General features: G+C 44.5%; 3 protein-coding genes across 3 annotated transcripts; all 3 read left to right on the top strand.

Annotated features, from left to right (window-relative positions):
* Window positions 1-18,500: 18,500 nt before the first annotated feature.
* gtf2h4 (general transcription factor IIH, polypeptide 4) lies at window positions 18,501-31,497 on the top strand. Its single transcript, XM_071374829.1, has 14 exons — window positions 18,501-18,648; window positions 18,851-18,969; window positions 20,712-20,816; window positions 20,968-21,099; window positions 21,365-21,550; window positions 22,038-22,146; window positions 22,306-22,374; window positions 22,589-22,672; window positions 23,848-24,004; window positions 24,509-24,639; window positions 25,605-25,652; window positions 26,712-26,790; window positions 29,485-29,546; window positions 30,555-31,497. Exons 2-14 carry the CDS (start codon window positions 18,854-18,856, stop codon window positions 30,663-30,665), a joined length of 1,389 nt encoding a protein of 462 aa, XP_071230930.1. The 5' UTR covers window positions 18,501-18,648; window positions 18,851-18,853; the 3' UTR covers window positions 30,666-31,497.
* A 79-nt stretch (window positions 31,498-31,576) lies between these two features.
* LOC139559108 (SH3 domain-binding protein 5-like) lies at window positions 31,577-47,168 on the top strand. The gene is made up of 6 exons (XM_071374828.1): window positions 31,577-32,246; window positions 32,881-32,943; window positions 33,652-33,780; window positions 38,177-38,338; window positions 41,078-41,251; window positions 41,543-47,168. Exons 1-6 carry the CDS (start codon window positions 31,995-31,997, stop codon window positions 42,215-42,217), a joined length of 1,455 nt encoding a protein of 484 aa, XP_071230929.1. The 5' UTR covers window positions 31,577-31,994; the 3' UTR covers window positions 42,218-47,168.
* A 9,567-nt stretch (window positions 47,169-56,735) lies between these two features.
* On the top strand, window positions 56,736-58,809 carry LOC139558514 (uncharacterized). The gene is made up of 4 exons (XM_071373675.1): window positions 56,736-57,171; window positions 57,701-57,828; window positions 58,193-58,294; window positions 58,675-58,809. Exons 1-4 carry the CDS (start codon window positions 56,736-56,738, stop codon window positions 58,807-58,809), a joined length of 801 nt encoding a protein of 266 aa, XP_071229776.1.
* Window positions 58,810-71,904: the final 13,095 nt, after the last annotated feature.

The raw sequence follows: 71,904 nt of genomic DNA, 5'->3' as shown, positions 1-71,904 counted from the left end.
TTCATATAAATCATTTATTATAATTTACCGGTTTCTCGCAGTTATTTATCCCGGGAAAAGGGAGTGGTTTTGGTCAGTAAAATCACAGTAAATCTCGGTAACCGAGTTCCCACCATTCAACCTTAGTGTGTGTGTGTATCTGTGTTTTTTCCAGGTCTTGGATGCTTGTGAGAGTATGAGGGTTTATGTAGTATTTAGTTGTGTGTCTAATATCCATGATCATGTAGTTAGAATGTGTCAACTATAAACACTATTAGAATGTCTGCTTTCAGAATGGACATGTTGGTAGGCTGTACTAAGGACGTTATATAATGGTACTTCCTCGTTTACAGACAAAGGCTTTGAGAAAGTTGGATGTTTCTCTGCTTTTTGTCTATGTCTCATGAGATTACAATGCTCTTCCATCCACTTCAAGCATTTCTGAGTTACCTCACAGATTCTAGATTCATTGTAACACGAGGCGGCTCTGTGTACCGTCTCTATCTACAGTCACTTCTCCCTCTTCCTCTCTACTCTCCTGCTTCGGTCTTCCGCAAACTACACCTCTTTAACATTCCTCTCTCGGGGGGGGGGGGCGCTAGAGAGCGTGCTATGGAGTAGACGTGCTTTGCTAGAGCTCCGCTCTATTTTGAAACAAATTAGTATTTATCTTAACCTCTCAACCTATAACTTCAAACAAATATGACAAAGGGAAAAGGCACCAAAAAAAGGGGGCGCTAAACAAGATCATTTGAATGAGATAGACAACGAACAAATTTCTACGTCGCCGACCCACGAGGAGCTAGCTGAAGAGGCTAGCTTCCAAGAGTTCCCCACAGATCCTACTCAAAGTGACATACTGGCTGCCATAAACTCACTAAGCAAGAAGGTGGACACAAGGTTGGCTGATATCTCAAAGAGTATTGGGACTTTGGCCGAAACTGTGAAGGCAACTAAGGGAAGGGTGCACGAGGTTGAGCAGACGACAGTCGATCACGAGGCCAGACTACAGGACATAGAGAAACAGTGCGCGACGTTCAAAAATGACAACAAAACCCTGAAGGCCCGACTGGAAACGCTCGAGTCGCATTCAAGACGCCAGAACATCCGAATATGTGGGATCCAGGAGGACACAGAAAGGGAAACCCACTGAATTTGTCTCGCAGCTGATACCGGCATTGCTGGGGAGTGAACACTTCAAAACGGCCATCCGGATCGACCGCGCACACAGATCTCAGGCAACGAAGCCGGCCAAGGGCGGGCCACCAATGTCACGCCCTGGCCTTAGTATTCTTTGTTTTCTTTATTATTTTAGTTAGGTCAGGGTGTGACATGGGGTATGTTTGTGTTTTGGGTGTTTATTATGGTAAAGGGGGTGTTGGTTTTAGTGTATGGGTTTGTGTTGAGTGTATGTGTCTAGGATTGTCTATGGTTGAGTGTAGGTGTTTAGGAAAGTCTATGGTTGCCTGATTTGGTTCTCAATCAGAGACAGCTGGTTATTGTTGTCTCTGATTGGGAGCCATATTTAAGGTAGCCATAGGCTTTAGGTGTTTGTGGGTAATTGTCTATGTTTGTAGCCTGTGTGTGTGTGCACAACGTTTATATAGCTTCACGGTCGTTTGTTTAGTTTATGTATAGTGTTCGTTTCATGTTTTCTCTCTTCTGAATAAAAGAAGATGTTCTTTTCACGCGCTGCGCCTTGGTCCTCACTCTCTTCAGTAGACGATCGTGACAACCAAGGCCATTCATTGTAAGGCTGCACTATCCCCACACCAGGGATCTCGTCCTCAAGCTGGCTAGTCAAAAGTTCCCCCTTAACTACAACGGAGCCAGGTTGTCTTTCTACCCAGATCTTACCTTGGAGGTGAGGAACCAACGGAAAGAGTATGATGAGGTACGCAACAAATGCAGGGCGGCCAACATCCGATATGGATTCCTCTTCCCAGCCCGGTTTAAGGTGACAGTCGAGGGATCAACACGTACGTTTGACAACGCAAAAGAGGCCGATCTGTTCTTGACAAGGAAGCTCCCCGGCTGAGGATACAGAACGGCTATGCCAGCCGGCTAAATGGCCAAATACAGGCCAGGAATGTGTTTGAATTTCTGGCCTGTGTCTTTTCGATCAGAAGATCAGAAATTGGGACTTATATGATGGGTGAGATGTTGTGGCTAACATAGCATTGTTTAGCATGTCATGTTTTAGCTCCACTCACCCACTAACGTGACAGTTAAGTTAAGTGTTATTTAATATTAGTTTATATGCGGAGCATCTATAGACGACGAGTTAGTTCAAGCTGTATGTCTAGACACCCTAAGGTTTGTGTGTTAGTCAAGGAGTGCTTCGTTTGGGGAAGTCACTCAGTAAAGGGACGGGAGGAGGGACGGGAGGGGGGACGGGAGGGGGGATGGGAGGGGGTACGGGAGGGGGGATGGGGTCTGTGTTTTATGTTCACGTTTATTAATACAGGTGGCATGACAAGCTCCCGCACGGCGGGACGTTTTTCTTCTGGGTTTTGTATGACAGCAACAATTTGCTCTAAAATAAGAAATGCCACATAGTGACAGAGCACAGAGTAGACCAGGTGGAATAAAGAGCACAGAGTAGACCAGGTGGAATGAAGAGCACAGAGTAGACCAGGTGGAATGAAGAGCACAGAGTAGACCAGGTGGAATGAAGAGCACAGAGTAGACCAGGTGGAATAAAGAGCACAGAGTAGACCAGGTGGAATAAAGAGCACAGAGTAGACCAGGTGGAATAAAGAGCACAGAGTAGACCAGGTGGAATGAAGAGCACAGAGTAGACCAGGTGGAATGAAGAGCACAGAGTAGACCAGGTGGAATGAAGAGCACAGAGTAGACCAGGTGGAATAAAGAGCACAGAGTAGACCAGGTGGAATAAAGAGCACAGAGTAGACCAGGTGGAATAAAGAGCACAGAGTAGACCAGGTGGAATAAAGAGCACAGAGTAGACCAGGTGGAATAAAGAGCACAGAGTAGACCAGGTGGAATAAAGAGCACAGAGTAGACCAGGTGGAATGAAGAGCACAGAGTAGACCAGGTGGAATAAAGAGCACAGAGTAGACCAGGTGGAATAAAGAGCACAGAGTAGACCAGGTGGAATGAAGAGCACAGAGTAGACCAGGTGGAATAAAGAGCACAGAGTAGACCAGGTGGAATAAAGAGCACAGAGTAGACCAGGTGGAATAAAGAGCACAGAGTAGACCAGGTGGAATAAAGAGCACAGAGTAGACCAGGTGGAATGAAGATAGTCAGCTGGAACTGTAATGGCTTAGGGCATGTCGTGAAACGAGCTAAGGTTTTTTCTCATCTTAAATCACTGGGGGCTGACATAGTGCTTCTTCAAGAAACTCATTAAACGCTCCGCGCAGGCCAAGCTACGAGTCGGCTGGATCGGTCAGATATACCAGTCTAACTTTGATGCAAAAGCGAGAGGGGTAGCAATCCTGATAAGGAAAAACATTCCTTTTGTTTACTCATCCTCGATTTCAGATCCTAATGGTCGATATATTATTGTGGCTGGTACACTGAATTCGAAACCAATAACCTTGGTCAATTTATATGTACCCAACTTCGATGATCCATTATTTTTTCAAAGGGTATTTAAGGCCATACCAAATATCTCGGATACAAGTGTTATTGTTGGAGGTGACTTTAACTGTACGTTAGATCCTCTTTAAGATAAACAGCTATCAAGGTCACTTCAACAATCAAATGCCAGTGTCTGTCTAAATACATTGATGACAAACCTTAACATTGTCGATATTTGGAGACTGACGCACCCAACAGACAGGGATTATTCTTTCATCAGTTCATAAATCATATTCCAGAATTGACTATTTTTTTGTTGGACTCCAAACTAATTTCAGCAGCTGAGTCGGTTACCTATCACCCTATTCTAATTACGGACCACTCTCCTCTGTCCATGGTGCTGAAACTCGACAATATGTCGACAGGTCGGCGACCGTGGCGCATACCTGTTGAAAGATGAGGCTTTTTGTCAGTATTTGAAGGAGCAGATTGCCTTTTTCCTCGGAACTAACAACACGGGGGATGTTGACGACTCCACCCTTTGGGAATCTCTAAAGGCTGTGATTAGAGTTTACATTATTTCTTATACATCAGAGAGGAAGAAACGCGCCAATACTAGGCTGAGAGAAATTGAAAGAGAGTTAGGGGAACAGGAGAACGTTTTTAGGACGAATTCCTCGTATACAGTCCTTGAGAAGATCACAAAGTTAAAATATGAATACAATACCATCCTTTCAAAACGGGTGGGCTCTTTACTTGCTAGTGTAACAGTTTAACTTTAGCCCGTCCCTCGCCTCGACCCGGGCACGAACCAGGGACCCTCTGCACACATCAACAACAGTCACCCTCGAAGCATCGTTACCCATCGCTCCACAAAGTCCGCGGCCATTGCAGAGCAAGGGGAACCACTACGTCAAGGTCTCAGAACAAGTGACATCACCGATTGAAAGGCTATTAGCGCGCACCACCGCTAACTAGCTAGCCATTTCACATCCGTTACACTAGAACAGAACAAAGTTATTTTGAACTGGGGGACAAACCACATAAATTATTAGCAAGACAGCTAAGGCATGTACAGGCATCTAGAGCTATTCACAAAATAAAAGACAAGAAGGGTAAAATAGTAACAGATCCGCAGGATATTAATAAATGCTTTGCACAGTTTTACTCAGAGCTATACCAATCAAAATGCGATGCTACTGATCCACAAACTATGGAACGCTTTCTCGCTGAATGTGAACTTCCTAAACTAGATAGAGGGGCAGCTGCTGCACTCGATGCAGGGATAACCTTAGAGGAAATTAACACAGCGATAGCACAATTTCCAAACAGCAAGGCCCCTGGGCCCGATGGATATGTAATAGAATTCTATAAGAAGTACTGCGCCAGTCTATCTCCACTTATGTTGCGAATGTTTCAACAATCCAAAGAAAATGCCAAACTCCCGCAAACACTGTATGAGGCTACAATAGCCCTGATCTTGAAAAAAGATAGAGATTCCATGGAGATGTCGTCGTATCGCCCGTGTCGTTACTCCCCATAGAAAACAAGGTGTTGACATACACCCTGACCAGACAGGTTTTATCCCGGGCCGACATATATACTACAATTTGAGAGACGCCTTTTCAACGTAATGTATCATGATCATAAGGTTGAGGCAGTGGTAATAGCTGTTGATGCAGAGAAGGCGTTTGATCAGATTGAGTGGAAGTATATGATGTCAGTTCTGGAGCATTTCGGGTTTGGAAAGGAATTTATTAATTGGATAAGAACTATTTATGCACACCCAATGGCGTCCGTGGTAACCAATCAGGAAATGTCGCAGTCATTCCGCCTGTTCAAGGGGTGCCGACAGGGGTGCCCTATTTCACCTTCTCTCTTCGCTATAGCCATGGAACCCCTTGCTACTCGCATTCGGGCATGTGCCGATATAGTTAAAATATAGTTAAAATAAAAGACACACAGCACAAAATTTCCCAAAATGCAGACGATGTTCTTTTGTTTTTGTCCAAGCCTAAAACTTCTATTCCACCCTTACTTAACTTGATGAACACATTCGGCTCCTTCTCTGGCTACAAGATAAACTGGCAAAAAAGTGAGTTGATGCCAATATCACGGCCTGTGGATATGCCATTTCTGCAATCTACCCCGTTTAGAACAGTGAGGGACAAGTTCACAAGCCTTGGCATTGTAGTGACAAGAGACCTTGACCAGCTATTGAAAGCGAACTGGGACATGAAAATATATCAGCTTAAACAAAATATAGATTTTTGGAAAACTCTGCCTATTTCCTTGGTTGGTCGTATAAACGCTATTAAAATGGTTATCCTACCCAGGTTTCTTCACCTCTTCCAATGTCTACCCAATGTCATACCACAAAGCTATTTTAAGAAACTGGATTCAACTCCATTTTTATGGGATAACAAGGCAGCCAGAATTTCAAAGAAGCATTTATGCAAGTACAAGATAGAGGGGGGCTTTGGCCTTCCTCACTTCAAACTGTATTATTGCGCTGCTAATCTGAACATTGTGTCTTTCTGGAGGGAACGTTTACCTGCGATGAGACAGAAGGATATGCCTTCATGGCTTTTGATTGAGCAGGCCTCCTGTCAACGTTCCTCACTCCCTGCACTTGTTAATAGCCCATCATATGTGAAAATCCAGTCATTTGTCATACGCTTAGGATCTGGAAACAGATTAGGTATTTTCTTAACATACCCACTGTTTACATAGACAGCCCAATTTGCCTGAATCATGCTTTCCACCCTGCATTGGATGATGTGGTGTTTTCACAGTGGAGGGAGAAGGGGCTCACAACAATTGGTAATCTATACATAGATGGTCAGTTAGCTTCATTTCAACAATTACAGGGAAAGTTCAACATGCCAACAACACATGTTTTTCAGATACCTCCAAATCAGGAATTTCTTAAGGACACATATCCCACAGTATGGCATGAAGCCAAATAGTCCAACATTAGATAGCTTGATCCTTGTCAAACCCCATTCAAAAGGGTCGGTCTCTAGACTGTATGATGTGCTACAGGCCCACATAGAGATATCCACAGACACCATTAAAAGGGCTTGGCAACAAGAACTTGGTTCAGAAATCTCAGATGAGGACTGGGTAGAAGCTCGCCAGGAATATAAACCACAGTTCAGTGAATGCCAGACACAACCTTGTACAGTTTAAGGTGACACACAGGTTACACTACTCAAAAGTAAAACTGCATAAAATATTCCCGGACACCTCACCACTGTGTGAGAGGTGCAAGCAGGAGGAGGGGACGTTGACCCACTTATTCTGGACATGCCCTAAGTTACATGCTTACTGGGCTCTCATTTTTGATTACTTATCTAAGGCCTTTGATAGAGTTCTAGCCCCAGACCCATTGATCGCTCTGTTTGGTACAGTTGATGGGAATAACCAGGAAGGGAAAGCTGTCTCTCTTTGTACTCTATTAGCCAAAAGGCTCATATTGCAATTTTGGAAATTGGAGACTGTACCTACCTTTGAAATGTGGTTACGGGATTTAGGGAATGTAATACATATGGAAAAGATTCGATACAATACCTCCAATAGAAGTCCAGTGTTTTACAAAACATGGCAGCCGATACTGGATAAATGGTCTAGTCCCGCTTCATAACTGGGCTGACGATCTGCTGCTACTCTGTGCTGTACTCCACTCAATATTTATTTTTGGCTTAACTACACTGCTTGTAATGACTATATGCTGTCTTCTTATACATGTACCACCTAATAGGATTTTGTTTTATTTTGTGTATGTGTGAGTTAACTTTTGTTTTGTCCTCTAAATTGTCCATCCCATTCAACAGTACAATGAATGTCATTGTTTGTATTGCTGTCTTTTTTATTTTATTTTTATTGGAAAATAATAAACATATTATAAAAAATAAAAAAACATTCCTCCCTCTCTCTCTCTCTCTCTCTCCTTTCTTTACGTCCAGGTGTTCTGTCTTGGTATTGCCTCTGTCTGGACAGTGGGCTGTGACCCCTTCTGTCTGGACAGTGGGCTGTGACCCCTTCTGTCTGGACAGTGGGCTGTGACCCCTTCTGTCTGGACAGTGGGCTGTGACCCCCTCTGTCTGGACAGTGGGCTGTGACCCCTTCTGTCTGGACAGTGGGCTGTGACCCCTTCTGTCTGGACAGTGGGTTGTGACCGCCTCTGTCTGGACAGTGGATTGTGACCCCTTCTGTCTGGACAGTGGGCTGTGACCCCTTCTGTCTGGACAGTGGGCTGTGACCCCTTCTGTCTGGACAGTGGGCTGTGACCCAGTCTGTCTGGACAGTGGGCTGTGACCCCTTCTGTCTGGACAGTGGGTTGTGACCGCCTCTGTCTAGACAGTGGGTTGTGACCCCTTCTGTCTGGACAGTGGGCTGTGACCCCTTCTGTCTGGACAGTGGGCTGTGACCCATTCTGTCTGGACAGTGGGCTGTGACCCAGTCTGTCTGGACAGTGGGCTGTGACCCCTTCTGTCTGGACAGTGGGCTGTGACCCCTTCTGTCTAGACAGTGGGTTGTGACCCCTTCTGTCTGGACAGTGGGCTGTGACCCAGTCTGTCTGGACAGTGGGCTGTGACCCCTTCTGTCTGGACAGTGGGCTGTGACCCCCTCTGTCTGGACAGTGGGCTGTGACCCCCTCTGTCTGGACAGTGGGTTGTGACCGCCTCTGTCTGGACAGTGGGTTGTGACCGCCTCTGTCTGGACAGTGGATTGTGACCCCCTCTGTCTGGACAGTGGGTTGTGACCGCCTCTGTCTGGACAGTGTCTTAGACAAGGTTCATGTCTGTGATTTATTACCAAGGTGTCCTGATGCTTGGGTAGCAGCTGAAGGACAGAATAGTGGCAATTTTCCCTTGTGAGACAGTCATTATCTAGCCATCTCCAGACAGTTACCTCAATTCCATTTAAAAGCAGACTGGCTGACAGAGGAAATGGGGCCATTTTGGATCGACTCGGCGGACCCAGGCAATTTCACTGCTCTTTTTTACCACTTTGTTGGGAAACTAATGAACTACAGCGGCCCAGAGAGCCAGGCAGCGTCCACTTCATTTACTCTCCAGAACTTGGAGCTTGTCAAGTCTTCCTCCTCATTTCTCTAGTTGCTCGTTTTATTCGTTTGACTGAGATTCTTTGAGATAATTTATATTTGCTTAAAAATGTGTCTTTCTCTCCTCAGAGAGTTGTGCCTGTCATTTGCCAAATGAGCGGTTCCAGCTCCAGGGAGAGTCCTCTCTTAACTACAGGGCAGTGAGCTGGGGGAGTTTTTACCAGCAGCTCGGAGCACAGCATACACACTCATGCCAGGCTGGTAAAGCAGTTTCCTTAATAAATAAAAAGGTGGAAGATTAGGGGTCGTGCCATATTGCTTTTGCTCGGCTAGACTACAAGATTATTTAACTGCTTTTGAACGAAAGCATCGTGACATCAGGGAGGTCCGATTCGTAGCGTACAGACTGAAAACTGGACCTATTTGCGCCTGCTGGACAGCGTTCAACATCGTCATGAAGTTAAGAAAGATTGCGTAGATTTCAAGGCGAACAACATAAGCCAGTCTATAACTGAGATCCCATTACCGCAATGCATGACATGTTGGTGAAAGGTTAGCCACTACACTAGTACTGTAAGTTATTACTGTACTGAGTTAGTGACATAGACCATCAACATAGAACTAAGACCTTACTATGTCAATGGGCTGACACTTCCCTTATAGAGGTGGGTCTGTTTGCCGTATAGAATGCCATCACTTTATCACTCATATCAGACTCAGGCGGCCGTAGGGGAACTCCTCCACCCCTCGTTCCACCAGGCAGGGGGATGGATGGTGGATACAGGAGGAGAGGAGACAGTGTAATTACATCTTGCATGAACTTTCGGCAGATGTTGACCTGTTTCATGACCTGTTTCTCATGGGGCTTCAGACGGAATATCTCCTGGACGTCTCGGCGCATGTCTGAGGGAACGGAAAGAAAGAGATGGGAGAAGTCAGTTATCACTCACTATAGCTGAGTAAATAATGGATGCTGCAGATTAGTCAGGGGTGTATTCATTAGTGCACAGCGTAGCAAACTGTAGAAACATGTTTTTGCAACAAAAACGAAAGTTCCTAATTGGACAAGTTCAGGTAGGTAGGTCCCTCCCCATTTTGGATGGTTTGCTTCCATTTGGTTCCTAGTAAATACACCCCACGTCTGTTTCTGAGTGTCAATCGGATACTGGGAGGAGATCAGACACACCAAGTTGCTCCAGCATCTTGTCACACTCGTCCAGGATGAAGTGTTTGATGTGTGGCAGGTTGAGGGTCGCCAGGGCCAGGATTCGCCCCGGCGTCCCCACCACCACATGGGGACACTCCCTCTTCAACACCTCCTCATCCTTCTTTATAGACAGGCCACCAAAAAACACTGCCCCCTGGTGAGAGAAAAATTGTGTTTATTTTTTATTCAGTTAAGAGCAAATTCTTATTTGCAATGACGGTCTACCCTGGCCAAACCCGGACGATGCTGGGCCAATTGTGCGCCTCCCTATGGGACTCTCAATCACAGGCTGTTGTGATACAGCCTGGAATCGAACCAGGGTGTCTGTAGTGACGCCTCTAGCGCTGAGATGCAGTGCCTTAGACCGCTGCACCACTCGGGAGCGCAGCGGTGGTGAAACAGCGCGCTTTAAAAATAACAAGTCTTTATTTTAAAACAGTTTGCTATTCCGTTAGCCGGCACCTCTACCAACGATGTGGAGTTTGGTTCAGCTGATGCGTTTTCACTGAAACACTGCAGTTCTTATCAAGTCTTACGGTTTTAAAGGGTGTAGATAAACGTATACATTGATAGTCGGGCATGGAGAATCTCTCAAGACTCCTTGTTGATCTGAAACGCCAGCTCTCAGGTGTGACACGTCACCAGCACTGACACCTAAACAAAGAGAGACGTGGCCAGGGTGGGTAGTTTATGCATTATAAAGCTTAGTACATCACAGATACTGATGGACTGATGGACCAAGACAACAATAACACTAGTTCTATAAACAGTCCAGATGACAACAACACTAGTTCTATAAACAGTCCAGATGACAACAACAACACTAGTTCTATAAACAGTCCAGATGACAACAACACTAGTTCTATAAACAGTCCAGATGACAACAACAACACTAGTTCTATAAACAGTCCAGATGACAACAACAACACTAGTTCTATAAACAGTCCAGATGACAACAACAACACTAGTTCTATAAACAGTCCAGATGACAACGACACTAGTTCTATATATGAGAGAGAGAGAGAGAGAGAGAGAGACTTTAATATGGCAGTGAATGCACTCAAAGAAAAAGCCCGCAGAGCATTGTATGCAATAAAAATGAAATTATTCAAAATCAACATCCCAATTAGAATTTGGACCAAAATATTTGACCGTGTAATCCTACCAATAGCTCTTTACGGAAGTGAGGTTTGGGGGCCACTCAATAAACTGGACTTTAAAATGTGGGACAAACATCCAATTGAAACCCTACATGCAGAATTCTGTCGGAAAATCCTACAAGTCCAGAGAAATACACCAACTAATGCATGTAGGGCAGAATAAATAAATTCAAGTCCAAATTCGAGTCTGCAATTTAAAGCACTTCAAACCCAAGAACTGAGCCCAGAAACGAGCCCTCTCAGTCAGCTGGTGTTGGACCTAACCAACCAAGCTGACACCGGCACTGCTTCAAAAGAAAGAATTCCAATAAACAAAATCATGAACCAATCAAAGGACTCATATTTACAACATTGGAAAAACGAAACAAAATCCCAAAGCCGACTAAATTGCTATCTGACCCTAAACAGAGAATATGAATTGGCTGAATATCTCTACTCTGTCAGAGATTCGAAGCAGAGACAGATCCTTACCAAGTACAGGCTGAGTGACCACCGATTGGCAATAGAAACCGGCAGACATAAAAAGACATGGCTACCCAAAGAGGAGCGTGTATGTGGTCACTGCACGACAGGGGAGGTAGAAACAGAGATGCACTTTCTCCTTTACTGTGATAAATATTCCTCACCAAGAGATTCATTATTCACAGAAATGACTACATTTATTCCAAATTTTAACTTATTAAACCCAGAGGAAAAACTAAAAATACTCATGGGCGAAGGAGCAATGGCTCCTCTTGCAGCCAAATATGTATTTGCCTGCCATAGCCTGAGGGACACTGAATAATAACATCTGCATAGTAAGCAGTAACTTACTTATTATGACTGTTATTGTTATTACTGTTATTGTTATTAGTATTATTATTGTTGTTTATCATTCCAAATAGTAATGGTATGGGTGGTAATGGTAATGATAGCAGTTTAATGATAGTGGTGGTGGTAGTGGTGCATTACACCATACATTACATTCGACTATTGACTGTTACCATTTTATTGTTACTATTTTTTATATTTAATTTTGTATTATTATTTACTGCCATTCTATATTATTATTTGTCATTGTTTTAATTGTATTACAATGTATATTGTATACATTGTTGCTTTGGCAATATTGACACAATGTTTTTCATGCCAATAAAGCAGCTTGAATTTGAATTTGAATTTGAGAGAGAGAGAGAGAGAGAGAGAGAGAGATGGAGGGGAATAGATAGAGAGAGAGAGATATGGAGGGGAATAGAGAGAGAGAGAGAGAGATATATGATAGAGAGAGAGAGAGATATATGATAGAGAGAGAGAGAGATATATGATAGAGAGAGAGAGAGATATATGATAGCGAGAGAGAGAGATATATGATAGAGAGAGAGAGAGATATATGATAGAGAGAGAGAGAGATATATGATAGAGAGAGAGAGAGATATATGATAGAGAGAGAGAGAGATATATGATAGAGAGAGAGAGAGATATAGAGGGGGCAGGGGGAGAGAGAGAGGCAGAGAGGGAGGGGGGAGAGAGAGGGAGAGAGACAGAGAGGGAGGGGGAGAGGCAGAGAGACAGAGAGGGAGGGGGAGAGGCAGAGAGACAGAGAGGGAGGGGGAGAGAGATAGAGGCAGAGAGGGAGGGGGGGAGAGAGAGAGGGGCAGAGAGGGAGGGGGAGAGAGAGAGGGGGGCAGAGAGGGAGGGGGAGAGAGAGAGAGAGACAAGGGGAGAGACAGAGAGGGAGGGAGAGAGACATTACCAGTCCAATGACAGGCTCCAGCTGCTGTAGGGTGTCCAGAACAACATGGCACAGCACATCCATACCCAGGATCGTCCGTGGGAGATGCACTCATACTGAACTTAAAGAAAAATAGTTATTAGAAATTACTAAAACAGAGGTCTAATGTATAAATTATATGGTACAGTAATTATTACCTAATTATCAACTAAGTGATTTAAATCAAAAACACCTTAAAAAGGGATACTTTGGGATGATCTACTTCCCCAGAGTCAGATGAACTTGTGGATTTTTTATTTATTTCACCTTTATTTAACCAGGTAGGCCAGTTGAGACAAGTTCTAATTTACAACTGCGACCTGGCCAAGTTAAAGCAAAGCAGTTCGACACATACAACAACACAGAGTTACACATGGAATAAACAAACATACAGTCAATAATACAGTAGAAAAAGTCTATATACAGTGTGTGCGAATTAGGTAAGATAAGGGAGGTAAGGCAATAAATAGGCCATGGTGGCGAAGTAATTACATTATAGCAATTAAACACTGGAGTGATAGATGTGTAGAAGATGAATGTGCAAGTAGAGATACTGGGGTGCAAAGGAGCAAGATAAATAAATGAATACAGTATGCGGATGAGGTAGTTGGATGGGCTATTTACAGATGGGCTATGTACAGGTGCAGTGATCTGTGAGCTGCTCTGGCAGCTGGTACTTAAAGCTAGTGAGGGAGATATGAGTCTCCAGCTTCAGTGATTTTTGCAGTTCGTTCCAGTCATTGGCAGCAGAGAACTGGAAGGGAAGACAGCCAAAGGAGGAATTGGCTTTGGGGGTGACCAGTGAGATATACCTGCTGGAGCGCATGCTACGGGTGGGTGCTGCTATGGTGACCAGTGAGCTGAGATAAGGCGGGGCTTTACCTAGCAAAGACTTGTACATGACCTGGAGCCAGTGGGTTTGGCGACGAGTATGAAGCGAGGGCCAGCCAACGAGAACGTACAGGTCGCAGTGGTGGTTAGTATATGGGGCTTTGGTGACAAAACGGATGGCACTGTGATAGACTGCATCCAGTTTGTGTTGGAGGCATCCAGAGTGTTGGAGGCTATTTTATAGATGACATCACCGAAGTCAAGGATCGGTAGGATGGTAAGTTTTACGAGGGTATGTTTGGCAGCATGAGTGAAGGATGCTTTGTTGCGATATAGGAAGCCGATTCTAGATTTAATTTTGGATTGGAGATGCTTAATGTGAGTCTGGAAGGAGAGTTTACAGTCTAACCAGACACCTAGGTATTTGTAGTTGTCTACGTAATCTAAGTCAGAGCCGTGATGCTGGACGGGCGAGCAGGTGCGGGCAGTGATCGGTTGAATGGCATGCATTTAGTTTTACTTGCATTTAAGAGCAGTTGGAGGCCACGGAAGGAGAGTTGTATGGCATTGAAGCTCGTCTGGAGGTTAGTTAACACAGAGGGACCAGAAGTATACAGAATGGTGTCATCTGCGTAGAGGTGTATCAGAGAATCACCAGCAGCAAGAGCAACATCATTGATGTATACAGAGAAGAGAGTCGGCCCGAGGATTGAACCCTGTGGCGCCCCCATAGAGACTGCCAGAGGTCCGGACAACAGGCCCTCCGATTTGACACACTGAACTCTATCAGAGAAGTAGTTGGTAAACCAGGCGAGCCAATCATTTGAGAAACAAAGGCTGTCGAGTCTGCCAATAAGAATGTGGTGATTGACAGAGTCGCAAGCCTTGGCCAGGTCGATGAATACAGCTGCACAGTAATGTCTCTTATTGATGGCGGTTATAATGTCGTTTAGGACCTTGAGCGTGGCTGAGGTGCACCCATGACCAGCTCTGAAACCAGATGCATAGCGGAGGAGGTACGGTGAGATTCGAAATGGTTGGTAATCTGTTTGTTAACTTGGCTTTCGAAGACCTTAGAAAGAGAGGGTAGGATAAATATAGGTCTGTAGCAGTTTGGGTCTAGAGTGTCACCCCCTTTGAAGAGGGGGATGACCGCGGCAGCTTTCCAATCTTTGGGAATCTCAAACGATATGAAAGAGAGGTTGAACAGGCTAGTAATAGGAGTTGCAACAATTTCGGCAGATAATTTTAGAAAGAGAGGGTCCAGATTGTCTAGCCAGGCTGATTTGTAGGGGTCCAGATTTTGCAGCTCTTTCAGAACATCAGCTATCTGGATTTGGGTGAAGGAGAAATGGTGGGGGCTTTGGCGGGTTGCTGTGGAGGGTGCCGGGCAGTTGACCGGGGTAGGGGTAGCCAGGTGGAAAGCATGGCCAGCCGTAGAGATATGCTTATTGAAATTCTCAATTATAGTGGATTTATCGGTGGTGACAGTGTTTCCTAGCCTCAGAGCAGTGGGCAGCTGGGAGGAGGTGCTCTTATTCTCCATGGACTTTACAGTGCCCCAGAACTTTTTTGAGTAAGTACTACAGGATGCAAATTTCTGTTTGAAAAAGCTAACCTTAGCTTTCCAAACTGCCTGTGTATATTTGTTCCTAACTTCTCTGAAAAGTTGCATATCACGGGGGCTATTCGATGCTAATGCAGAATGCCACAGGATGTTTTTGTGCTGGTCATGGGCAGACAGGTCTGGAGTGAACCAAGGACTATATATATTCCTAGTTCTACATTTTTTGAATGGGGCATGCTTATTTAAGATGGTGAGGAAGGCACTTTCAAAGAATAACCAGGCATCCTCTACTGACGGGATGTGGTCAATATCCTTACCAGGATACCCAGGCCAGGTTGATTAGAAAGGCCTGCTCGCTGAAGTGTTTTAGGAAGCGTTTGACAGTGATGAGAGGTGGTCGTTTGACCGTAGACCCATTACGGATGCAGGAAATGAGGTTGTGATCGCTGAGATCTTGGTTGAAAACAGCAGAGGTGTATTTGGAGGGCAAGTTGGTTAGGATTATATCTATGAGGGTGCCCGTGTTTATGGATTTGGGGTTCTACCTGGTAGGTTCATTGATAATTTGTGTGAGATTGAGGGCATCAATCTTAGATTGTAGGATGGCTGGGGTGTTAAGCATGTCCCAGTTTAGGTCACCTAGCAGCACGAGCTCTGAAGAAAGATGGGGGGCAATTTATTCACATATGGTGTCCAGGGCACCGCTGGGGGCAGAGGGTGGTCTATAGCAAGCGGCAACGGTGAGAGACTTGTTATGGAAAGGTGTATTTTTAAAAGTAGAAGCTTGAATTGTTTGGGTACAGACCTGGATAGTAAGACAGAACTCTGCAGGCTATCTCTGCAGTAGATTTTTTATGTAGTCAACTGGGTTGGACTTCCAACTTCATTGGTGGATCCCTCCTGGTGACCCTGTTGGAGTCATGTCCAATCAGGTCATCAGTAGGGATCAGCCAATTGTAAAGAAGAAAATTGACTATTTCAAAATTCCGATTGCCTCAATGGCGCTGCCTATGCTGTCACAGGCCCTATAATTACACAGATACAAATATCCTCTATGGTGGTCCATGGAGTTGGCAAGAGCACAAACCAGGGGAAAACAACTGCCTCCTCTCATTGAAGCCACCGTAGTACTGCAAGTGTTGTTAGCATAACAAGGTCATCCAACTACAGTCAATCCAAAAAATGTCAATCTTCATGTAAATCCCTAAATGTTTCAAAGACTATCCTGGTACCAAAAAAATAATTAAAATGCACCAGATGTATGTCATTTTACCGATTTATTTTAAAATCGCACACAGAAGAAGTAATAATTGTTGAACACTTCAACACTTTAAAGTAATAAGGATAATTGTTTCGCTAATGGCAGCATGCAGTACTCCAGTCAGCCTTCAACTGGAGTTATTCATTGAGAGGGAGCAGCACTGAACTAGCCTGCAATGTCACTTCCTGGAGTAGCTCAAACCTGCGTTTTTTTTTGTCTCTATGAGACGCCATCTTAATTGATTTAATTTGGCTTCAATGCGCTATTGAGTCTGTACATATGAATGAATGGTATCGTGATCGATGGCTTTGTCCATTCCTATACAGCACTAGTCAAAAGTTTGGACACACCTACTCATTCAAGGGTTTTTCTTTATTTTTTTACTATTTTCTACATTGTAGAATAATAGTGAAGACATCAGAACTATGAAATAACACATATGGAATCATGTAGTAACCAAAAAAGTTTTAAACAAATCAAAATATATTTTGTATTTGAGATTCTTCAAAGTAGCCACCCTTTGCCTTGATGACAGCTTTACACACTCTTGCCATTCTCTCAACCAGCTTCATGAGGTAGTCACCTGGAATGCATTTCAATTAACAGGTGTGCCTTGTTAAAAGTTCATTTGTGGAATTTCCTTCCTTCTTAATACGTTTGAGCCAATCAGTTGTGCTGTGACAAGGTAGGGTTGGTATACAGAAGATAGCCCTATTTGATAAAAGACCAAGTCCATATTATGGCAAGAGAAACGACATTCCATCATCACTTTAAGACATGAAGGTCAGTTAATCCAGATAATTTCAAGAACTTTCTTCAAGTGCAGTCTCAAAAACCATCAAGCACTATGATGAAGCTGGCTCTCATGAGGACCGCCACAGGTTCTCATCATAAGTATGGGACCCTTGATATAACCGTTTTTTTTGTGTGTGTGTTTTTGTCAGGTCAAGAGGTCAAGTCTTTAGTTGTCTTTAACCCTCTAGAACTGTCCCCTGTTGCTGTGGAGGACTCAGAACTCATGGGAGCTGTGGAAAGAATTCACCTATAAAGTTCCTAAAGATATCAATAAACTACCAAATGAGAAATGTTAGTGTAATAGTACACTACTGCAGAGGTACTCAAAGCTGGACCTCGAAGACAGTTCCACTTCTGATTTTCATTCATCCCCTCTAATCGGGGACATATTTTTAATAATCAGGTAGAACAGAAAACCAGCAGTATTCTGGACCTCCATGCTCAGATTTGAATACCACTGTATCAATGTCTTCTCTCTAACCTCCTCAAACTCTTGCATTTTAGATTGAAAGGCGCTGCTCTCGCTGCAAAAAAAGAAGGGATGGTTTATCACACCAGACAAATGAGATCTGCAGATGAAGGACAGACTGTCTTCTGCAGTCTGACATCTCACTCACACACCAATTCACCAAGACTATTCTGAGCCGTTCTCACCACCAGATTCATCAAACTATTCCATTTGATGTTTTTCTGCACCACAATGTGACTGGCACTTACCCAATAAACTGTACATATTCTAAATGTTTACTCGTGAGCGAGTGGATATGTTACTTTTTATGATTTAATTTGTGCACACAGATAAAGAGAAAGAGGACTCCTGAGAAGAGATTGAGATGCTTCCCCGTTCCCCTTGGACCTCCATCAATATTCTTCTCCTCTCTTTTGTCTGTAAACAAGAATGTGTTTGATCAATGTAATGCAAATTTGAGATCTTATTGGCGAAAACACAATTGTTATGCTGCTCATTGCCCTTCATCACTTGTAATGAGGCTTAGGCTAGTCGCTCTGGGGTGCTAGGCATTTTAATGCCTTTGCCACGTCAGTTGGATTGCAGCCGCAGAATTTTGAATGAGGTTCGAATACTGATTTTTCAAGTGTGATTTTTTGTATTTAAAACATGTCTTTAGAACATGTTTCGTGTTGCTTTTATCCTTTCCCTTCTACATTTTGCCAACGCTGTCAGGTAATGACAGTTAATTTATCTAAACAACCTACTTCATGTTTATAAAATGTATAAATGAGCAATTATTGTCATCTTTATTTATCAAAAATAAAATACTACATTTACATTTCACTGTGGCGTTGATCGCAGCAAAAGTAGTTGCGCCAATCAGAACGCTCCTCCTTCTGGATGTCTGAATCACGTGATCATCCAACATGGCTTCTATTCACTTGCTGAGAAAAAAAAGATGCTGAACATTTCTGAATGTATTAGTTCATAGGAATTATTTTGGACCTTTCCGATACCCAACGATAAGGTAAACAATATACTGTCGATGTACATGGTTGATTACACTTTCTATCTCACTTTTAAACGCTCCATTCCATCCTCGTTAGCTTGCTAGCTAAGCTTGTATTCTTCAGACTTGTGTCATTATGTTAGCCATAGAAGAAACACATTTCATTCTTACTATAGTTGTCATTTGCATCTTTTTTTAAATGTGTTTTTGTCGTCTATAGAAGATGAAGCTGCGCGTTCAGTTACAATGCAAGAACCTCCATGAGTATCTGAAAGAGTTGAGCCCTGAGATCTTAGACCGCTTGTACAATCATCCGGCCACATGTCTGGCTGTCTACAGGTACAGGATCAGTCCATTTAAACAATACTATTAAAGTAACTGTAAAATATGACATGTACAAGTCCTGCTATTTGCTATGATTTAGTACATAATTGATCTGTAATGTACATATTACCGTGTGTTATTATTTAATAACATATATGGAACAGAATACAGGTTATCTACACTTTTTTTTAGCACCATTTAACATATAAACTCAGCAAAAAAATGTACGTCCCTTTTTCAGGAACCTGTCTTTCAAAGATACTTAGTAAAAATCCAAATAACTATACAGATCTTCATTGTAAAGGGGTTAAACACTGTTTCCCATGCTTGTTCAATGAACCATAAACAATGAATGAACATGCACCTGTGGAACTGTCTTTAAGACACTAACAGCTTTACAGACGGTAGGCAATTAAAATCACAGTTATGAAAACTTAAGAGGGCTTTCTACTGACTCTGAAAAACACAAAAAGAAAGATGCCTAGAGTCCCTGCTCATCTGTGTGAACATGCCTTAGGCATGCTATGCTGCAAGGAGGCATGAGGACTGCAGATGTGGCCAGGGCAATAAATTGCTATGTCCGTACTGAGAGACGCCTAAGACAGCGCTACAGAGAGACAGGACGGACAGCTGATCGTCCTCGCAGTGGCAGACCACGTGTAACAACACCTGCACAGGATCGGTACATCCGAACATCACACCTGCGGAACAGGTACTGGTTGGCAACAACTGCCCGAGTTAAACCAGGAATGCGCAATCCCTCCATCAGTGCTCAGACTGTCCGCAATAGGCTGAAAGAGGCTGGACTGAGGGCTTGTAGGCCTGTTGTAAGGCAGGTAGGTCCTCACCAGACATCACCGGCAACAACGTTGCCTATGGGCACAAACCCACCGTCGCTGGACCAGACAGGACTGGCAAAACGTGCTCTTCACTGATGAGTCACAGTTTTGTCTCACCAGTGATGATGGTCGGATTCGCGTTTATCGTCGAAGGAATGAGCGTTACACCGAGGCCTGTACTCTGGAGCGGGATCGATTTGGAGGTTTAGGGTCCGTCATGGTCTGGGGCGGTGTGTCACAGCATCATCGGACTGAGCTTGTTGTCATTGCAGGAAATCTCAACGCTTGCATTACAGGGAAGACATCCTCCTCCCTCATATGGTACCCTTCCTGCAGGCTCATCCTGACATGACCCTCCAGCATGACAATGCCACCAGCCATACTGCTCGTTCTGTGCGTGATTTCCTGCAAGACAGGAATGTCAGTGTTCTGCCATGGCCAGCGAAGAGCCCGGATCTCAATCCCATTGAGCACGTCTGGGACCTGTTGGATCGGAGGGTGAGGGCTGGGGCCATTCCTCCCAGAAATGTAGAGTAGGGTAACATCTCACAGCAAGAACGGGCAAATCTGGTGCAGTCCATGAGGAGGAGATGCACTGCAGTACTTAATGCAGCTGGTGGCCACACCAGATACTGACTGTTACTTTTGATTTTGACCCCCTCTTTGTTCAGGGACACATCATGACATTTCTGTTAGTCACATATCTGTGGAACTTGTTCAGTTTATGTTGAATCTTGTTATGTTCATACAAATATTTCCACATGTTAAGTTTTCTGAAAATAAACGCAGTTGACAGTGCAAGGACGTTTCTTCTTTGCTGAGTTTACATACACGACGATAGGTATTTTGGGTTGTACCGGACTCACATGCAAGGTAAATGAGGGAGTCAGATTATCTGCTTGTTTCATTGCTTGACAGGGAGCTCCCCCCATTGGCCAAGAATTATGTAATGCGAATGCTGTTTCTAGACCAACCCCTTCCTCAGGCTGCGGTGGCTCTTTGGGTGAAAAAAGACAGTGAAAAGTAAGTCTATGAGTCTGAATCATACATAGTACAAGTCCAATGCTCTATTGTAAATTCAATAAACTGTCCGGTTGTTAAATGACTGTCAGTTAACCTTCAGTTGCTGTAGTTTGTGTTGTAAAATTGCCTGATTTTTCTTCTCTTCCTTCAGGGATCATGATCAGTGTGTGTCTGTGCTGTCTGGTCTCAGACTATGGCACAGCCAGCAGCTACAGGGAGGCCTGCAGGGAAACATTCTGAACCCCGTATTCAAAGACAACCTGAGAATAGCATTATTAGGAGGGTAAGTCAACTCTTTCATTTGTAAGGTACTTAGTATCTATTAAGACATATTGGGGTTTAATATGCTAGCAGTAGAACTACCAAAGTTAAAACTTTACTTAGTGAACATGTCTTTCATAAGGCTCCACCCCTTCCTCTTTTATCCTCCTCCACTACCTACTCTTCCACTACCGCGTCCTCATCTTCCACCACCTCCTCCTCTACGTCCTCTTCCTCTCTCCTCCTCTTCCTCCTCCTCCACTACGTCCTCTACCTCCTCCTCTCAGGGGTAAGTCGTGGGCAGACCAGGGTGACAGTCTTGGTCCTGACAGACATGCCCGTGACGTGGAGAGTCTGGATAAGTATGCCTTGGAGCGCTGGGAGGTGGTTCTCCACTTCATGGTGGGCTGTCCCAGTGCTGCAGTCAGCCAGGACCTGTCCCAGCTCCTCATTCAGGCTGGCCTCATGAGAACGTAGGTACCACCCCACTGAGGGACCACTAGGAACTTAATGTTAAACACATACACTCTTTATTTCTTGTCATTTTGTATTTTTGATCACTATTTTACCTGCATTTTTTTTTCTTCTGTTAATGTGTTTGGGATTTTCACTTTCAACTGTTTTGTTTTCCATGTATTTGTATTTTTTCCACCCCACCACAATATTATTTCTAATTTCTATGTTCCTCTCTAAATCCCTCTGTTCCTCTCTAAATCCCTCTGTTCCTCTCTAAATCCCTCTGTTCCTCTCTAAATCCCTATGTTCCTCTCTAAATCCCTCTGTTCCTCTCTAAATCCCTCTGTTCCTCTCTAAATCCCTCTGTTCCTCTCTAAATCCCTCTGTTCCTCTCTAAATCCCTCTGTTCCTCTCTAAATCCCTCTGTTCCTCTCTAAATCCCTCTGTTCCTCTCTTTTCTGTCCTCTTTCTCTCATGTATCCTACACCTCTTCCCCTCCTCCAGTGAGGCTGGAGATGCTCCCTGTATCACCTCAGCTGGTTTCCAGTTCCTTCTCCTGGACACAGCCTCTCAGCTCTGGTACTTCACCCTACAGTACCTCAACACGGCACAGGTAGGTCGTCAGGCACACAGAGGCACACAGAGGCACACAGAGGCACACAGAGGCACACAGAGGCACACAGAGGCACACAGAGGCACACAGAGGCACACAGAGGCACACAGACAGACTTCTCTCCCAGTATTATGTGCTCTTGTCCTTCTCATCTTTCAGACTCGTGGAATGGACCTGGTGGAGATTCTGTCCTTCTTGTTCCAGCTCAGTTTCTCGACACTAGGCAGGGTGAGTCTTGTAGTACTGATATTTCAGCTGCCTGGCGGCTTACCTGCATTCCATGCAGAACACCCAACTCTAACCACGGATTGATTTCAACATAGTGTGATGTCGTGTCGGTCATGTCAAAATATTTCATAGTAATTTTGAATTATTAGATCGTGGAATATTCTGTTTATAGTCTCTTATCGACTGATGTTGTCACCCCTGTCCTGTGCCCCAGGACTACTCAGTGGAGGGGATGAGTGAATCTCTGCTCACCTTCCTACAGCACCTGAGAGAATTTGGCCTCGTCTTCCAGAGAAAGGTGAGATATGGTGGAGGAGAATTAGCAAAGTAGCTACAATTGTAGTTCACAGTAATATTTGGCGTGTGTATATATAATATAAATAAATACCTCACATGTGATTTGTAATAAGACTAAGCAATTAGCTTATTAAAATGTTTATCTGATTCCATAAACATAATTTAAATATACAAGCAAGCATTAGGCAATGAGTTGACGTTGACTAGCAAGAATTGGTCTGAGAATGGTCTATATCAAAGACGGATATTTAATTACTTTGTAAAAGGAATGGATTCACATACCAAGGCATAAAGCTGAAGTCATACAAAGCATTAACAATCATTACAAGACATTATTCCAACCACAAAGATCCTAAAGTTAACTTACAGGACAAAGCAGGAACGAAGAGAGGCTTACTGGGCCTAGAAGCGATCATACAACCTTCCTCCATGGACTGGAACCAGGAAGAGAGAGAGAACAAAGGCATTTAATTCCATTTCATAACATCTAAAGGAGTAACCTTTTAACCCAAAACCAACCACCATTGACCAATCAAACGATACCAAGTTTACAGTAACCTAAACACTACCAGGCCCAATCTCCACAGAGTGTCACAGCATTTAAAGGCTTGTGTGGGGGACCGATGTAAATAAGACAGAATTCCTGAGAGGACAATAAAACCTCTGCATATTTTATTTGTATTAATTTAACCTTTATTTAACTAGGCAAGTCAGTTAAGAACAAATTCTTATTTTACAATGACGGCCTACACCGGCCAAACCCGGACGGCGCTGGGCCAATTGTGCGCCGCCCTATGGGACTCCCAATCACGGCCGGTTGTGGTACAGCCTGGAATCGAACCAGGGTGTCTGTAGTGACGCCTCTAGCACTGAGATGCAGTGCCTTAGACCGCTGCGCCACTCGTGAGCGCTGTAATGCTGTTTTCAAATGAATCACAATACCTTGCCCTTGTTAAAGCTTGTAGAATTTATTTATTTTAGTTTTTTTGTACGTGCTGTCAAATAAACAAACAAAGAATATGGTGGAAGAGCAAGATCAGGACAGCACAGAATTGACAGCACAGAATTGACAGCACAGAATAGACAGACACTAATAACATTTTGTTATCTCCTCTCACTGTCCTTATCACCCCTGGTCTTGTACCCCTACCCTCTCTCTCTCTCTGGTCTCATCAGAGGAAGTCTAGAAGGTATTACCCCACCAGGCTGGCCATCACCCTGTCTGCTGGCGTCTCCGCCAACTCTTCCTCCACCGCTATGGGCGCTGCCCCAGGGACCGGAGATTCAGGTTTCATCGTAGTGGAAACCAACTATCGGCTCTATGCTTATACTAGTATGTACCGATGGAAGGTGTAACTCTGCAGTGTATTGTCTGACAGCGTGGAACCACCGAAACCAGAGGAACTCAAGTTTTCATTCAAATCTCCCATTGAACAATTCAAGATTTACACCTCAACTCTGAGTTATCTGTGTTGATCTCCATTTAGGATTCATTCCTGTGTGTAAATCCCTCTCATTGTTTGAGATTGTAGTATTTCATTTATTACTCATTTCCAGGTGGTATTGAATAGTCTGTTAACTTATTTATTTTCTGTCATTTAAAAAAAATTGTTGACACTTGTTTGAAACAGGTATTTATACATAGATACAGTAATTCATGTTATTAATATATTCATAACGGAAGCATAATGTTGACTAATTAATGAAATGATTTATCTCCTATCTGTTAGATAACTGCTACGTACTGTTCGTTTAGTTGAAGTGTTTTCTGATTTGGCTCATTCTCATATCCAGGCGGTAGTGAATTTGTGTTATTCATCAGTCTTCTCCTCCTCAGACTCTGAGCTGCAGATCGCTTTGGTGGCTCTGTTTAGTGAGTGTCTCTATCGCTTCCCTAACGTGGTGGTAGCCCATGTTACCAGGGAGTCAGTACAGCAAGCCATCGCTAACGGCATCACCGCACAACAGGTAAACACACACACACACACTCCTCACAGCAGACACACACTCCTCACAGCAGATAGACACTCCTCACAGCAGATAGACACTCCTCACAGCAGATAGACACTCCTCACAGCAGATAGACACTCCTCACAGCAGATAGACACTCCTCACAGCAGACAGACACTCCTCACAGCAGACAGACACTCCTCACAGCAGACAGACACTCCTCACAGCAGACAGACACTCCTCACAGCAGACAGACACTCCTCACAGCAGACAGACACTCCTCACAGCAGATAGCAGGTTACTTTACACTACTGAACAACATAATGGCAGCTTGGAGTTCGTCAGGTTTTGTGTTAATGGATTTCTCTGTTCAGTGTACAGTGATCCCTCGCCACTTCGCGGTTCACTTATCGCGGATTCGCTATTTCGCGGATTTTCATAATGCATTTTTTTTTTTTTTTTGGTGCATTGTGCTCTGCATTCTGATTCGCTAAAAACTCACTCCCGCTTCTTGTATCAAAACATGCTACGAATTGTGCTATCATTTTGTCGTCTCGTGCAGTTATGTGTACGTACATAAAACAGCTTGGCAAATTTACATTAAGTTGGCCAAATTATCTTGTAATTTCGAACATCTCCTAAACCCATAATGTCGACGAAACGGCCTACACGTGAGTCACTGTATTTGTATACATGTAATAGTTGCTAATTGTAAAAAAAAAAAAAAGTTTTCTATTTCGCGGATTTCACTTATCGCGGGTCATTTTCGGAACGTAACCCCCGCGATAAACGAGGGATTACTGTATTGGAGTTCTGGTATTCACTGTTATACATGGTTGAGCTGTTTGGGAAAGTGTGTATGTTTTTGTCTCTTTCATTCTGTGTGTGTTTTAGTTAATTGTTATACTGCACATGACATGGTGGAATGGTGCTTCTGATGTTGTGTGGGGAAGTGTTTACGGTCAAGGTTTTGTGCTTTTCAGATTCTCCACTTTCTAAGGACCAGAGCACATCCTGTCATGCTCAAACAGGTATCTCCAAATATCAATCTGCTCTCTCATCTGTCTCACTCTCTGTCCGTCTCTCGCTCTCTGTCTGTCTGTCCGTCGCTCGCTCGCTCTGTCTGTCCGTCGCTCTCTGTCTGTCCGTCTCTCGCTCGCTCTCTGTCTGTCCGTCTCTCGCTCGCTCTCTGTCTGTCCGTCTCTCGCTCGCTCTCTGTCTGTCCGTCTCTCGCTCGCTCTCTGTCTGTCCGTCTCTCGCTCGCTCTCTGTCTGTCCGTCTCTCGCTCGCTCTCTGTCTGTCCGTCGCTCTCTGTCCGTCGCTCGCTCTCTGTCTGTCCGTCGCTCTCTGTACGTCGCTCGCTCTCTGTCTGTCTGTCTCTCGCTCTCTGTCTGTCTCTCGCTCTCTGTCTGTCTGTCTCTCGCTCTCTGTCTGTCCGTCTCTCGCTCTCTGTCTGTCCGTCTCTCGCTCTCTGTCTGTCCGTCTCTCGCTCTCTGTCTGTCCGTCTCTCGCTCGCTCTCTGTCTGTCCGTCTCTCGCTCTCTGTCTGTCCGTCTCTCGCTCGCTCTCTGTCTGTCCGTCTCTCGCTCGCTCTCTGTCTGTCCGTCTCTCGCTCGCTCTCTGTCTGTCCGTCTCTCGCTCGCTCTCTGTCTGTCCGTCTCTCGCTCGCTCTCTGTCCGTCGCTCTCTGTCCGTCGCTCTCTGTCCGACGCTCGCTCGCTCTCTGTCCCTCGCTCTCTGTCCCTCGCTCTCTGTCCCTCTGGGTCTCATGCTGTCTTTCTTTCGCCCCCTCGTTCTCTTGTCTCTTCCTCCTCTCTGTGTTCTGTTGATCACAGTAATATCTGACTGACCTGTTTGACCCTACTCCCATGCTGGAGGTTCATTACTCGTATGTCATCCTGACATTACCATGCTAGACTAAGGTTTTGGTCCAAATAGAACGCTATTTCCTATATAGTGCACTACTTTTGACCAGAGCCCTATCCCCAATGGTCCCTATTCCCTATGGGCCCTGGTCTAAAGTAGTACACTACATAGTGAATAGCCATTTGGGACAAAGCCTACTCCTACCAACTCTGTCTGTGTCTCTCAGAACCCAGTGCTGCCCCCCACCATCACAGACCAGATCAGACTATGGGAGCTGGAGAGAGATCGACTACAGTTCTCTGAGGGTGAGGCCGTGTGTGTGTGTGTGTGTGTGTGTGTGTGTGTGTGTGTGTTCAATACAAGTTTTCATGAGCAGGTTTCTCTTTTGTCATTGTGATGAATTATGTCCGTCCCACCTAATGGTTGGTGAGATCACGCTCTCTCACCCAGTGTCTCTGATCTCTGGTAAGACCCAAACAGGCCGTAAGACTTCAGTGCTTTGAAATGAAACCAGTATGTATCAAGTGGTTCAGAGTAGGAGTGCTGATCTAGGATCAGGTCCCCTCTATCCATGTTAATACTATTCATTGTGATCTGAAAGGCTAAACTGATCCTAGATCAGCACTCCCAGGGTTTTTTTTCTGCATAGAAACATTAGTTTTTTCAGGCCGGGTAAGTCAAAACAGTAAAAAAATATATATATAATAATAACAACAACAATAGTATTTTTTCTTTTTTCTTCAGAAAATCATTTTTGGGATGGTAAAACGTCTTCAGTGTAAACTTCATGACTAAAATCAGATATAGTATGTAGAAAAGATAATTAACCTACAGAGCCTTCAGAAAATATTCATACCCTGTGACTTATTCCACATTTAGTTGTGTTACAACCTGAATTCAAAATGGATTCCATTGATATTTTTCTTCTCACCCATCTATACACAATACCCCATAATGACAAAGTTAAAACATTATTATTATTATTATTTTTTGCAAATGTATTTTTGAAGGCACTGTATATATTTTAAAATAAGATCATCTTTGAGAACTATCAATCATGAAAAAGAAAAAGGAAAAAGCCTCACATTGCTCTTGTCAAAGATGCCAGAAGGACGGCCTCTAAAAGGTTGTTTGCGACCGTGCTATTGGCCACGGCCACCACTTAAATCACGTTTTGATCCAGAAACATCCTGACCTACTCTGAGGTACTTTCTACTAGAGGCTGATTTAATTAGGGACGTTTTCATAACAATCGGTAATCGTCATTTTTGGACGCGGATTACATTGCACTCCACGAGGAGACTGCGTGGCAGGCTGACTACCTGTTATGCGAGTGCAGCAAGGAGCCAAGGTAAGTTGCTAGCTAGCATTAAACTTATCTTATAAAAAACAATACATTTTAACATAGTCACTAGTTAACTACACATGGTTGATGATATTACTAGTTTATCTAGCTTGTCCTGCGTTGCATATAATCGATGTGGTGCATGTTAATTTATCATCGAAACACAGCCTACTTTGCCAAACGGGTGATGATTTAAAAAGCACATTCGTGAAAAAAATCACTGTCGTTCCACCAACCTGCATATTTAGTTAATATTTTCCTGCTAACATGAATTTCTTTTAACTACGGAAATTGAGTTCTCTTGCGTTCTGTGCAAGCAGAGTCAGGGTATATGCAGCAGTTTGGGCCGCCTGGCTCGTTGCGAACTGTGTGAAGACCATTTCTTCCTAACAAAGACTAATTCATTTGCCAGAATTTTACATAATTATGACATTGAAGGTTGTGCAATGTAACAGCAATATTTAGACTTAGGGATGCCATCCGTTAGATAAAACACGGAACGGTTCTGTATATCACTGAAAGAATAAATGTTTTGTTTTCGAAATGATAGTTTCCAGATTTGACCATATTAATGACCTAAGGCTTGTATTTCTGTGTGTTTATTATATTATAATTAAGTCTATGATTTGATATTTGATAGAGCTGTCAGACTGAGCGGTGGTAGGCAGCAGCAGGGTCGTAAGCATTCATTCAAACAGCACTTTCCTGCGTTTGTGCTTCAAGCATTGCGCTGTTTATGACTTCAAGCCTATTAACTCCTGAGATTAGGCTGGCAATACTATAGGGCCTATAAGAACATCCAATAGTCAAAGGTATATGAAATACAAATGGTATAGAGAGAAATAGTCCGATAATAACTACAACCTAAAACTTCTTAACTGGGAATATTGAAGACTCGTGTTAAAAGGAACCACCAGCTTTCATATGTTCTCATGTTCTGAGCAAGGAACTTAAACGTTAGCTTTTTTACATGGCACATATTGCACTTTTACTTTCTTCTCCAACACTGTTTTTGCATTATTTAAACCAAATTGAACATGTTTCATTATTTGAGACTAAATTGTTTTTATTTATGTATTATATTAAGTTAAAATAAGGGTTAATTCAGTGATGTTGTAATTGTCATAATTACAAATATATATATATTAAATCGGCCGATTTAATCTGTGTCTGCTTTTTTTGGTCCTCCAATAATCGGTATCGGCGTTGAAAAATCCTAATCGGTCGACCTCTACATACGGCCCAGGTCCTGTGTGTTCTCCTGCGTTGTCCAGGGGCACCTCTAGCTACTCCGTGAGGACTTACAAAGCTGATTGATTTTTGGGGGGTTTCATTTTCTTCCCACAGTAGGATGACTGACAAGGTGGCCTGCCTCTGTAGGATAGCAATCTGTCAATACAGGCTGTGTGTGTGTGTGTGTGTGTGTGTGTGTGTGTGTGTGTGTGTGTGTGTGTGTGTGTGTGTGTGTGTGTGTGTGTGTGTGTGTGTGTGTGTGTGTGTGTGTGTGTTGGAACCCCTGCTCTAAGATGTGTTGTAATCTGTGATAGTCTTGATGTGGGCTGCACCTTTGACCTTGTCTATAAGCTATCTGTATCTTTCATTCTCTCTTGTCTACTTCCCTCCGTCTACCTCTCTATCAATCTGTCCATCTCAGGAGTGCTGTATAACCAGTTCCTCTCCCAGGCTGACTTCGAGGTGTTGCGGGACAGAGCTCAGGTCAGATATCTTGTTTTATTTTTTCTCTCTCTGTCTCTCTCTCTCTGTCTCTGTCTCTCTGTCGATGAACTCACCATTGAACATTATTGTCATGGGAGCAGCATGAGATCAGAGGTGTAATTACAACAACAATACCGCTGCTTTCTTGGGGGAGCAGGATTTGTGCTCATCAATGCCAGAGCAGGTAGCCTAGCGTTGGGACAGTAACTGAGCTGGTTTGAATCCCTGAGGCGACTAGGTTAAACATCTTGTCTATGTGCCCTTGAGCAAGGCGCTTAACCCTAATTCCTCCTGTACGTCGCTCTGTATAAGAGCGTCTGCTAAATTATTACAATGTCAAATGTGCAACTGACTAGGTATCCCGCTTTCTCATTACATGATTTGACGTTAACTGTGCACTCTTAAATTAGCCTTGCTACAATCTTTTACACATCCTCTGAATATTTGAACTATGAAAGGGTTGTAGTTCAACAATGGTAGAACTCCATTACTATTATCAGCCTAACATCTGCAGGCCATGTCACATGTAGCAACTGCTTGTCTGACCTTCTCTTCATGTAATCTATTCTCTCTCGGTACAATCTAGGTACTTTATATTGCTCCAGCACAGACACAGGCTGCTGCCTCTGAGTGCATCCCGAATAGCACCCTATCCCCTACATAGTGAATATGGTGCTATTTGGGATACTATCTCTGTCTTATTACTTAAACCCCCTCTCTCAATTCAAGGGGCCTTATTGGCATGGGAAACATATGTTAACATTGCCAAAGCAAGTGAAGTAGATAATATACAAAAGTGAAATAAACAATAAACATGAACAGTAAACATTACACTCACAGAAGTTCCAAAATAATAAAGACATTACAAATGTCATATTATGTATATATACAGTGTTGTAACGATGTACAAATGGTTAAAGTACAAAAGGGGAAAATAAATTAAGCATAAATATGGGTTGTATTTATAGTGTATTTACTCTCTCTGTCTGTCTGTGTTCCATTCTCCAGAGCCTGGGCTGTCTGGTGTGGCAGAACGTGGCTCACAGGGTGATTGTGGTTTCACCGCAGGGACACGGCGAAGTCAAGAGGTTCTGGAAACGACAGAAGAGTCACACTTGATAACAGAGGGGGATGAAGAGAAAAAAAATAATAAGGATCTTTTTTCTTTTTTTTACACAATGATTATTTTTTTCTTAGGGGTGACGGTTGAATGATCTTCTGAAGAAGGTATATGGAGAGTTCTGTATATACTGTACTGGATCTTGAATTGGACACAGCAGAGCAATGGCTGTAGCCTGGTGCCAGATCTGTTTGTGCTCTTACCTACGTTGTCATTGTCAAGCCAAACATGGCAATTCCGTAAGGAGTTGGCAAGGTAAGACTGGCACCAAGGCTACCGTGACTGGTGCTGGTTAGGACAAAATGGAGGAAGCAAGTGCTTTGTCTCTGTTTTTGTTGGTGATATTGCCATTGTCTCATTTTGGGTTGGTGGGCAAATAAAATTATTTAAAGAAATGTATGACTTAGCCTGCAATACTTATGCAATACGGGGCGGAATGTAGCGGCAGGTAGCCTAGTGGTTAGAGTGTTGGGCCAGTAACCGAAAGGTGGCTAGATCGAATCCCCGAGCTGACAATGTAAAAATGTGTCTTTCTGCTCCTGAACAAGGCTGTCAACCCACTGTTCCTAGGCCGTCATTGTAGATAAGCATTTGTTCTTAACTGACTTGCCTAGTTAAATAAATTTAAGAAAGAACACTTATTTTTATTTTTTTTTTTAACAAGCATTCAAACATAAGTTGGATGTATTTCATTGCAGAGGAAAGAGCCATGCATATAAATGTGGGGATTTAACATGCAGGGCTGATACTATGAAATGCATTTAATGTTCTCAATGTTTTTTAGTTTTTTTAAATACTGTGTAATTTGATTAAATCAAACATCCAATGGAACCATTTGAAAATTTGTCACGGATTATACATTTCACACCTCCAGCTAGGGCTGCCAACACAGAGCAGGGAAAAAATGGGGCGGGGAGGGGGACACCAAGCCTCAAATTGACATGTCATGACAAGGCAGAAGGACCGGTTTGTCTAAAGCAACAGTATTTGACTGGTTCACGCTGCACCACAGATAATATGATGACGTTATCCGGCGTAAATGGAGCAACAGCTTGAGCTAGCTAGCTATATGTACCTGCAAATTCAGCGAACTAGCAGCTAGCTAACCTTAGCTAGTTAGCCTGCCAAGGAAAGCAATGGCTTGATTACAGCATTTAGCTAGCAAATAACAGATATCTAGCTGCTAGTTTAGATAGGAATAGGTGCTGATTGCAAACGTGGATTTCCAACATGTGGTGCACATAGCACGTATTTTAACATTTATACGACTTTTATGCATTTACATTTAATCTTTTGTCGAGCAAACCCCCAAACACAGCGGGCCACAAATGGAACCAGGGAGTTCGCGTGAAAGTCCATCCGGCTCTGGGGGTCCCGAAGTGGCGGGCCTACGTGAGGAGACCCCCGGCGAAGAGGCTGAGGATGGGGACAACTGCATCCTGAAAGGAGGAGGAGATGGAGGCAACGAAAACACTCTGGACAAGATGAAAACAGAACGTAAGGATGACGCTGTTACTGGGAAAAATATTGAGGATGCCGATGAAGGCAAATATGAAGAGGAATTGGACCCTAGAATTCAGGTACGTTTTATTTTTATTTTTTTATTGAAAGTGTCCTTTAGACAGACAGTACAGCAGCCTGTACAGTATCTGACTTGTTTTATTGCAAATCCATGCTTCATACTGGTTACATGTACTGTAGGCTGCTTGACAAGTGCATACTCATCCCAGTCAATATAGCTAAATTAATAACCATAGGGAAACTAAATGTCAGTATGGCAGATGCTTGCATTATTTAGCCTAGTTATGCAACTTAAAGCCCACATCTGCATTGCAAATTAATTCCACAATTTCACAGGGATTCCTTTCATGCTTATTGTAATTCAATTTATGCCCAGGCTAAGCCAAATATGAAACCTTTTCCTAATCTCTTATTGTGATGAAGACCAGGGCCAATACTAAACCTCTTCCTATTCTCGCTCTCCCTCCCTCCCACTCTTTCTCACTCTCTCTCTTTACAGTTAATTCAATTTCAATTTAAGGGGCTTTATTGGCATGGGAAACGTGTTTACATTGCCAAAGCAAATGAAATAGATAATAAACAAAAGTGAAATAAACAATACAAAATGAACAGTAAACATTACGCTCACAAAAGAATAAAGATATTTCAAATGTCATGTCTATATGCCGTGTTGTAATGCTCTCTCTCTCTCAGGAGGAGCTAGAGCACCTGAATCAGGCCAGTGATGAGATCAACAAGCTGGAACTGCAACTGGATGTGAGTGAGCTCTTTGTCACCTAGCCTGGTCTCCCAGAATCAAATGTAATGTGTCCCGAGAGACTAGGCCTATTTGTCCCAGAACAAAGTGTTTGTACCAGCCACACTACCCAACACGGTGTCTGTTTGACTGACCGGCCTGTATGTCCCAGAACAGCGTTTGTACCAGCCACACTACCCAACACGGTGTCTGTTTGACAGATCGGCCTGTATGTCCCAGAACAGTGTTTGTACCAGCCACACTACCCAACACGGTGTCTGACTGATCGGCCTGTATGTCCCAGAACAGTGTTTGTACCAGCCACACTACCCAACACGGTGTCTGACTGATCGGCCTGTATGTCCCAGAACAGTGTTTGTACCAGCCACACTACCCAACACGGTGTCTGTTTGACTGAGGCCTAAATGCTAGCGCTACACTTTGTTTTCTTTTGGTGCGTAGCCTACCCGCTGTTCGTTGGTGTTGACATAGAGAATGTTGTGTGCATACTGAGTCAGGCCTCATTTAGCCACAAGGTCCTCCTCAACATACTGTTAATTCACTGAGGTCAGAGAGGCGGTGTGGAGGAGATGACTTTCTTCCCTTGTGTCAAAGTCTATCGCAAAGAGCTCTATTGAGGATGTTATTAGTGTGATATAATTTAATGGTAGCATATCATTTACAGTACTGAGCGATGAGGTTAACTGTTGAATGTCTCTCTCCTTCAGGATGCTAGGTCCAGCTACAGGAGGATCCTCACTGACTCAGCCAGGAAGCTCAATGCTCAGGGCTCCCAGCTAGGTACCTGTATCGAGAAGGCCAGGCCCTACTACGAAGCCCGCAGACTAACCAAAGAGGTTGGTGTGTTTCTGGGGGGGGTTGTGTGTCGGGCTGAATTTTAATATTATCTTTTGGTATGACAAAATATCAATTTAGTCAGCCAGCTTCTGTCAACCTACATTTACAAATCTTTTTCCACACGCATAAATGTGTAAAAAACATTTTCCTTAAGATGCTAATATGAATTTAACCTCCTAAATTGTTATTTTGGGCGTAATACAAGGGAGCCGCCTAATAAATCATCCTTATTGATTACATAAAACATTTAACCCTTGGTGAAACCTGGCATGCGTGACAGTCATGTTTAATCAGCGTTGTGAAGGGTAATTCCAAACTGTAATAGAACTAATGGAAATTGTTATGATAACCGTTAGGGATCTAATTTGAAAACCAATTAAGCAAATAATGGATTGGAAATTTGACCTGGTTAGCCACAACCAACCTCACGGCCAATGCTATGAAAATGTAGATGAGAAGAGTAGAAAGAAGCTGGGCGGTCTAATTTCCTAGAGTTAGACAGTACCAGTCAAAAGTTTGGACACACCTACTCATTCAAGGGTTTTTCTTTATTTTTTACTATTTTCTACATTGTAGAATAATAGTGAAGACACCAAAACGATGAAATAACACATATGGAATCATGTAGTAACCAAAAAAGTGTTAAACAAAAAAAATTAAATATTTTGATATATTTGTAGCCACCCTTGGCCTTGATGACAGCTTTGCACACTCTTGGGATTCTCTCAACCAGCTTCAATTAACAGGTGTGCCTTGTAATAAAAATAAATAAAAAAAGTGGATTTTTTTCCCTTAATTCCTTTGAGCCAATCAGTTCTGTTGTGACAAGGTAGATAGTATGCAGAAGATAGCCCTATTTGGTAAAAGACCAAGTCCATATTATGGCAAGAAACGACATTCCATCATGACTTTAAGACATAAAGGTCAGTCAATCCGGAAAATGTCAATAACTTTGAAAGTTTCTTCAAGTGTAGTCGCAAAAACCATCAAGTGCTGTGATGAAACTGGCTCTCATGAGGACCGCCACAGGAAAGGAAGACCCAGAGTTACCTCTGCTGCAGAGGATACGTTCATTAGAGTTACCAGCCCAAATAAATGCTGCAAAGAAACCACTACTAAAGGACACCAATAAGAAGAAGAGACTTGCTTGGGCCAAGAAACACGAGCAATGGACATTTGACTGGTGGAAATCTGTCCTTTGGTCTGATGAGTCAAAATTTGAGATTTTTGGTTCCATCCTCCCTGTCTTTGTGAGACGCAGAGTAGGTGAATGGATGATCTCCGCATATGTGGTTCCCACCGTGAAGCATGGAGGAGGAGGTTTGATGGTGTGGGGGTGCTTTGCTGGTGACACTGTTGGTGATTTATTTAGAATTCAAGAAACACTTAACCAGCATGGCTACCACAGCATTCTGCAGCGATACGCCATCTCATCATGTTTAGGCTTGGTGGGACTATCATTTGTTTTTCAACAGGACAATGGCCCAACACACCTCCAGGCTGTGTCAGGGCAATTTGACCAAGAAGGAGAGTGATGGAGTGCTGCATCAGATGACCTGGCCACCACAATCACCCGACCTCAACCCAATTGAGATGGTTTGGGATGAGTTGGACCGCAGAGAGAAGGAAAAGCAGCCAACAAGCGCTCAGCATATGTGGGAACTCCTTCAAGACTGTTGGAAAAGCATTCCAGGTAAAGCTGGTTGAGAGAATGGCGAGAGTGTGCAAAGCTGTCATTAAAACAAAAGGGTGGCTACAAATATATCAAAATATATTTTTATTTGTTTAACACTTTTTTGGTTACTACATGGTTCCATATGTGTTATTTCATCGTTTTGATGTCTTCACTATTATTCTACAATGTAAAAAATAAAGAAAAACCCTTGAATGAGTAGTAGGTATGTCCAAACTTATGACTGGTACTGTAGGTGTTACGTACAGTTGAAGTCGGAAGTTTACATACACCTTAACCAAATACATTTAAACTCAGTTTTTCACAGTTCCTGACATTTTATCCTAGTAGAAATTCCCTGTCTTAGGTCAGTTAGGATCACCACTTCATTTTAAGAATGTGAAATGTCAGAATAATAGTAGAGATATAATAATTATTTCAGCTTTTATTTCTTTCATCACATAACCAGTGGGTCAGAAGTTTACATACACTCAATTAGTATTCGTTAGCATTGCCTTTAAATTGTTTAACTTGGGTATTCCACAAGCTTCCAACAATAAGTTGGGTGAATTTTGGCCCATTCCTCCTGACAGAGCTGGTGTAACTGAGTCAGGTTTGTAGGCCTCCTTGCTCGCACACGATTTTTCAGTTCTGCCACACATTTTCTATAGGATTGAGCTCAGGGCTTTGTGATGGCCACTCCAATACCTTGACTTTGTTGTTCTTAAGCCATTTTGCCACAACCTTGGAAGTATGCTTGGAGTCATTGTCCATTTGGAAGACCCATTTGCGACCAAGCTTTAACTTCCTGACTGATGTCTTGAGATGTTGCTTCAATATATCCACCTATTTTCCTGCCTCATGATGCCACCTATTTTGTGAAGTGCACCAGTCCCTCCTGCAGCAAAGCACCCCACAACATGATGCTGCCACCCCCGTGCTTCACGGTTTGGGATGGTGTTCTTCGGGAAGCAAGCCTCCCCCTTTTTCCTCCAAACATAATGATGGTCATTATGGCCAAACTGTTCTATTTTTGTTTCATCAGACCAGAGGACATTTCTCCAAAAAGTACCATCTTTGTCCCCATGTGCAGTTGCAAACCGTAGTCTGGCTTTTTTATGGCGGTTTTGGAGCAGTGGCTTCTGCCTTGCTGAGCGCCATTTCAGGTTATGACGATATAGGACTCGTTTTTACTGTGAATATATATACTTTTGCACCTGTTTCCTCCAGCATCTTCACAAGGTCCTTTGCTGCTGTTCTGGGATTGAGTTGCACTTTTCGCACCAAAGTACGTTCCTCTCTAGGAGACAGAATGCGTCTCTTTCCTGAGCGGTATGACGTGCTGCGTGGTCCCATGGTGTTTATACTTGCGTACTATTGTTTGTACAGATGAACGTGGTACCTTCAGGCATTTGGAAATTGCTTGTAGAGGTCTACAATTTTTTTTCTGAGGTCTTGGCTGATTTCTTTTGATTTTCCCATGATGTCAAGCAAAGAGCGCACTGTGTTTGAAGGTAGGCCTTGAAATACATCCACAGGTACACCTCCAATTGACTCAAATTGTGTCAATTAGCCTATCAGAAGCTTTTAAAGCCATGACATTTTCTGGAATTTTCCAAGCTGTTTAAAGTCACAGTCAACTTAGTGTATGTAAACTTCTGACCCACTTGAATTGTGATACAGTCAATTGTAAGTGAAATTATCTGTCTGTAAACAATTGTTGGAAAAATTACTTGTCATGCACAAAGTAGATGTCCTAACCGACTTGCCAAAACTATAGTTTGTTAACAAGATATTTGTGGAGTGGTTGAAAAACGAGTTTCAATGACTCCAACCTAAGTGTATGTAAACTTCCTACTTCAACTGTACGTGGATGTCTATTCAGGAGACAACTAAGCACCTTTTTGTGATTTTATTATTCTGTCCATAACACAGTTGCTCGGTTTGCCTGCCACACGTCTGACTGCTATTGAGCGAGACTGACCGTCAAGGGAACCGTGTCACAAAGATGATAACGGGTGCTCAAAGTGAAGCTGTCATCAATCTTCACCTGACAACCATAGACTTTGTTCAACCTTGTGCGTCCATCCGGGCCCCGCCCCCTCCTGCTGCTACAGCCTATCTCAGGAGACTGCTCTATCCTGCCCTGTGATTCTGAGTCACCTTGGCTGTGTCCCAAATGGTACCCTGGTTCTGGTCAAAAGTAGTGTACTATATAGGGAATAGGGTGCCATTTCGGACGCAAACTTTGTCTCTAAGTGCCTCTCCTCTTCTCCCTAAACCAACATGGACAATTCTTCCCCCTCTCTGGCTTTGACATAATTCACCAACTAGCATGACTAGAATACGATCAGGATCAGCTATTTTGCTTCACTTCACTATGATTTGTAGCTGTTGCTGTCATCTTCTTGTTTTATAGCTGGTGATGGGGAGACTTCCTGTTTTCCTCAGTGTCCCCTCCACCGTCTAGCTCCTGATTTTAGAGGCTAATCCTGACTTCCATTTTAAATCAGATTTACACTTAGTCATGGATAGATGTCGATGGGAATTACATTTGAACTTTACCGTAAGTAAGAAATCGCCCCTTAGTAATTGGTTCGTCGTATGATTGATTGTCGTGTCTCTGTTATGAAACTATTTATGGGTTGTGTGGTCTCTTCACACTGAACTATGATTGGTTGTGTTGTTCTTTACTGAACTGTGATTGGTTGTTGTTTTCATAGGCCCAGCAGGAGACGCAGAAGGCAGCGTTGCGGTACGAGAGAGCCGTCTCCATGCATACGGCTGCCAGAGAGATGGTGTACGTGGCAGAGCAGGGGCTCCTGGCAGACAGGAACACTCTGGACCCCACCTGGCAGGAGATGCTCAACCACGCCACCTCCAAGGTACAGACAGAGGGAGGGAGAGATGAGGGAGAGGAGGGGGTTCTCCAAGGCACAGGGAGAGGACAGGGGAGAGGAGGGGGTTCTCCAAGGCACAGGGAGAGGACAGGTCGTAGCTATGGTAGACCAGGACCAGACCAGGTGTCAGAGTAGGAGTGCTGATCTCTGAGACACTTTATGAATAGAGGCCCAGGGATATTCAACTCTGGTTCTGGAGGGCCAAAACACTTCTGGTTTGAATTTTCTCCTTCTAATCAGGGACTCATTCAGATGTGGTACAGCAGGTGAGTGGTTAACTACCAGGTAGAAAATAAAACCAGTAGTAGCTTAACCCACCAGTCCTGGAGTTGATTATCTCTGCACTAGACAATGACCCAGTCCTGGAGTTGATTATCTCTGCACTAGACAGTGACCCAGTCCTGGAGTTGATTATCTCTGCACTAGACAAAATGACCCAGTCCTGGAGTTGATTATCTCTGCACTAGACAATCACTAGCCTGCTAGTGGCTTAATCTATATCTGTAGTAGACAGTGAATCATGGTGGAGTGGTCCTGTGAGAACTATCAATCTCTTCACCCACAAGATTGTACTTGAATAAGGTCCAATGGAAATGTGAAAGCATTAAGCCTCATCAGTCTGGAGTGGAGGTTTAAGGCTACATCCCAAATGGCTCCCTATTCCCTACACAGTACACTACTTTTGACCAGGGCCCATTGGGTAGTAGTGCACTATATAGGGAATAGAGCACCATTTGGGTCAGTGTCAGATGGCCACATCAGCTATTTATTATGTAGCCTGAGACGGCCAAGCGTGGCGCAGGGAGACGGGCACTCTCTGTGCTTAATCAACGATAATTAATTGGAGGTTGGACGTCCTCATTCTCATTGCAATGGAGCTTCGTTGTTCTATTCTGCTATGGACTCAAGTGAGCCACAGTGCACTTAACATGTACATGTGAGATTGAAGAGAGGGGGACCCAGGTATTATCATCACCAAGCGTCAACCTAACAGTTGGTCGTGACGTTGATAGCTTAATGCTGCTCTGTTCAGAGGGTGGTCGTGAGTGATACAGGGCCTTCGTATTCACACGCCTTGCCTTTTAACACATTACAGCCTTATTCTAAAAATTGAGAAAATGTACAATTTTCTTCATCAATCTAAACACAATACCCCATAATGACAAAGCAAAAAACAGTTTTTTAGAATGTTTGCAAATAAAATAAACAGATAGCTTATTGACATAAGTATTCAGACCCTTTGCTATGAGACTCGAAATTGAGCTCAGGTGCATCCTGTTTACATTGATCATCCTTGAGATGTTTCTACAACTTGATTGGAGTCCACCTGTGGTAAATTCAATTGATTGGACATGATTTGGAAAGGCACACACCTGTCTATATAAGGTCCCACAGTTAACCGTGCATGTCAGAGCAAAAACCAAGCCATGAGGTCGAAGGAATTGTCCGTAGAGCTCCGAGACAGGATTGTGTCAAGGCACAGATCTGGGGAAGGGTACCAAAACATTTCTGCAGCATTGAAGGTCCCCAAGAGCACAGTGGCCTCCATCATACTTAAATGGAAGAAGTTTGGAACCACCAAGACTCTTCCTAGAGCTGGCTGCCTGGCCAAACTGAGCAATCGGGGGAGAAGGGTCTTGGTCAGGGCCAAGAACCCGATGGTCACTCTGACAGGGCTCCAGAGTTCCTCTGTGGAGATGGGAGAACCTTCCAGAAGGACAACCATCTCTGCAGCACTCCACCAATCAGGCCTTTATGGTAGAGTGGCCAGACGGAAGCCACTCCTCAGTAAAAGGCACATGACAGCCCGCTTGGAGTTTGCCAAAAGGCACCTAAAGGACTCTCAGACAATGAGAAACAAGATTCTCAGGTCTGATGAAACCAAGATTGAACGTCACATCTGGAGGAAACCTGGCACCATCCCTACAGTGAAGCATGGTGGTGGCAGCATCATGCTGTGGGGATATTTTTCAGCGGCAGGGACTAGTCAGGATCGAGGGAAAGATGAACGGAGCAAAGTACAGAGAGATCCTTGATGAAACCTTCACCTTCCAACAGGATAACGACCCTAAGCACACAGCCAAGACAACACAGGAGTGGCTTTGGGACAAGTCTCTGAATGTCCTTGAGTGGCCTAGCCAGAGCCCGGACTTGAACCCGCTGTGCAGCGACGCTCCCCATCCAACCTGACAGAGCTTGAGAGGATCTGCAGAGAAGAATGGGGGAAACTCCCCAAATACAGGCGTGCCAAGATTGTAGCGTCATACTCAAGAAGACTCGAGGCTGTAATCGCTGCCAAAGGTGCTTCAACAAAGTACTGAGTAAAGGGTCTGAATACTTATGTAACTGTGATAATTCAGAATATTTCAAAAAAACTGTTTTTGCTTTGTCATTATGGGTTATTGTGATGTCATTATGGGGTATTGTGTGTAAATTGATGAGGCGGGGGAAAAAAACTATTTAATCCATTTTAGAATAAGGCTGTAACATAACAAAATGTGGAAAAAGTCAAGGGGTCTGAATACTTTCCGAAGGCACCGTATGTGTGAGGTAAAATAAAGTATCCTACTCTTGGTCGATTTTTCTCCTTGTAAAAGTGCCAGTGTGTTGATTCTGGTGATCGATGTGGAGAGAGGCACCTACAGAGCGAGGCTGGCTCAGGGCGGCTTGATGTCCAAGGTCATGACCGACGGGCTGCTGAGTGTGTGTGCGTGTGTTTCCCAGGTGAACGAGGCAGAGGAGGAGCGGCTGCGGAGTGAGAGGGAGCACCAGCGGGTCACTCAGCTGTGCCAGGAGGCAGAGCAACGTGTCCAGACGCTCCAGAAATCCCTGAAGAGGGTCATCGTCAAGTCAAAACCTTACTTTGAGCTCAAGGCTCAGTTCAACCACATACTAGAGGTGAGTAGCCTTGTCCCAACCAGAATGGCCCATAGACCAGGAGTCTATATCTAAATAAATTCAAGAACTAAGTCCACTATTAGCTACGGTGTCCCTCAAGGTTCAGTGCTATAACCGTTCACCGTCCTGATGGACATGATCCCGCTTGGCCAGATCTGCCATGTTTTCAGCAACACGTGGCCTGCTTACATTGGACACGTACGCGTAACATTTGCACAGCGTGAGACGCTCCCATTGATTTCAATGACCAGGGCATAAGCAGCTTACTGTCTGTGTTTCTTTTTCTGACAGGAGCACAAGGCGAATGTGGTGCAGCTGGAAGAACGTGTCGCAAAGGTGAAGATGCGCTACTCCGTCGCCCTGCGCAACCTGGAGCAAATCAGCGAGCAGATCCATGCTCAGAGGGGGCGTGTCCAAGCCACCAGGGCCCACCCCGTAGCCTGCGGTGGGCGGAGCTCCCCGGTGGGGGCGGAGGCTGAGGTCAAAGCTGCGGTCGGGGTTCAGGTTGGAGGAGCCTGTGGCGGAGGAGGAGGCTTGGATGAGAAGGACTGGGCTGATGGAGAGAAGACCAGGCAGTGGGTGGAGAGACACAGAGAGCAGGGCTGGGGTCACAGGGAGAGAAACAGAGAGCAGGGCTGGGGTCACAGGGAGAGGGGGGAGGCAGGGTCAGACTCCATGTCTGACATTAGCCTCCAGACCATCGCCTCAGACCTGGGGAAGTGTGACTCGGTGGGGCACCTGGGGGATCTGAGTGACGTGAGCAGCCTGATGGGAGAGGACTGGGAGAGGGAGAGGTCCTTGATAGCTGAGAACAGAGACGGGAACCCCAGGGCAGAGGAGAGAGTTGTGAGGGACGTTGTCATCCCCACTCCAAGGCAGGATAGATTGGAGGAGGTGAGGGGGGCGATAGGGAGAGAGAGACAGGAGAGCTTTGTCAAGCAGCACCACAGAAGTGTGAGTTTGTGAGTCCAGAAGAATAGAATGGACCGGTGAGTGATGATGAGGGATCAAATAAAGGAATGAAATCAGAAGGTCAAGATCAAAGAAAAGACGTGGAGATTGTAGAAGTTCTTTGTGGTATTGACACTGAGTCTGAGTCCCAAATGGCTCCCTATATAGTGCACTACATTTGACCAGAGCCCCCATAGGTAATAGGGTGTCATTTGTGACACTGCCTGCATCCTTGTGACACTGCCTGCATCCTTGTGACACTGCCTGCATCCTTGTGACCCTGCCTGCATCCTTGTGACCCTGCCTGCATCCTTGTGACCCTGCCTGCATCCTTGTGACACTGCCTGCATCCTTGTGACACTGCCTGCATCCTTGTGACACAGCAGAGGGGAGTAGCAGGGAGGAGGGTGGCTGGTGCATCATGAATAACAACGTGAGACAGACTGTGTGCGCGCGAGAGAGAGACGAGGAAGTGTTAGGTGATTCACTAGGTCCCTGTGGGAATTGTAGTTCTCTCACTCTGATCTGTCTATTGTTCAACACAGTAACGATATCGGTGACCTGAGAATGCCAACGCATGACAAATCCACTGAGGCCAAGCTAGTCTAAACACAGTGCTGAATGTAGATGCAGAGACAACATAACTTAGGGCATACACTTACTCTACTGACCGTTTCACATGCGGGAGAAATTTACGCAGCAAAGCTTATTTTATCAATGCTATTTTTAAATTGACTTTAGTCCCTGAATTAATGCCCTTTTCCAAATTGATTGAATTACCACATAATTGTTTTTTTTAGCTCGTCCTTGGTATTAACACAAGGCGTTAATGCAAGCGATACTGCTCTCTCTCCCTCTTGAGTAGAAATACAAAAAAGGAATATGATTATCATATTTTAAACACCTTCGGATAAGAAGTTAATAAAAAAATAAAAAAAACATTTTATTTAGTTTGTAGACCCGTTTTTATTGTTTTTACCCCCAGTAGAATGTTCTGGAAATGTTCCCCAGCAGCTAGAGGGCCAACGACCCCCTCAGACACCAGATTGTAGAGAATGTCTCTGTCACTCGCTTTGACCAAACACTTCCACAGTGTTTCTCTCTGACCTTTTCACAATCCCTGTTTTCTGTCAGGAAGAAATGTTGTCAGCTGGCCTGGGGTCGCGTCCCAATATTGCACCCTATTCCGTATGTAGGGAACTACTTTTGACCAGGGCCCATTTGGGACCTATCCAAGATGTTACACTGCATGGTGGGAAATGGTTCTAATTAACTCCTTTAGTGTTGTATATGCCATAAAGAACAGTTTTTGACGAACATCTAAAATAAAGATTTTAATTTGACTCAAATGTATTTTAAGTGCCTTTGGCCGTCCAAATTGTAACATATTCTGTAAGAGTTTAACGAGCAAAGAACCCCTAATGTCCATGATGACATTTATAGTAGTAATCACGGAATCTCAATTCTAACCATTTATTATTACATTTCTTAACTGTCTTCCTTGAATAGTGAGACTATTTTAATGAAGTCTTGTCATTGTTTTAGATTGAAATACTTTGCCAGTGTTTTACCGTAGTTAACACTGTTGAAACATTAACTTGCATTTGGTTTCTGGGTATTTTATTAGGATCCCCATTAGCTGTTGCTAAAGCAGCCACTATTCTTCCTGGGGTCCACACAAAACACGAAACATAAATCAGAAAATCAATAGACAAGAACAGCTCAAGGACAGAACTACATGTTTTTGTTTGTTTTTAACCTATTTAACTAGGCAAGTCAGTTAAGAACAAATTATTATTTTCAATGACGGCCTAGGTACAGTGGGTTAACTGCCTTGTTCAAGAGCAGAACGACAGATTTTTACCTTGTCAGCTCGGGGATTCGATCTAGCAACCTTTCGGTTTCTAGTCCTACACTCTAACCACTAGGCTACCTGTCGCCCCTACGCTCTAACCACTAGGCAACCTGCCGCCCCTACACTCTAACCACTAGGCTACCTGCGGTCCCTACACTCTAACCACTAGGCAACCTGCCGCCCCTACCCTCTAACCGCTAGGCCACCTGCCGCCCCTACGCTCTAACCACTAGGCAACCTGCCGCCCCTACGCTCTAACCACTAGGCAACCTGCCGCCCCTACACTCTAACCACTAGGCAACCTGCCGCCCCTACACTCTAACCACTAGGCTACCTGCGGTCCCTACACTCTAACCACTAGGCTACCTGCGGTCCCTACACTCTAACCACTAGGCTACCTGCCGCCCCCACACTCTAACCACTAAGCTACCTGCGGTCCCTACACTCTAACCACTAGACTACCTGCCGCCCCTACACTCTAACCGCTAGACTACCTGCTGCCCCCACACTCTAACCACTAGGCTACCTGCCGTCCCTACACTCTAACCACTAGACTACCTGCCGTCCCTACACTCTAACCACTAGGCTAACCACTAGACTACCTGCCGTCCCTACACTCTAACCACTATGCTACCTGCGGTCCCTACACTCTAACCACTAGGCTACCTGCGGCCCCTACACTCTAACCACTAGGCTACCTGCGGCCCCTACATACATTTCACCTGCACGTAACACCACTAAGTTATGTTAGTTATTGTCTGCAACACCTGCCTGTTGCAGAGGGAAGCATTATTTTTGGTTGAAGGGTTTCCACTTCCTGGGGTTATTTGACCAGTTAATTCACTTGTTCATTTTGTACCTGTTGACACCTGTCCTTGATTTGATTGATCTCACCATACAGTGACACTACTAGATCACTACACTAGCGAGACAGAGAGCGTGAGGGATGAGAGTGAGGGATGAGAGTGAGGGAAGAAATATATGGTAAAGTAATGGTATTTACTGTTAATGCACATACTTTTAATATTGTTTTGTTCATGCAGACCTGTGCCATTGATTTGAATCTTGACTGTTTTAAAGTTGATTTGCACATGATGACAGTACTTGTGGAGTTTTGTTTTTCCCTTTTCCCACTCCTTCCCTCTTCATCCAACCATCATTGTTCACCCTTGTTACCTGGCTACCCCCCCCCCCCCCCCTTACCTGTTCAACATCACATTTGCTGTTCTGTTTTTCATACTAATTGGTTTATTTAATTACCCGTTATTTTCCCATTCGTTACACACTCAGTTAATCCTTGTAAAACTGCCTATTCTCTTTTTAACCAGTTCAGTACCACCTTAGTTTCTTATCGTTGACTGTTACATTACCTGGTCAATATCATCCTTGTTACCTGGCTGTTCCCTTGTCTTAACCTGGTCAATATCATCCTTGTTACCTGGCTGTTCCCTTGTCTTAACCTGGTCAATACCATCCTTGTTACCTGGCTGTTCCCTTGTCTTAACCTGGTCAATACCATCCTTGTTACCTGGCTGTTCCCTTGTCTTAACCTGGTCAATATCATCCTTGTTACCTGGCTGTTCCCTTGTCTTAACCTGGTCAATACCATCCTTGTTACCTGGCTGTTCCCTTGTCTTAACCTGGCCAATATCATCCTTGTTACCTGGCTGTTCCCTTGTCTTAACCTGGTCAATATCATCCTTGTTACCTGGCTGTTCCCTTGTCTTAACCTGGTCAATATCATCCTTGTTACCTGGCTGTTCCCTTGTCTTAACCTGGTCAATATCATCCTTGTTACCTGGCTGTTCCCTTGTCTTAACCTGGTCAATATCATCCTTGTTACATAGCTGTTCCCTTGTCTTAACCTGGTCAATACCATCCTTGTTACCTGGCTGTTCCCTTGTCTTAACCTGGTCAATACCATCCTTGTTACCTGGCTGTTCCCTTGTCTTAACCTGGTCAATACCATCCTTGTTACCTGGCTGTTCCCTTGTCTTAACCTGGTCAATACCATCCTTGTTACCTGGCTGTTCCCTTGTCTTAACCTGGTCAATACCATCCTTGTTACCTGGCTGTTCCCTTGTCTTAACCTGGTCAATACCATCCTTGTTACCTGGCTGTTCCCTTGTCTTAACCTGGTCAATACCATCCTTGTTACCTGGCTGTTCCCTTGTCTTAACCTGGTCAATACCATCCTTGTTACCTGGCTGTTCCCTTGTCTTAACCTGGTCAATACCATCCTTGTTACCTGGCTGTTCCCTTGTCTTAACCTGGTCAATATCATCCTTGTTACCTGGCTGTTCCCTTGTCTTAACCTGGTCAATACCATCCTTGTTACCTGGCTGTTCCCTTGTCTTAACCTGGTCAATACCATCCTTGTTACCTGGCTGTTCCCTTGTCTTAACCTGGTCAATACCATCCTTGTTACCTGGCTGTTCCCTTGTCTTAACCTGGTCAATACCATCCTTGTTACCTGGCTGTTCCCTTGTCTTAACCTGGTCAATACCATCCTTGTTACATAGCTGTTCCCTTGTCTTAACCTGGTCAATATCATCCTTGTTACCTGGCTGTTCCCTTGTCTTAACCTGGTCAATATTATCCTTGTTACATGGCGGTTCCCTTGTCTTAACCTGGTCAATATCACATTTGCTGCTCTCCACAATGTTCCCACTACCCCTACTCCAATCGCTGATAAATGCTGACTTGGGATCCAGTGGTCAGGTGTCAGTCCCAAATGGCACCCTATTCCCTATATAGTGCACTAGGGCCCATAGAGGCCCTGGTCAAAAGTAGTGCACTATGTAGGGAATAGGGTGTGTGAAGCATTAATGGAAAGTCTTCTCATTTTCCTGCTCCACTTGACACCGTGTTTTATTTGTTCATGTAAATGGGATGCATCCCAAATACAGCTGTACTACATTCCTTACGTAGTGCACTACTTATGGGCCCTTGTCAAAATTAGTACACTATGTAGGGAATAGGGTGCTATTTACAGTGTAGTGGATGTATAATAATAATAATGATGATATGAATGTTAATTTATTAATCATGTACATGGTAATTTATGGAATGTGATGCTATTTCCAACTATTAAACTTTGATTTAACACAATGTTTCGTCTGTAGAGTTTTAGATATGCCTACACTGCTAGAAGGCTTCTGTGAAATGGGTTTGTTCATCTGGGTAAAGTCATATAGCCTTCTGTGGAATGGGTTTGTTCATCTGGGTAAAGCCATATAGCCTTCTGTGGAATGGGTTTGTTCATCTGGGTAAAGTCATATAGCCTTCTGTGGAATGGGTTTGTTCATCTGGGTAAAGTCATATAGCCTTCTGTGGAATGGGTTTGTTCATCTGGGTAAAGTCATATAGCCTTCTGTGGAATGGGGTGTTCATCTGGGTAAAGTCATATAGCCTTCTGTGGAATGGGTTTGTTCATCTGGGTAAAGTCATATAGCCTTCTGTGGAATGGGGTGTTCATCTGGGTAAAGCCATATAGGCTTCTGTGAAATGGGTTTGTTCATCTGGGTAAAGTCATATAGCCTTCTGTGGAATGGGGTGTTCATCTGGGTAAAGTCATATAGCCTTCTGTGGAATGGGTTTGTTCATCTGGGTAAAGTCATATAGCCTTCTGTGAAATGGGTTTGTTCATCTGGGTAAAGCCATATAGCCTTCTGTGGAATGGGTTTGTTCATCTGGGTAAAGTCATATAGAATAGACAAGCTGATGGTCTCTCCCAAAGACTCCATAACTAAAAAAATTTATAAATAAATAAGTTGTTTTAGAATGATTCCAGACTACGGACTATGGCTCAGCTCTTCCTGTGTGCTTGTGATAACCATTGATGGATGAAGTGCATTTTATCATGCCATTGAAATCACAGTAGGAGCCATTCATTTGCAGATCCTTGTGCCCCATTGTCATAAGCAGTTGCCACTGTTGCATTGCATAAGAGTCTTATCAATATTAGTTTTCCATTCTCCAGTACATGTTAACATTTTAATTTCTGTAGAATTGTTACAACCGTCCCTGGAGGCAGAGTTATTGTAGCATGATATGTGCAGGCGGGCCTCTGTTGTGATCTGCAGTCTGAGAGAAACGCAGGGTTGAAATAACACAACAGCCATGATAACAGCATCCTGCAGTCTGAGAGAAACACGGTTGAAATAACACAACAGCCATGATAACAGCATCCTGCAGTCTGAGAGAAACGCAGGGTTGAAATAACACAACACCCACGGTAACAACATCCTAATGGTAGGTCTGTCTTCTCTGTGATACTGAATATCAATGAGACAATGTGAGTCCCAAATGGCATCCTATTGCCTATATAAATGGCATCCTATTTCCTATATAGTGCACTGTAAATAGAGAATAGGGTGGCATTTGTGACTCAGGCCATAGGCACGGTAGTACAGGGACAATACATACTAATGGAAAGCAGAAGTACAGTGGGAGTGTGGTGAATGGAGACCGGCTCATCTTGATCATACCGTGGGTACAGAGCAGAGGGAGAGGTGGAAGGATACTGGCTCATCTTGATGGTGATCATACCGTGGGTACAGGGCAGAGGGAGAGGTGGAAGGATACTGGCTCATCTTGATGGTGATCATACCGTGGGTACAGAGCAGAGGGAGAGGTGGAAGGATACTGGCTCATCTTGATGGTGATCATACCATGGGTACAGAGCAGAGGGAGAGGTGGAAGGATACTGGCTCATCTTGATGGTGATCATACCGTGGGTACAGGGCAGAGGGAGAGGTGGAAGGATACTGGCTCATCTTGATGGTGATCATACCATGGGTACAGAGCAGAGGGAGAGGTGGAAGGATACTGGCTCATCTTGATGGTGATCATACCATGGGTACAGAGCAGAGGGAGAGGTGGAAGGATACTGGCTCATCTTAATGGTGATCATACCATGGGTACAGAGTAGAGGGAGAGGTGGAAGGATACTGGCTCATCTTGATGGTGATCATACCATGGGTACAGAGCAGAGGGAGAGGTGGAAGGATACTGGCTCATCTTGATGGTGATCATACCATGGGTACAGAGCAGAGGGAGAGGTGGAAGGATACTGGCTCATCTTAATGGTGATCATACCATGGGTACAGAGCAGAGGGAGAGGTGGAAGGATACTGGCTCATCTTGATGGTGATCATACCATGGGTACAGAGCAGAGGGAGAGGTGGAAGGATACTGGCTCATCTTGATGGTGATCATACCATGGGTACAGAGCAGAGGGAGAGGTGGAAGGATACTGGCTCATCTTGATGGTGATCATACCGTGGGTACAGAGCAGAGGGAGAGGTGGAAGGATACTGGCTCATCTTGATGGTGATCATACCGTGGGTACAGAGCAGAGGGAGAGGTGGAAGGATACTGGCTCATCTTGACGGTGATCATACCGTGGGTACAGAGCAGAGGGAGAGGTGGAAGGATACTGGCTCATCTTGACGGTGATCATACCGTGGGTACAGAGCAGAGGGAGAGGTGGAAGGATACTGGCTCATCTTGATGGTGATCATACCGTGGGTACAGAGCAGAGGGAGAGGTGGAAGGATACTGGCTCATCTTGATGGTGATCATACCGTGGGTACAGAGCAGAGGGAGAGGTGGAAGGATACTGGCTCATCTTGATGGTGATCATACCGTGGGTACAGAGCAGAGGGAGAGGTGGAAGGATACTGGCTCATCTTGATGGTGATCATACCGTGGGTACAGAGCAGAGGGAGAGGTGAATGGAGACTGGCTCATCTTGATGGTGATCATACCATGGGTACAGAGCAGAGGGAGAGGTGAATGGAGACTGGCTCATCTTGATGGTGATCATACCATGGGTACAGAGCAGAGGGAGGGTTAATGAATACAGGTGTATCCCAAATGTCAAAAGTAGTGCACCCTATTCCCTATGGGCCCTGGTCAAAAGTAGTGCACTATATAGGGAATAGGGTGCCATTTGGGATGGAGAATGAGAGAAAACGGAAGATAACCCTCAGTTTCCCTGAGCTTCAAATATTAAATGGTGATATATAAATGTAGACAAGAGCTGCACTTAGAACCAAAGAGAGGGAAGAAAAATGACAGAGTTGGTGGGGGGTGGTGGTGAAGGAGTGAAAGGTTTGGTAATTGATTTGTGATTGTGAAAGGGAAGACAGGGTGACAGACTGTAATTTTAGGGGCTGGAGAGAAAGAGGAAGTGACAGATGAAGGAGCAAAGGTGATAACAGCTCTGCTAAAATGGAGAGAAACTCAACCACCCATTTATGGGCTCTAGGCCCATATACTAAAATAGGGAATAGGGTGTCATTTGGTACACAGGCCATTCAATTATCTATTTAATACTTTGTCAGAGTGAACGGGAAAAGGTAACTGCTCATTTATAATCCCAGTTGGATATGAAGAGAAAGTCTACAAATTAGGTGGAAATATTTGAGAGACTTTGATATCTCTTTTCATGTTCTGAGTGAGTTGTTGATATGCTCTAATGTACACACACCGCTAGACTGCTCGATCGCAGCTGCTGTTTGGTGAACACGTCTGGGATGTTCATGAGCCTGAGGATGAGTCCCAAATATGGCAACCTATTCCCTACAAAGTGTGCTACTTTTGACCAGAGCCCGATGGGGACGCAGCATGCCATTTGGGACTCAATCTTTTAGTATTTTCTTATTTCATTTTACCAGCTGTTTAAATTTTCCATGGTACAGTAGGGATTTTTGTTTCATTTCTGAGAAAAGTGTGTGTGAGAGAGAGACAGAGAGCGAGAGAGAGAAAGGGGGAATTCATCCGTGCATGTCTGTTTGTAAGAGTGGTGTGATACAGGTCCTTGTGGGACCGACAATGGGAGACGGAGGGAGGGATGAATGGATAGATTTACACATATCCTCTCCTTCGCCCATGCATTATAAACCAGGAGATCATTCTGCAGACTAAGGCTAGATGTACTGAGGTGACTGACTGGGAACAATATCTCATACAGCTCTGTCTGCTGGTCCTCTGGGGGAATATACAGCTTCTAGGGACTGTCTAAAGGAAACACTGGCAATGGATGCTTTTGGGAAAGTCTCACCTGATTTGTGGCATGGTTCGAGGGGGTGTGGTCCGCGACACATTCTGGAACTGTCCTTTCATTCTAGAACTGGCCGTTAGGCACTACATTCTAGAACTGTCCTTTCAGCACCACATTCTAGAACTGTCCTTTCAGCACCACATTCTAGAACTGTCCTTTCAGCACCACATTCTAGAACTGTCCTTTCAGCATCACAAGCAAGAACTGTCCTTTCAGCACCACATTCTAGAACTGTCCTTTCAGCACCACATTCTAGAACTGTCCTTTCAGCATCACAAGCAAGAACTGTCCTTTCAGCACCACATTCTAGAACTGGCCTTTCAGCACCACATTCTAGAACTGTCCTTTCAGCACCACATTCTAGAACTGTCCTTTCAGCACCACAAGCAAGAACTGTCCTTTCAGCACCACATTCTAGAACTGTCCTTTCAGCACCACATTCTAGAACTGTCCTTTCAGCACCACATTCTAGAACTGTCCTTTCAGCATCACATTCTAGAACTGTCCTTTCAGCACCACATTCTAGAACTGTCCTTTCAGCACCACATTCTAGAACTGTCCTTTCAGCACCACATTCTAGAACTGTCCTTTCAGCACCACATTCTAAAACAGTCCTTTCCACTTCTAAGATAAACACTACCATTGTGTGAACGATGGCACGTGTTCAATATGTCATGTGCAATTCATGCAGCAGAGCAAACAGAGAAAAACTGCTATTTTCTGTGACTCAGTTGTGTTAGATCTTTGAAAATGGCAGATCCATTTCCACCTGCCTCCTGTGTTGTGTGGTGTGACTCATCCCTCTCTCACTCTTTCTGCCAGCATCCTCTGCCTACCCTACCCTATCTATCCCGCCTACCCTACCTACCATACCTCCCCTCCCTACCCTACCCTACTCTACCCTATCTATCCTGCCTACCCTACCTACCATACCTCCCCTGCCTACCCTACCCTATCTATCCTGCCTACCCTACCTACCATACCTCCCCGGTCTACCCTACCCTATCTATCCTGACTACCCTACCTACCATACCTCCCCGGCCTACCCTACCTACCTACCTACCCTACCTATCATATCTCCCCAGCCTACCCTACCTACCATACCTCCCCAGCCTACCCCACCTACCCTACCATACCTACCATACCTCCCCAGCCTACCCTACCTACCCCACCTACCCTACCTACCCTACCTACCATACCTCCCCAGTATACCATACCTCCCCAGCCTACCCCACCTACCCTACCTACCATAACTCCCCAGTCTACCCCAACCTACCATTCCTACCCCACCTACCATACCTCCCCAGCCTACCCCACTTACCATACCTCCCCAGCCTACCCTACCAACCTACCCCACCTACCATACCTCCCCAGCCTACCCCACCTACCATACCTTCCCAGCCTCCCATACCTCCCCAGCCTTCCCCTCAGCATACCATACCTCCCCAGCCTACCCCAGCATACCCTACCTACCCCACCCAGCCTACCTACCCCACCTACCATACCTTCCCAGCCTCCCATACCTCCCCAGCCTACCCTCTCAACCTACCCCACCTACCATACCTCCCCAGCCTACCCCACATACCCTACCTACCCCACCTACCCTACCTACCCAGCCTCCCATACCTCCCCAGCCTACCCCACCTACCCTACCTACCCAGCCTCCCATACCTCCCCAGCCTTCCCCTCAGCCTACCCCACCTACCCTACCTACCCAGCCTCCCATACCTCCCCAGCCTACCCCACCTACCCTACCTACCCAGCCTCCCATACCTCCCCAGCCTACCCCACCTACCATACCTACCCAGCCTCCACTACCTATGCATTATAGCCTGCCTACCTTGTCTCCCCAGTCTCCCCTACTTTCCCAGCATACCCTGCCTACCCAGCCTCCCCTCTCTACCCAGCGTACCCTGTCTACCCATCTTCCCCTCTCTACCCAGCGTACTCAGCCTCCCTTACCAGAACAGAGCCAGCAAGACAGGGGTCCTTTTATTAACTGGCTTTGGTATCCAAACTGAAGAAATAATGAATGATAAACCTGATCATCCCTGCAATGACAATGGGGGGCCAGAGCCACCGATCCCTGTCCTCCTCAGTAATACAATCACCCTGGTTGCGCCCAAAATGGCACACTTTTCCCTATGTAGTGCACTACTTTTGTCCAAAGCCGCTCTGGTCAAAAGTAGTGCAACACATAGGGAATAGTGTGCCATTTGGGGAAGTGGGTTGAAGCTGCAGCCAGCCCTGCCAGCCCAGCCAGCCCCAACCAGCCAGCCCAGCCAGCCAGCCAGCCAGCCCAGCCAGCCCAGCCAGCCAGCCCTGCCAGCCCAGCCAGCCAGCCCAGCCAGCCCCAACCCGCCAGCCCAGCCAGCCCCAACCAACCAACCAGCCCAGCCAGCCCAGCCAGCCCAGCCAGCCAGCCCAGCCAGCCCCAACCCGCCAGCCCAGCCAGCCCCAACCAGCCAGCCCAGCCAGCCCAGCCAGCCAGCCAACCAGCCCAGCCAGCCCTGCCAGCCCAGCCAGCCCCAACCAGCCAGCCAGCCCAGCCAGCCCTGCCAGCCCAGCCAGCCCCAACCCGCCAGCCCAGCCAGCCCCAACCAACCAGCCCAGCCAGCCCTGCCAGCCCAGCCAGCCCCAACCAGCCAGCCAGCCCAGCCAGCCCTGCCAGCCCAGCCAGCCCCAACCTGCCAGCCCTGCCAGCCAGCCCCAGCCAGCCAGCCCAGCCAGCCAGCCAGCCAGCCAGCCAGCCCAGCCAGCCCCAACCTGCCAGCTGCAGAATAAGTTTATTATGCTCATAGAATGACTACATACATCAAACTGACAGTCGACAGGGGGGGGGGGGGGGGGTGAGACAGAAGAAGGATGAGGATGAGACAGAAGAAGGAGTTGATTGGCCAATTGCTGTTAGCCATGAACTCGGCATAGTGGGGTGGTCTGCACTATTTATCTAGGATGTGTAAACCCCATATGTCTTTCTGTCAGCCAATGAGGGCTCTAATTTCTCCCACCAGCTCTATTTCCAGCGACTACCGGGTCCATCGTCAAGTAGGGGGGCTGTAGGGGTACACTGAACTCTACTGCAGATAAGGAAGGGAGAGTTAACGTTGCGTCTCGCCCAGTGACGTCGCGGGTGAGTGAGGGACATTGTTGAGAGCGACAAGAGGGACGAGAAGGGAAGGAGACAGCAGGAAAGTGCACAGTGCAACGTCGCTCATGTGTGTGTGTGTGTGTGTGTACGCGCGTCTCTGTGTGTAGGCTATCGCGCGTTTCCCGAGTCAACATTTTACACTGGTCAGAAATACAGCGAGTTGTTGTAATTCGGATCACAGCATAGCCGTATTGCAGTCTTTGTTTTAGGGTTTGGGGAACATTTGTTTGCACGAAACACACTTTTGCACAGACTGCTGTCTACATTTGCTGTTTATTTTCTCCCTACGAGTCGTATTCGATGGAAACATGGCAATTGAACGGGCATCTATTTGTGAGTATGATTCCTATAGCGAACTATAGGCTACAGTAATCTTACCTAAGCTTGGTAATGATTGTATATTTGCGTTTTTTACTTTCATGGACTGGTGATCCATTTTTGCATTCGAATCGACCTGTTGTCAATTATTTAAAACCAAGCAATATGGACTTTATGGCACAACTGTAGGTTAGGCTATTTAATAAACATTCGGCAATCTACAGCTTTGATTTATTTAAAGGTATATTTGATAAAGCCTAGTTGAATAGGCTACATGTGTCTTTTTAATTAATTTTTATAGACAATTATAGGCTAAGCACAGCATTTGACAGCAACGCCATTTACAGTTTGTATTTTAGCAATAGCCTCTCAGTAGCCTACTCGTTTAGATTAGGGTCAGATTGAATATTTAAGGTAACGTGTATCGGTTGTGGTGGCCGCTCGCTAGCGCGTGCACACGCATACGCATCCTTACCTCATTGATCCTCACACACGCCAACACACACTTTCAAACAACACACACTTTCACACGCCAAAAAAAAAAAGCGTCAGCACGCAGGCTGGATATCAATCGACCAATCAAACCTCTCTTTGAGATCTTCATCCTCGCCAGCTGTCATTCCAGAGTCTGAAGAGTGCAGCGGTAAGTTTGGACATTTCAGTTCTCTCTCATCACAGTGTTGCATTGCTCCAAAACGTTATGTTCCCCTGTCTATCTGCCTTATATTGTCATCGGTTCAACCTTCTTCAACATGATGAAATGCATTTGTGTTTGTATTGGCTTGTTATGGTCCCTATGGAATTTAACTGTCAAAAGGGGGTCTATTGTATTGCTGTGACGACAGACACCACCGGAAGAACGTAGAAAGACATGCTCGCTGTGTTTATCTGTTGTGACCCCCATAGCCGTGGATATGTGTGCCTCTGGTCTCCCCAGGTGTTTGACTTTCAGAGGGGCTAATGTATTGCTGTGACCACTGAGACCGGTTCTTGGCATTATCTTGCCTCATTGCTTTGATCTACAGCAGCAAAACATTCCCATGGCCTCTTAAAGTGGTGTTTTTTTCTCTCCGCTGTGATAGGCCCATCATGACTTGTATGTGTCCCCCTGTGGGCTTCATATGTCGGTGGCAGATTGTGGCTATTACATTAGACTGTTAGATTAGTTTATGAAACACCGGCAACACTGGCTGCGTTGCACTCTATGTTTTCATCCGTTCGTTACTATTGAATTCCCACCCTCGACGACATACTCCTGGTTTTCAACCCTGGGAGTTAACGTCATTGATTGGCCCTTGGTTTTGACAGATACCCAGAACATTGTGTCTCTGTAAAACTGCTGTGTTTTTCTCAGCGTTATGTGTCTGTAGATTTGTTTTTCTCCAGATTCATTGGTTTGTATATGCATGTTTGGACAGTAGGGAACGTCGGTCTGTAAGGCTGTGTTAAACACCGTGGATATTGTCTTGCAGATGCATTGTGTTAGCATCAAATCAACAGGGTCCTCCTAGCCTCTTTCTATGATAATGTGTTTGTTACTATGGGGCCCTGGTCAAAAGTAGTGCACTATAAAGGGAATAGGGTACCATTTAGGACACAGTGTGTGTGTGAAGCCTGCTTGTGTAAACAGGGTTAATTGGCGTTACCGTGGCAAAGTCAGCTGTTTATTTATCAGCGTTATAGCAATCCCCCGGCGAGACTGTGGCGAGATGATGAACTCTCTTAATTAGGGCACTAATGATAGCATGGGGAGGTTCATCACTGTGTCTGTTTGTTGATATTAGGATCTGATCACACAGACACAGGAAGACATGAGATATATATATATATACAGTGGGGAGAACAAGTATTTGATACACTGCCGATTTTGAAGGTTTTCCTACTTACAAAGCATGTAGAGGTCTGTAATTTTTATCATAGGTACACTTCAACTGTGAGAGAAGGAATCTAAAACAAAAATCCAGAAAATCATATATATATATATATATATAGGATTACTAGTACACACACAGAGGTTACACATCACACCCCAACCTGAAAGGCCAGATTACTTTTAGTACATCGTCTACACACAATCTTGGCAGCAGAGAGCTCCAAGCCGTCTGTACACCCTGAATGACTTGGCTCTTACCCCTATAATATGAACTGTCTCGCAGGGCTGTGGAAGATGCAGGTCATTAAATACCCTGGATCCTCCAGTAAGAATGTGTCCTCCAGTAAGAATGTGTCCTCAGGTAAGAATGTGTCCTCCAGTAAGAATGTGTCCTCCAGTAAGAATGTGTCCTCCAGTAAGAATGTGTCCTCCAGTAAGAATGTGTCCTCCAGTAAGAATGTGTCCTCCAGTAAGAATGTGTCCTCAGGTAAGAATGTGTCCTCCAGTAAGAATGTGTCCTCCACTAAGAATGTGTCCTCCGGTAAGAATGTGTCCTCCGGTAAGAATGTGTCCTCCAGTAAGAATGTGTCCTCCGGTAAGAATGTGTCCTCAGGTAAGAATGTGTCCTCCAGTAAGAATGTGTCCTCCGGTAAGAATGTGTCCTCCAGTAAGAATGTGTCCTCCGGTAAGAATGTGTCCTCAGGTAAGAATGAGAATGTGGAGTCTCTAGTGAGAATGTGGAGTCCTTCAGTGAGAATGTGGAGTCTCTAGTGAGAATGTGGCGTCTTTCAGTGAGAATGTGGAGTCTCTAGTGAGAATGTGGAGTCCTTCAGTGAGAATGTGGAGTCTCTAGTGAGAATGTGGAGTCCTTCAGTGAGAATGTGGAGTCTCTAGTGAGAATGTGGAGTCTCTAGTGAGAATGTGGAGTCTCTAGTGAGAATGTGGCGTCTCTAGTGAGAATGTGGCGTCTCTAGTGAGAATGTGGCGTCTCTAGTGAGAATGTGGCATCTCTAGTGAGAATGTGGCGTCTCTAGTGAGAATGTGGAGTCTCTAGTGAGAATGTGGAGTCTCTAGTGAGAATGTGGAGTCTCTAGTGAGAATGTGGAGTCTCTAGTGAGAATGTGGAGGTCTCTAGTGAGAATGTGGAGTCTCTAGTGAGAATGTGGAGGTCTCTAGTGAGAATGTGGAGGTCTCCAGTAAGAATGTGTCCTCCAGTGAGAATGTGTCCTCAGGTAAGAATATGTCCTCCAGTAAGAATGTGTCCTCCAGTAAGAATGTGTCCTCCAGTAAGAATGTGTCCTCAGGTAAGAATGTGTCCTCAGGTAAGAATGTGTCCTCAGGTAAGAATGTGTCCTCCCGGGTGAGAATGTGGAGTCTCTAGTGAGAATGTGGAGTCTCTAGTGAGAATGTGGAGTCTCTAGTGAGAATGTGGAGTCTCTAGTGAGAATGTGGAGTCTCTAGCGAGAATGTGGAGTCTCTAGTGAGAATGTGGAGTCTCTAGTGAGAATGTGGAGTCTCTAGTGAGAATGTGGAGTCTCTAGTGAGAATGTGGAGTCTCTAGCGAGAATGTGGAGTCTCTAGTGAGAATGTGGAGTCTCTAGTGAGAATGTGGAGTCTCTAGTGAGAATGTGGCGTCTTTCAGCGAGAATGTGGAGTCCTTCAGTGAGAATGTGGCGTCTCTAGTGAGAATGTGGCGTCTCTAGTGAGAATGTGGCGTCTTTCAGCGAGAATGTGGAGTCTCTAGTGAGAATGTGGCGTCTTTCAGTGAGAATGTGGAGTCCTTCAGTGAGAATGTGGAGTCCTTCAGTGAGAATGTGGCGTCTCTAGTGAGAATGTGGTGTCTTTCAGCGAGAATGTGGAGTCTCTAGTGAGAATGTGGAGTCCTTCAGTGAGAATGTGGAGTCTCTAGTGAGAATGTGGAGTCTCTAGTGAGAATGTGGAGTCTCTCAGTGAGAATGTGGAGTCTCTAGTGAGAATGTGGCAGTCTCTAGTGAGAATGTGGCAGTCTCTAGTGAGAATGTGGAGTCTCTAGTGAGAATGTGGCAGTCTCTAGTGAGAATGTGGCGTCTCTAGTGAGAATGTGGAGTCTCTAGTGAGAATGTGGAGTCTCTAGTGAGAATGTGGCGTCTCTAGTGAGAATGTGGAGTCTCTAGTGAGAATGTGGAGTCTCTAGTGAGAATGTGGAGTCTCTAGTGAGAATGTGGAGGTCTCTAGTGAGAATGTGGAGGTCTCTAGTGAGAATGTGGAGTCATTCAGTGAGAATGTGGAGTCCTTCAGTGAGAATGTGGAGTCCTTCAGTGAGAATGTGGAGTCTTTCAGTGAGAATGTGGAGTCATTCTAGTGAGAATGTGGAGTCTCTTCAGTGAGAATGTGGCGTCCTCTCAGTGAGAATGTGGAGGTCTCTCAGTGAGAATGTGGAGTCTCTAGTGAGAATGTGGAGTTCTTCAGTGAGAATGTGGAGTCTCTAGTGAGAATGTGGAGGTCTCTAGTGAGAATATGGAGGTCTCTAGTGAGAATGTGGAGTTCTTCAGTGAGAATGTGGAGTCTCTAGTGAGAATGTGGCGTCTCTAGTGAGAATGAGGCGTCTCTAGTGAGAATGTGGAGGTCTCTAGTGAGAATGTGGAGTCTCTAGTGAGAATGTGGAGTCTCTAGTGAGAATGTGGAGGTCTCTAGTGAGAATGTGGAGGTCTCTAGTGAGAATGTGGAGGTCTCTAGTGAGAATGTGGAGTCTCTAGCGAGAATGTGGAGTCTCTAGCGAGAATGTGGAGTCTCTAGCGAGAATGTGGCGTCTCTAGCGAGAATGTGGAGTCCTTCAGTGAGAATGTGGCGTTTCTAGCGAGAATGTGGCGTCTCTAGCGAGAATGTGGCGGTCTCTAGCGAGAATGTGGCGGTCTCTAGCGAGAATTTGGCGTCTCTAGCGAGAATGTGGCGTCTTTCAGTGAGAATGTGGAGTCTCTAGTGAGAATGTGGAGTCTCTAGTGAGAATGTGGAGTCCTTCAGTGAGAATGTGGAGTCCTTCAGTGAGAATGTGGAGTCTCTAGCGAGAATGTGGAGTCTCTAGCGAGAATGTGGAGTCTCTAGCGAGAATGTGGAGTCCTTCAGTGAGAATTTGGAGTCTCTAGTGAGAATGTGGAGTCTCTAGCGAGAATGTGGCGTCTTTCAGTGAGAATGTGGAGTCCTTCAGTGAGAATGTGGAGGTCTCTAGTGAGAATGTGGCGTCTCTAGCGAGAATGTGGCGTCTTTCAGTGAGAATGTGGAGTCCTTCAGTGAGAATGTGGAGGTCTCTAGTGAGAATGTGGAGTCTCTAGCGAGAATGTGGCGTCCTTCAGTGAGAATGTGGAGTCTCTAGTAAGAGCTACTACTTCTATCATCAGTCTAATAGTATTCTCTCACCTTCCCCTGTCTGGGTGTAGTACTCACTCACACACACGCACACACACTGCCTTAGTTTCCTGGCTGCTGGTAGGTAAATGGACTTCCTGACTGACACTGGGACTACGTCCCAAATGGCACCCTATCCCCTATATAGTGCACTACTTTTGACCAAAAATGGCAACCTATTCCCTATATAGTGTACTACTTTGTACTACTCTTTTCTCGCTCTCGCTGTCTTTTCTCGCTCTCGCTGTCTTTTCTCGCTCTCGCTGTCTTTTCGCGCGCTCTTTTCTCGCTTTTCGCTCTTTTCTCGCTCTTTTTTCACTCTTTTCTCGCTCTTTTCGCACTCTTGCTCTTTTCGCACTCTCGCTCTTTTCGCACTGTCGCTCTTTTCGCACTCTCGTTCTTTTCGTACTGTCGCTCTTTTCGCACTCTCGCTCTTTTCGCACTCTCGCTCTTTTCGCACTCGCTCTTTTCGCACTCTCGCTCTTTTCGCACTCTCGCTCTTTTCGCACTCTCGCTCTATTTTCTCGCTCTCTTTTCTCGCTATTTTCTCGCTCTCGATCTCTTTTCTCGCTCTCTTTTCTCGTTCTCGCTCTTTTCGTTCTCTCTCTCAATTTAATTGAAATTGCTTTATTGGCATGACGTAACAGCTACTCATTCCAGGGAATTTCTTTATTTGTCCTATTTTCTACATTGTAGAATAATAGTGAAGAAATCAAAACTATGAAATGACACATGGAATCATGTAGTAACCAAAAAAGTGTTAAACAAATCAAAATATATTTTATATTTGAGATTCTTCAAAGTAGCCACCCTTTGCTTTGATGGCAGCTTTGCACACTCTTGGCATTCTCTCAACCAGCTTCAACCAGCTGTAGTCGCAAAAAACAGAAACGGCTATGATGAAACTGGCTCTCATGAGGACCGCCACAGGAAAGGAAGACCCAGAGTTACCGCTGCTGCAGAGGATAAGTTCATTAGAGTTGCCAGCCTCAGAAATTGCAGCCCAAATAAATGCTTCACAGAGTTCAAGTAACAGACACATCTCAACATCAACTGTTCAGAGGAGACTGCGTGAATCAGGCCTTCGTGGTCGAATTGCTGCAAAGAAACCACTTCTAAAGGACACCAATAACAAGAAGAGACTTGATTGGGCCAAGAAACACGAGCAATGGACATTAGACTGGTGGAGATCTAGAGTAGGTGAACAGATCTCTGCATGTGTAGTTCCCACCGTGAATCATGGAGGAGGAGGTGTGATGGTGTGGGGGTGCTTTGCTGGTGACACTGTCAGTGATTTATTTAGAATTCAAGGCACACTTAACCAGCATGGATACCACAGCATTCTGCAGCGATATGCCATCCCATCTGGTTTGCGCTCAGTGGGACTATAATTGTTTTTCAACAGGACAATGACCCAACACACCTCCAGGCTGTGTAAGGGCTATTTGACCAAGAAGGAGAGTGATGGAGTGATGCATCAGATGACCTGGCCTCCACAATCCCCCAACCTCAACCAAATTGAGATAGATTGGAATGAGTCGGACCGCAGAGTGAAGGAAAAGCAGCCAACAAGTGCTCAGCATATGTGGGAACTCCTTCAAGACTGTTGGAAAATCATTCTAGGTAAAGCTAGTGGAGAGAATGCCAAGAGTGTGCAAAGCTATCATCAAGGCAAAGGGTGGCTACTTTGAAGAATCTCAAATATATAAAATATTTTTTTATTTGTTTAACACTTTTTTTGGTTACTGCATGATTCCATATGTATTATTTCATAGTTTTGATGTCTTCAGCATTATTCTACAATGTAGAAAATAGTAAAAATACACAAAAAACATTGAATGAGTAAGTGTCTAAACTCTTGACTGGTACTGTACATATTGCCAAAGCATACTTTGGAAAATAAGTTATGAATTATGTTAATATTGTGAATTACTATTATATTCTCTCTCTCCTGTCTCCCTCTCTTTCTCTCTCTTTATCTGCCTCTTGCTCAAGCCATTTTCTCTCTGCACAGACAGTGACCTTTCAAAATGTATTCATATTCAATATATTTACAACTTTTTCATTCACCTGATTGACCGTAGAGTGACTTCTTCATGAGATTTATAATGGAAATCATTCACATTTATTTCAATGGTAACTGTGTTTGGTGAGCAAATAATTTGTAAATTGGCTTCTCCAGATTAAAGGTTTAAGGAGATAAGAAATATAATACCGTTGACAAGGACCGGCTCGTTTGGGTAGAGTTGATTGGATTTCATTGACAGGTGTGTGCATGATGAGACTAATCTGCGTTCCAACTGGCACCCTATTCCCTATGTAGTGCACTACTTTTGACCAGAGGCCTATGGGCCCTGTTGGAAGCAGTGCACTATAAAGGGAATAGGGTATCATTTGCGACACATTCTATTGCTCTGGAGTTCAGTTCCAGGTTGAGACTTTATCACGGAATCATGTCTTTACAGAAAAGAACAGAAAGGAGACAGTTTTTTGTTGTTGTTGCTGGTTTCCCTCCTGTGATGTGTGTTATATTTTAGGAGATATACATTTAGCTCCGCCTCCATCTAGACAGGAGATACCGTTTTAGCCCCGCCTCCATCTATACAGGAGATAAACATTTACCATGCCTCCAACATTATGAATGAGGTGAGAGTAATGGATATGGGAAGCATATGCCTTATGTGGACAAGTAAGTGAATGAATGGGTGAGTAGCTACTGTGAGTCAGTGAATGAATGGGTGAGTAGCTACTGTGAGTCAGTGAATGAATGGGTGAGTAGCTACTGTGAGTCAGTGATGGAATGGGTGAGTAGCTACTGTGAGTCAGTGAGTAAGTGATGGAATGGGTGAGTAGCTACTGGGAGTAAGTGATGGAATGGGTGAGTAGCTACTGTGAGTAAGTGATGGAATGGGTGAGTAGCTACTGGGAGTAAGTGATGGAATGGGTGAGTAGCTACTGTGAGTCAGTGAGTAAGTGAATGAATGGGTGAGTAGCTACTGTGAGTAAGTGATGGAATGGGTGAGTAGCTACTGGGAGTCAGTGAATGAATGGGTGAGTAGCTACTGTGAGTAAGTGATGGAATGGGTGAGTAGCTACTGGGAGTCAGTGAATGAATGGGTGAGTAGCTACTGTGAGTAAGTGATGGAATGGGTGAGTAGCTACTGTGAGTAAGTGATGGAATGGGTGAGTAGCTACTGGGAGTCAGTGAATGAATGGGTGAGTAGCTAAGTGAGTCAGTGAATGAATGACAGAGGATGAATCAGTGAAGATGAACAAGTGACTCCCCATCAAGCTGAGTAGGCCTAAGCTCTATTGACTATGACTGACTGAATAACTGCTGCAATCGAGGTGCCAGACAGGCCCACACGATTGGCTTGTTCTCCAATTAGACCAAACCCCTCCAGCTGCCAATCATGACCCAGAATGTGTGTTGCTGCTCTAGGTGCGAGTCCCAAATGAAACCCTATTCCCTATGTAGTGCACTACTTTTGACCAGAGCCCTATGAGAGCCCCATGGGCCCTGGTCAAAAGTAGTGCACAACATAGGGAATAGGGTGCCATTTGGGAGACATCCCTGATCTCTCAGGAGGGACCCTAAATGAAGTGGAGCTGCATGTTAAACAAAGATCACACTTATAACCACTTACTGTCTTTCTCTCACACTACTTCTGGTCTCCCTCACTCTCTGTCTCTCTCTCTCTCTCACTCTGTATTCAGCTTCTCTCTGTCTCGTTATCCCTCTCTCTGCCCCATCTATCTCTCTGTTTCAGAGAGCGCGCACACACACACACACACACACACACACACACACACACACACACACACAGCTCAACATTAGCTCAACAGCAGCAGACTCGTGGGTGCTGTAAATGACCCTTCATCCGAGAGGATGGGGGACATGCTGTTGACACTCACGCAGCACCTTTTCCATCGCCCCACAATGTACCTTGATTGCTGCTGCCAAAGTGTTTGGCCCAGATTGTAAATGTGGTATTGACCTGTTTGTGGGACGTGAAGAGCATCCCTTTCTTGCATCCTAAATGGCATCCTACTATAGTGCACTACTTTTGACCTGAATGACTCCCCTATCTCCCTCCCTTCACATCTGGTCCCTAGAATGTTTCTCAAGGTTTTCGGAGCAGTTTGAATGATTTTCACATCCAACAGTAGCAGAACCGTAGCAGAACCCATCACATTGCAATTCATCTTACGAGGCAGACAGATAGTTTCCACAGCTTAAGCATCTTAAGTTGTGTCAGTGACTCAGATATAAGGCCCAGGGGGCTAGTTGTCAGTGTAGAAGATAGATAACCCAGCCACTTTCTAGCTTTCTCCCTGTAACGACCAAGGGGATGTCCAGTAACATCTCCTTCCAGTAACATCTCCTTCCAGTAACATCTCCGTCCAGTAACATCTCCTTCCAGTAACATCTCCTTCCAGTAACATCTCCTTCCAGTAACATCTCCTTCCAGTAACATCTCCTTCCAGTAACATCTCCTTCCAGTAACATCTCCTTCCAGTAACATCTCCGTCCAGTAACATCTCCGTCCAGTAACATCTCCTTCCAGTAACATCTCCTTCCAGTAACATCTCCGTCCAGTAACATCTCCGTCCAGTAACATCTCCTTCCAGTAACATCTCCGTCCAGTAACATCTCCTTCCAGTAACATCTCCGTCCAGTAACATCTCCTTCCAGTAACATCTCCGTCCAGTAACATCTCCGTCCAGTAACATCTCCTTCCAGTAACATCTCCTTCCAGTAACATCTCCTTCCAGTAACATCTCCTTCCAGTAACATCTCCTTCCAGTAACATCTCCTTCCAGTAACATCTCCGTCCAGTAACATCTCCTTCCAGTAACATCTCCGTCCAGTAACATCTCCTTCCAGTAACATCTCCTTCCAGTAACATCTCCGTCCAGTAACATCTCCGTCCAGTAACATCTCCTTCCAGTAACATCTCCGTCCAGTAACATCTCCTTCCAGTAACATCTCCGTCCAGTAACATCTCCTTCCAGTAACATCTCCGTCCAGTAACATCTCCTTCCAGTAACATCTCCTTCCAGTAACATCTCCGTCCAGTAACATCTCCTTCCAGTAACATCTCCGTCCAGTAACATCTCCGTCCAGTAACATCTCCTTCCAGTAACATCTCCGTCCAGTAACATCTCCTTCCAGTAACATCTCCTTCCAGTAACATCTCCGTCCAGTAACATCTCCGTCCAGTAACATCTCCTTCCAGTAACATCTCCGTCCAGTAACATCTCCTTCCAGTAACATCTCCTTCCAGTAACATCTCCGTCCAGTAACATCTCCTTCCAGTAACATCTCCGTCCAGTAACATCTCCTTCCAGTAACATCTCCGTCCAGTAACATCTCCTTCCAGTAACATCTCCTTCCAGTAACATCTCCTTCCAGTAACATCTCCGTCCAGTAACATCTCCGTCCAGTAACATCTCCGTCCAGTAACATCTCCTTCCAGTAACATCTCCGTCCAGTAACATCTCCTTCCAGTAACATCTCCTTCCAGTAACATCTCCGTCCAGTAACATCTCCTTCCAGTAACATCTCCGTCCAGTAACATCTCCTTCCAGTAACATCTCCGTCCAGTAACATCTCCTTCCAGTAACATCTCCTTCCAGTAACATCTCCGTCCAGTAACATCTCCTTCCAGTAACATCTCCGTCCAGTAACATCTCCTTCCAGTAACATCTCCTTCCAGTAACATCTCCGTCCAGTAACATCTCCTTCCAGTAACATCTCCTTCCAGTAACATCTCCGTCCAGTAACATCTCCGTCCAGTAACATCTCCTTCCAGTAACATCTCCGTCCAGTAACATCTCCGTCCAGTAACATCTCCGTCCAGTAACATCTCCGTCCAGTAACATCTCCGTCCAGTAACATCTCCTTCCAGTAACATCTCCGTCCAGTAACATCTCCGTCCAGTAACATCTCCTTCCAGTAACATCTCCTTCCAGTAACATCTCCTTCCAGTAACATCTCCGTCCAGTAACATCTCCTTCCAGTAACATCTCCGTCCAGTAACATCTCCGTCCAGTAACATCTCCTTCCAGTAACATCTCCGTCCAGTAACATCTCCTTCCAGTAACATCTCCTTCCAGTAACATCTCCTTCCAGTAACATCTCCGTCCAGTAACATCTCCGTCCAGTAACATCTCCGTCCAGTAACATCTCCTTCCAGTAACATCTCCTTCCAGTAACATCTCCTTCCAGTAACATCTCCTTCCAGTAACATCTCCGTCCAGTAACATCTCCTTCCAGTAACATCTCCTTCCAGTAACATCTCCGGACAGTTTTCTGTCAGATCTTATCTTATGCTCTTGTCATATGGACTCGAGCAGAGCTGGACTGCTGCTTTGTGACCCAGCACCAGTATCAGTGCTCACTCACATGTGGACAGAGAGAGAGAGAGGAGGCTAATTTGACAAATTAGCCTCCTTGGCTAATCTAAAGAAGCATAAGAGCAAACCAAAAATAACAGATAATGAAAAATGGTTTGATAATGATTGCAAAAATCTAAGAAAGTCATTGAGAAATATATCTAATCAAAAACACAGAGAACCAGACAACAAAAATATACGCCTTCAATATGGGGAAACACTGAAGCAATACAAACGCACCCTAAGAACAAAAAAGGAACAGCACATTAGAAATCAGCTGGATGGAATTGAGGAATCCATAGAATCAAACCACTTCTGGGAGAATTGGAATAAATTAAACAAACCTCATCATGAGGAGTTGGCTATCCAAAATGGGGATATGTGGAGAAATCACTTTGCAAACCTCTACAGCAATATAACAAAGAGCCCAGAACAAAAAGATATACAAGAAAAATTACAAATCCTTGAATTAGCAGTCAAAGACTATCAGAATCCTGTGGATACCCCAATTACAGAAGAAGAATTATTGGAAAAAATATGCAATCTCCAACCCAAAAAGGCCTGTGGTGCTGATGGGATCTTAAATGAAATGATCAAATATACAGACCACAAATTCAAATTGGCTATACTCAAACTCTTCAACATTATCCTCACTGCAGGTATTTTCCCCGATATTTGGAACCAGGGACTGATCACACCAATCTATAAAAATGGAGACAAATTTGACCCAAATAATTACAGAGGAATATGCATTAACAGCAACTTGGGGAAAATTCTCTGCAGTATTATAAATAGCAGACTACATCATTTCCTTGACGAACACAACGTCCTGAGCAGAAGCCAGATTGGATTTCTAAAAAATTATCGTACAACTGACCACATTTACACCCTCCACACTCTAATTGATAAACAAGTTAACCAAAACAAAGGCAAAATCTACTCGTGTTTTGTAGATTTCAAGAAAGCATTTGATTCAATTTGGCACGAAGGTCTTTTTTATAAACTAATAGAAAGTGGTATTGGAGGGAAAACATATGATTTTATTAAATCAATGTACACTAAAAACAAATGTGCGGTTAAAATTGGCAACAAGCAAACAGACTTCTTCTCTCAGGGGCGGGGAGTGAAACAGGGCTGCCCAATAAGTCCAACATTATTTAACATCTACATTAATGAATTGGCAAAAACATTAGAAGAATCGGCAGCACCTGGTATCACCCTACACAACACTGAAATCAAGTGTCTGCTGTACGCAGATGACCTGGTGCTGCTGTCTCCCACTAAAGAGGGGTTACAGCAACACCTAGATCATCTTCACAGGTTCTGTCAGACTTGGGCTCTGACCGTTAACCTAAAAAAAACAAATATAATGATATTCCAAAAAAGGTCCGGAAATAAGGATGACAAATATAAATTCTATTTGGACACAGTTCTATTAGAACACACCAAAAACTACACATATCTAGGACTAAATATCAGCAACACAGGTAGCTTTCACATGGCTGTGAATGAGCTGAGAGACAAAGCAAGAAGAGCATTCTATGCCATTAAAAGGAACATCAAAATTGAAATTCCAATTAGAATCTGGCTCAAAAATGTTCAATCAGTTATAGAACCAATTGCTCTATATGGCAGTGAGGTATGGGGTCCACTCTCTAATAATGAATTTACTAAATGGGACAAACATCCAATTGAAGTATTGCATGCAGAGTTTTGCAAGACTGTATTGCAAGTACAAAGAAAAACTCCAAATAACGCATGTAGGGCAGAATTGGGCCAATATCCCCTCCTCATTCGAATAGAAAAAAGAGCCATCAAATTTTACAACCATCTAAAAACAAGTGACCCTAAAACATTCCATCACACAGCTCTACAATGTCAAGAGATGAAACCAGAGAAGAGTCCCCTCAGCCAGCTGGTTCTGAGGCTCAGTTCACCAACCCAAACCAACCCCACAGAGCCTCGGGACAGTCCTCAGAAAATCTGGCCCAACCAAATCATCACAAAACAAAAAGAAAAATATATAACCTATTGGAAAGACACCACAAAAAATCAAAGTAAACTTCAATGCTATTTGGCTCTAAACAGACAGTACATGGTGGCAGACTATCTGACCACTGTGACTGATAGAAAACTGAGGAAAACATTGACTAGGTACAGACTCAGTGAGCACAGTCTGGCTATAGAGACCGGTCGTCACAGACAAACCTGGCTGCCCAGAGAGGACAGGCTGTGCTCACTCTGCTCCAGGGGAGAGGTAGAGACAGAAGTGCATTTCCTACTACACTGTGACAAATACTCAGACCTAAGAGCATATTTCTTTCCCAAAATTATAATTCAATACAAAGAATTTGAAACTATAAAAGATGAAGAAAAATTCAAATATTTATTGGGTGAAAAGCCAAAATGTGCAGTTTTGGCAGCCAAATATGTGTCCTCCTGCCACAGCCTGAGGGACAGCCAGTGAAAAATGCAAAGTAATGTTGATAATATTTCCCATTTAGCTTAGTTTTGTTTTGTCTTTCGTACCAGGTCATGTGTCTTCTCAGTCATGTTGACACTGGTCTACTACTGTTGCTTTAATGTATTGTTGTTCTGATTAATATTGTTGTTGTAGCTGTTATTAATGGTAATCCCATGTCCACTACTACTATTATTATTGCTGTTAGTCCCACCATTTATTTATATATAAATATATATATATTTTGTGTATATATATACATATATATTTTATTTAAATTTTTCGATATGTATACTTTGACAATGTAAGTAATAATAACTTGCCATGTCAATAAAGTCAATTGAATTGAATTGAATTGAATTGAATTGAGAGGGGTGGTTGCATTTGAAAAAAATGGAGCTCTATGGACCCTGGTCGAAAGGAGTGCACTATATAGGGAATTGGGTGACATTTGGGTTGTGGACTGGGTGATTGGGCTTATAGTCCTCAGTCCAGCCTCAGGCCTGGCCACTGGAGGGAGAGAAAGAGAGAGAGAGCTGTCTTGTCCTTGACATCATTGAGCATCGATTTAGAAATTATGACATCACACCTCCCCTTTCTGTCTTGTCTGCTTCTCTTTCTCCTCTCGCTCACACAGTCTCTCTATTGGCTCTCTGTCTCTCTCTTGACTCTCTGTCTCTCTCTTGACTCTCTGTCTCTCTCTTTTGGCTCTCTGTCTCTCTCTATTGGCTGTCTCTCTCTCTCTATTGGCTCTCTGTTTCTCTCTATTGGCTCTCTGTCTCTCTCTATTGGCTCTCTCTCTCTCTCTCTCTCTCTATTGGCTCTCTCTCTCTCTCTCTCTCTCTCTCTCTCTCTCTCTCTCTATTGGCTCTCTGTCTCTCTCTATTGGCTCTCTGTTTCTCTCTATTGGCTCTCTGTTTCTCTCTATTGGCTCTCTCTCTCTCTCTATTGTCTCTCTCTCTCTCTCTCTTGGCTCTCTCTCTCTCTCTCTCTCTCTCTCTCTCTCTCTATTGGCTCTCTGTCTCTCTCTATTGGATGTCTCTCTCTCTCTATTGGCTCGCTGTCTCTCTCTATTGGCTCGCTGTCTCTCTCTATTGACTCGCTGTCTCTCTCTATTGGCTCGCTGTCTCTACGGGCTGTCTCTCTCTGACACGATTCTGCCTCTCTCTGCCTTTATGCTGCAGTTTTTTTTCTTCTCTGTTCTCCCTCTGTTCTCCCTCCCTTAGAATATCTTCTCCTTCTCTTCTCTCTCTGTATTCAGCCCCTCTCTCTCTCTCTCTCTCTCTCTTCCCCTTCATCCTCACTCTGTATTCAGCTTCTCTCTGTCTCTCTCCTTCTGTCTCGTTATCCCTCTCTCTCTGCCCCCCCCCTTCTCTATCTTTGATCTTTACTAGAGTTTATCTCAGCAGGCCTCAGTGGTGTCTGTCTGTCTCAGTGTGAGACCCTCCCTCCCTCAGCAGGCCTCAGACAGACACACCACTGTCTCAGTGTGAGATCCACCATGCGCGCTCTCTCTCTCTCCCTCTCTCCGTGTTGGCTCTCTAAAACACACTGTAATGAACTTGCCTTTTCTTTCATGCCTCCCTCCCTCTCTCCATCTCTGTGTGTGTGGTTGCCTCCCTCCCTCTCTCCATCTCTGTGTGTGTGGTTGCCTCCCTCCCTCTCTCCATCTCTGTGTGTGTGGTTGCCTCCCTCCCTCTCTCCATCTCTCTGTGTGTGGTTGCCTCCCTCCCTCTCTCCATCTCTCTGTGTGTGGTTGCCTCCCTCCCTATATCCATCTCTCTGTGTGTGGTTGCCTCCCTCCCTATATCCATCTCTCTGTGTGTGGTTGCCTCCCTCCCTCTCTCCATCTCTCTGTGTGTGGTTGCCTCCCTCCCTCTCTCCATCTCTCTGTGTGTGGTTGCCTCCCTCCCTATATCCACCTTCTCTTACATGCCTCCCTCTGTCTTGCTCTTTATCTCACTCATTTATATTCTCTGTCTTGCTCTTTATCTCACTCGTTTGCTCTCTTCCATTCTCTCCCCTCTTTTTTTATTTCACATCTTTTGAATGTCAAATTGGAAGAGAAGAATTACATTACAATGAACATTAGTGCAGGGTTACATTATCTTTCTGTTCCATTACAATGGTCACTAGTGCAGGGTTACATTATCTTTCTGTTCCATTACAATGGTCACTAGTGCAGGGTTACATTATCTTTCTGTCCCATTACAATGGTCTCTAGTGCAGGGTTACATTATCTTTCTGTCCCATTACAATGGTCACTAGTGCAGGGTTACGTTATCTTTCTGTCCCATTACAATGGTCACTAGTACAGGGTTACATTATCTTTCTGTCCCATTACAATGGTCACTAGTGGAGGGTTACATTATCTTTCTGTCCCATTACAATGGTCACTAGTGCAGGGTTACATTATCTTTCTGTTCCATTACAATGGTCACTAGTGCAGGGTTACATTATCTTTCTGTTCCATTACAATGGTCACTAGTGCAGAGTTACATTATCTTTCTGTTACATTACAATGGTCACTAGTACAGAGTTACATTATCTTTCTGTTCCATTACAATGGTCACTAGTGCAGGGTTACATTATCTTTCTGTTACATTACAATGGTCACTAGTGCAGGGTTACATTATCTTTCTGTTCCATTACAATGGTCACTAGTGCAGGGTTACATTATCTTTCTGTTCCATTACAATGGTCACTAGTGCAGGGTTACATTATCTTTCTGTTACATTACAATGGTCACTAGTGCAGGGTTACATTATCTTTCTGTTACATTACAATGGTCACTAGTGCAGGGTTACATTATCTTTCTGTTCCATTACAATGGTCACTAGTGCAGGGTTACATTATCGTTCTGTCCCATTACAATGAACATTAGTGCAGGGTTACATTATCTTTCTGTTCCATTACAATGGTCACTAGTGCAGGGTTACATTATATTTCTGTTCCATTACAATGGTCACTAGTGCAGGGTTACATTATCTTTCTGTTCCATTACAATGGTCACTAGTGCAGGGTTACATTATCTTTCTGTTCCATTACAATGGTCACTAGTGCAGGGTTACATTATCTTTCTGTTCCATTACAATGGTCACTAGTGCAGGGTTACATTATCTTTCTGTTCCATTACAATGGTCACTAGTGCAGGGTTACATTATCTTTCTGTTCCATTACAATGGTCACTAGTGC

This window comes from Salvelinus alpinus, chromosome 29, assembly GCF_045679555.1.
Source record: "Salvelinus alpinus chromosome 29, SLU_Salpinus.1, whole genome shotgun sequence".
NCBI lineage: Eukaryota > Metazoa > Chordata > Actinopteri > Salmoniformes > Salmonidae > Salvelinus > Salvelinus alpinus.
This window is presented reverse-complemented; position numbering and strand designations above follow the sequence as displayed.

Coding starts and splice junctions, on each gene's coding strand:
- LOC139558514 (XM_071373675.1), top strand. CDS start 56,736: ATGAACTGTCTCGCAGGGCTGTGGAAGATGCAGGTCATTAAATACCCT. Junction 57,172..57,700: donor CGGTAAGAATGTGTCCTCAG/GTAAGAATGAGA, acceptor ATGTGTCCTCAG/GTAAGAATATGTCCTCCAGT. Junction 58,295..58,674: donor GTGAGAATGTGGCGTCTCTA/GTGAGAATGTGG, acceptor GAGAATGTGGAG/GTCTCTAGTGAGAATGTGGA.
- LOC139559108 (XM_071374828.1), top strand. CDS start 31,995: ATGGAACCAGGGAGTTCGCGTGAAAGTCCATCCGGCTCTGGGGGTCCC. Junction 33,781..38,176: donor CCCGCAGACTAACCAAAGAG/GTTGGTGTGTTT, acceptor TTGTTTTCATAG/GCCCAGCAGGAGACGCAGAA. Junction 41,252..41,542: donor AGTTCAACCACATACTAGAG/GTGAGTAGCCTT, acceptor TTTTTCTGACAG/GAGCACAAGGCGAATGTGGT.
- gtf2h4 (XM_071374829.1), top strand. CDS start 18,854: ATGAAGCTGCGCGTTCAGTTACAATGCAAGAACCTCCATGAGTATCTG. Junction 22,375..22,588: donor GTTTCTCGACACTAGGCAGG/GTGAGTCTTGTA, acceptor CCTGTGCCCCAG/GACTACTCAGTGGAGGGGAT. Junction 25,653..26,711: donor ATCCTGTCATGCTCAAACAG/GTATCTCCAAAT, acceptor TGTGTCTCTCAG/AACCCAGTGCTGCCCCCCAC.